The sequence below is a fragment of the Spea bombifrons genome, chromosome 4 (assembly GCF_027358695.1).
Source record: "Spea bombifrons isolate aSpeBom1 chromosome 4, aSpeBom1.2.pri, whole genome shotgun sequence".
In the NCBI taxonomy this organism is placed as follows: Eukaryota; Metazoa; Chordata; class Amphibia; order Anura; family Pelobatidae; genus Spea; species Spea bombifrons.
Window position 1 is genome coordinate 113,024,009 of NC_071090.1, and position 72,089 is coordinate 113,096,097.

At 50.1% G+C, this 72,089-nt stretch overlaps 6 protein-coding genes across 7 annotated transcripts in view; 5 read left to right on the forward strand and 1 right to left on the reverse strand.

Moving 5' to 3' along the window:
- YBX2 (Y-box binding protein 2) overlaps positions 1 to 3,054 on the forward strand; it is a 3,589-nt gene extending 535 nt beyond the window's left edge. The window contains exons 2-10 of the mRNA XM_053462762.1: positions 260 to 323; positions 441 to 474; positions 828 to 917; positions 1,052 to 1,339; positions 1,437 to 1,540; positions 1,667 to 1,835; positions 1,907 to 2,008; positions 2,567 to 2,645; positions 2,883 to 3,054. Coding sequence (XP_053318737.1) covers positions 260 to 323; positions 441 to 474; positions 828 to 917; positions 1,052 to 1,339; positions 1,437 to 1,540; positions 1,667 to 1,835; positions 1,907 to 2,008; positions 2,567 to 2,614 — 899 coding nt within the window. The 3' untranslated portion in view covers positions 2,615 to 2,645; positions 2,883 to 3,054. The remainder of the gene's footprint in view (positions 1 to 259; positions 324 to 440; positions 475 to 827; positions 918 to 1,051; positions 1,340 to 1,436; positions 1,541 to 1,666; positions 1,836 to 1,906; positions 2,009 to 2,566; positions 2,646 to 2,882) is intronic.
- A 3,186-nt stretch (positions 3,055 to 6,240) lies between these two features.
- On the reverse strand, positions 6,241 to 13,110 carry SLC2A4 (solute carrier family 2 member 4). 2 transcript variants are annotated; one of them, XM_053462654.1, is made up of 11 exons: positions 12,769 to 13,110; positions 11,895 to 12,002; positions 11,152 to 11,321; positions 10,089 to 10,213; positions 9,680 to 9,795; positions 8,309 to 8,471; positions 7,952 to 8,139; positions 7,684 to 7,788; positions 7,461 to 7,562; positions 7,016 to 7,219; positions 6,241 to 6,903 (listed from the first exon to the last, which is right to left on the reverse strand). In XM_053462654.1, the coding sequence occupies exons 1-11, from the start codon at positions 12,805 to 12,807 to the stop codon at positions 6,694 to 6,696; spliced, it is 1,530 nt and encodes a 509-aa protein (XP_053318629.1). In that variant the 5' UTR covers positions 12,808 to 13,110; the 3' UTR covers positions 6,241 to 6,693. The 2 variants fall into 2 exon arrangements, with proteins under 2 accessions (XP_053318629.1, XP_053318628.1); XM_053462653.1 differs by having other exon boundaries at positions 11,895 to 12,005.
- Positions 13,111 to 19,224: 6,114 nt separating this feature from the next.
- On the forward strand, positions 19,225 to 25,382 carry CLDN7 (claudin 7). Its single transcript, XM_053462591.1, has 4 exons — positions 19,225 to 19,572; positions 24,089 to 24,253; positions 24,596 to 24,680; positions 25,000 to 25,382. The coding sequence occupies exons 1-4, from the start codon at positions 19,350 to 19,352 to the stop codon at positions 25,169 to 25,171; spliced, it is 645 nt and encodes a 214-aa protein (XP_053318566.1). The 5' UTR covers positions 19,225 to 19,349; the 3' UTR covers positions 25,172 to 25,382.
- Positions 25,383 to 26,911: 1,529 nt separating this feature from the next.
- ELP5 (elongator acetyltransferase complex subunit 5) lies at positions 26,912 to 33,339 on the forward strand. Its single transcript, XM_053464409.1, has 8 exons — positions 26,912 to 27,010; positions 27,976 to 28,036; positions 28,227 to 28,307; positions 28,943 to 29,166; positions 29,499 to 29,668; positions 29,895 to 29,975; positions 32,662 to 32,762; positions 32,896 to 33,339. Exons 1-8 carry the CDS (start codon positions 26,959 to 26,961, stop codon positions 33,002 to 33,004), a joined length of 879 nt encoding a protein of 292 aa, XP_053320384.1. The 5' UTR covers positions 26,912 to 26,958; the 3' UTR covers positions 33,005 to 33,339.
- Positions 33,340 to 34,655: 1,316 nt separating this feature from the next.
- On the forward strand, positions 34,656 to 53,578 carry CTDNEP1 (CTD nuclear envelope phosphatase 1). Its single transcript, XM_053463231.1, has 8 exons — positions 34,656 to 34,937; positions 47,715 to 47,781; positions 48,095 to 48,213; positions 48,862 to 48,933; positions 49,255 to 49,371; positions 49,600 to 49,711; positions 51,751 to 51,835; positions 53,228 to 53,578. The coding sequence occupies exons 1-8, from the start codon at positions 34,836 to 34,838 to the stop codon at positions 53,286 to 53,288; spliced, it is 735 nt and encodes a 244-aa protein (XP_053319206.1). The 5' UTR covers positions 34,656 to 34,835; the 3' UTR covers positions 53,289 to 53,578.
- A 14,069-nt stretch (positions 53,579 to 67,647) lies between these two features.
- GABARAP (GABA type A receptor-associated protein) lies at positions 67,648 to 72,040 on the forward strand. The gene is made up of 4 exons (XM_053462161.1): positions 67,648 to 67,874; positions 69,151 to 69,229; positions 70,515 to 70,633; positions 71,727 to 72,040. Exons 1-4 carry the CDS (start codon positions 67,785 to 67,787, stop codon positions 71,790 to 71,792), a joined length of 354 nt encoding a protein of 117 aa, XP_053318136.1. The 5' UTR covers positions 67,648 to 67,784; the 3' UTR covers positions 71,793 to 72,040.
- Positions 72,041 to 72,089: the final 49 nt, after the last annotated feature.

Consider the following 72,089-nt stretch of genomic DNA (forward strand, 5'->3'; position numbering starts at 1 on the left):
GTGATCACTAGCGGTACTCCCTCCCTAAATTACCGTTACTGTCTGTACCCCACGGGGTAACAATCGCTACAGCCTCTATTGCTCCTCTTGCCCAGTCTAGTAATTGTTACTGGCATCCTCGGGAGGGGGGGGGGGTGATCCGACTGGCATCCTCTGGAGGGGGGGGTGATCCGACTGGCATCCCCCTTGATCCGGCTGCCCTCCCCGGGGGTAATTGCTGCCTCTTGCCCTCTGTTATAATAACGTGGTTTCTTTGCAGCCACCCAAGTGCAGGGGACCGTGAAATGGTTTAACGTGCGGAACGGCTACGGCTTCATCAACAGGTAAAAGGCTGCCGCCGAGGGGTTAATCACCGGCCCGTGCGGCTTTCACAGTGTAAGCTCCGGGGGGCCCCGCCGGTGGCTTGGCTGCTCTTCTCACCCTCCTCTCTCTCCTCACAGGAATGATACGAAGGAAGATGTCTTTGTTCATCAGGTGAGTGTCTGTGGGGCGTGTGTGTGTGTGTGTGGCGTGTGTGTGTGTGTGTGGCGGGCGTGTGTGTGTGTGGCGTGTGTGTGTGTGTGGCGGGCGTGTGTGTGTGTGTGTGTGTGGCGGGCGTGTGTGTGTGTGTGGCGGGCGTGTGTGTGGCGGGCGTGTGTGTGTGGCGATATCTGGGGTAATACCTGCTCCGCCACATGCTTCCTGCCCTCTCCCTTCCACGAGATCAGCCTCACAGCCAGCATAACGGCACATGTGGATTAGCCCGCTGCCGGCCCCCCGATCCGGTGCCCTGGGTAACTGTTCCGTGCGCCCTGTTGGGGATTAACCCTTTCTGCATGTGTCTGCAGACCGCCATAAAGAGGAACAATCCGCGGAAGTTTCTCCGCAGCGTTGGGGACGGCGAGACGGTGGAGTTCGATGTGGTGGAAGGAGAGAAGGTGAGTGTTTGGGGTATGTCTATCGCCAGGGTTACCACGTGTAGTGGCATTTAACGTGAGGTGCCCCATGGGAGCAGTCGGCGTATCTCCCTGCACGATTATTCCTCCCCAATGAGCTACTGAAATGTCTTCAGGGTGCGGAGGCGGCTAACGTGACCGGGCCGGGGGGTGTCCCGGTGAAAGGAAGCAGATTCGCACCCAATAGAAGACGGTTTCGGCGGCGCTTCTATCGGCCACGGACGGACACCGCAGGAGAGTCTGGGGGCGAGGGGGTGACTGGCGAGCAGGTGAGCGAGGGCGAGCGGGCAGAAGCCTCGCCCCAGGACAGACCCCCCCAGCGCAGACGCCCGCCCCCGTTTTTCTTCCGGCGGAGGTTCGGCAGAGGACAGCGGGGTCCAGCTCAGCAGGACCAGACTGCAGAGGTGGGTGCTGGTCACGCTGTGGCCTCCGTTACCACGGTGATGGGCGTGGGCCCCGTTGCCTGTGTGGTAGTCCGGACACGTTCCTTCTCATTTATAGGACGCGAGCCAAGCGGAAGCCAAAGACTCGGCGCCGGCGACTGCCCAGCCAGGGGATGACCAGCAGAGGGCGACACCCCGCAGGTTCCGGCCGAGGTTTCGCAGGTAATGTATAGTGGTAGCAAGCGCACTGAAGTGTGTGTGTGTGTGGGGGGGTATTTAGGGATGCTGCCGCCTGTGCAGGAGACTTGTGTTCCTCGGGTCTATTTGCTGATCTCTCTTCTCGGACAGACCACTTCGCCCTCGGCCCCCACCCCAGCAGGCCACGGAAGGGGGCGACGGGGAGAGCAAGCCTGCCTCGGACGATGCGACCCGTCCAGAGCCCCAGCGACAACGCAACCGCCCGTACTTCCAGCGCCGCAGGCGGCAGACCTCCGCCCCACAGCCAGGCTCGGCCCCGGTGAGTTTGAGTAACGACTGGTCTTCAAAACATGGACGTTCGGCTCAGAGACTAATGTGGCTTGTCTGCAGGGCGATGAAAAGAGCCAAACAGAGCCCAGTGAAGGTCCGACAGAAAGTGGCCCCCCGATGCCCCCTGCTGCCCCCGCAGAGGCTGATGGAGCGCACACTGAGGTGAGACCCAGTCCTGTATCCTACAGATAACGGCACCAGGTCTCTGCATTAAATACAAACCATGCGCTGTCGGCCTGTCCTGATAATGCCCCCCCTATCGCTGCCCCGGGATGTATAGGTGACCGTGTGCCTTCGGGGACCCGTATCGTGTGGCGCCCGAGCAGTTATTGCTGCTGGAAGGGTTTGGGATAAGAGAAGGACAGGAGGGTCTGTCCAGATCCTGCTGGGAGATAAATCACTCCCCCTGCTGGTTGATCTGGCACCCTGCGATCAGCAGCCCAATGGAGCCATCGGTACATGGAGTGTGAGTGCCGGAGAGATCCGGAAAACTCTAACTGGGGGCAAAAAGAAAATGCTTCTAAACAAAGTCTCTGGTGCTGACGAGCGATAAATCCCCTCCCGCCCCCTTTGAACCGGTGGCGTTATATAATTAATAAAACCCAGTATGGGGTTATGAAAAATGCAGCTGTGGTGGAGGGGTTAACCATTATGCTGTTTTTTTGCTGGGAGTAGTTGTCTGCTGGGTGGCGGAAGTTCATGTGAACGGTTCTATTTCAGACTCCTGCCCCAGAGGCTGGGGTGTCGGATTCCCCGGCTACTGAGTGACCCCGTCATTGGCACGTGGCGTGTGGCGCAGGTACGTGAGCGCCTATTGTACACAATTAGAATGTTAAGACGTCAGTGTCCCTTCTGGGCTGCCCTCCGCGTGGTCTCTGAAAATAGCCCCCTGAAAGGTCACCCCCCCCCCGGGGTGTGAAGGAACGCAGCCAATCTGCCCCCTGCTCCCATCTTCTGTTAAAGGGGGGGCGCGGTGCTCCTTGCCGTAGTCCCCCCCACCCCCGCTCTCGGTAATCGCTTGTTTTTCCTGTTTCAGGTGTCGGATCCGTTTTATAACCACACGGGATTGAGTGGATCACGGCGATAAATCACTTTATGAGGTGGGGCCCCGGGCCCCGTCACCGTGTGCTGCCTTATTTGCACTATTTTGGAGATTTGGGGTTTGTTTTATGGCACAGTCCGGTGTGACAGTAAACATCTAATGGCAAGCTCTTGTGTCCTGTGGTTATTATCGTGGGGGTGGTACATATCTGATGCCCCTGTACGGGTACTTAATGTATTGTGTGTGTGTGTGTGTGTATACAGGGAGTGTGCGCTCACTTACTGGGCAGTCTAATGTCTGTGATACCCCCCCAGCAGAATACGGAGTGACCCTGCTGCTGCAGCCCTGCTGCTGCCACCTGCTTCCTCCAATGGTCAGTTACTCGAAAATGCTGCCGGAGCTGACCCTTTTGGTAAAAGGGCCATTTAACCCCTTAAGCACAGGGCTGCCGTGACCGCTTCCTCAGGTTTAGCTGCCGTTTTCCTCGTTTGAAAAACCCGCAAATGATCATTTTCTTTCCTGACAGGAATTTCTTTGGATCCCATCACCTTCATCAAATCGTCCAATTTACTGTAAAAAATAAATAAAATGTGAAAAATGCACTTTGTATGAGTTTTATTTGAACGATCTTGCTGAATACGCTCTGCACTGAGTTTAGGAATAGCCATTTTTTTATGTGTTTTGCAGGTTACAGGGCACGTATGTTTATTCCAAATCTGGGCGTTCTGCCCCTGTGTGTTGTTTGGGGCATCTTTGAAGCCGGTCCGTTCAATTTACCCCATCAAACCATATACATACATATCTGAAAACCAGACACTCCGGGATGTTAACCCTTTCTGAGTGGGTGAGTCTCCGCGGGGTAAGAGGCTCGTTGATTGCTGTGAAGTGGGGCTGATCTGCTAACAGGCTCTGTTTCCTCGTTGGCTGGAGGGGTGCGTGGACGCTGTCAGCGCATTTACCGCCATCTTGGGAGGCTGAATAGAAACCGGGTTTTGCCCAACGTTTACTTTTCAAGCTCACATTTCCCTCCCCCCCTGACCTCCACCCATAGCTCCTCCCCTTTCTCATTCATCCTTCCCCCAAGCAGCAGCATACCATTGGGGTGCGTGTGTGTGTGTGTGTGTAAGATGTTTTTAGCCAAACGAAGAGTTCTCGGATCAGTCCGGAACCTGCATATTGGGCTTTATGGGGGCTGCTGTTTCAGGGGTCCTACACGGGTGGCCTCCCTGGGATGGGCGGTCTCACGCTGTCAGTGAAATCCCAGACCTCTGAAGGACCACCTTACTTGGTGGCCAGCGTGTGTTCCCCTCAGTATCGAGGCTTATGGTGCTGCGTTACCAGATGCCTCCATGCTCGGAGACGCTCTGTAAGCGCGTATCCCTGGCCACGCGGAAGCGCTGTGCGCATCGAAAGATCAGAGACGGTCGTGGGGGGGGCTCTTTGAGGGTTCGCTCCGTTTGTCAAAGGCCTTCCTGCGCGGCTCCATTCAGACAACGTGGCAGCCGGGGCTTCTTTAACAAAACAAGATCCGGTTCCCAGGGACAGTCGCCCACGAGAATAATGGCTCGGTCAGAGAGAAATCGCGTTGCAGGGCGTCGCGGGATCCTCGCGGACAGGCCTCAGCCCATCAACGCCCCAAAGTCCACATTTCTGCTGTCAGTTCTGGTTCTGGAGAAGCTCTGCGGACCTCCTTTTGAACAAAAGAGCGGGAAAGCGGCGGGCGTTGGCGTGTCACCGCCTTGTATTATCTTCCAGCAGGACAAGGTCACCTGACCAGATCTGTAAGGCCGCGCTCGCTTCCCTCCCTCTTTTCTTCTCAGATTCTTATCAGGCCTGAAGTTGCGAGGAAGAAACCCAAAGACTTTCCGTCACTTGGTGTCAGGGACAAAAAAATTACGGTAAGAGTTTTTTTTCGTATTATGTGTTTTGCAGGTTACAGGGCAGGAAGCACAAGTAGCGCTTTGTTACGAATGTTTATTCCAAATCTGGGCGTTCTGCCCCCGTGTGTTATTTGGGGCATCTTTCAAGCCGGTCCATTCAATTTACCCCATCAAACCATATACATATATATCTGAAAACCGGACCCTCCGAGCGGATGCGTCTCCGCGGGGTAAGAGGCTCGTTGATTGCCGTGAAGCGGGGCTGATCTGCCGGCAGGCTCTGTTTCCTCATTGGCTGGAGGGGTGCGTGGACGCTGTCAGCGCATTTGCCGCCATCTTGAGAGAGGCAGCTTGCGGAGTGGCGTGGTCCGGGCTCCGTGTCACACCACAAGCCTTCTTTAGATTGTAAGCTCACGGGTGGGGCCCTCAGGAGCCACCGTTCCTGCCGGGGGCTTAGTATAATGTAAGACGAGATTGTCAGCTCACCTCTATATGTGTTAAAGTATATTTACATTGGTACAGCGCCGTGGTATATGTTAGCGCTTGATAAACACAGCAGACGTGGCGTGACTCGAGAGCGTGGCCGGCTGTGGAGCGGGGGCTGGGAGGACGTGGTCTGTGGTCACCTCTTCCTCCCCATCTCCTGGGTGTGCCGAGGGGGCCCTTAATGGTAATTAACCCTTACCATGCCTGGCGGGAAGTAGCCAGATCACGTTACCAGGCAGTATGCTGCAGGACTGGATGGAGGGTTGGTTGGGATGGTTGGTCGGGATGGTTGGTCGGGATGGTCCATCAGTACTCTCCCGGGGGTGGGGGGGTGGTGGAGTTGTTGGAAGGGTTCCATATTTTTCTCCCTAATCCGGGGTATCACAAAAGCACTGCACAGAAGGGGTGGTTTCATTGATGCGGAGGGGCAATAAATACAGAACGGGGGCAATAAATACTGGACGGCGTCTCTGAGGTAAGAACTATCCGCCCTGGATTCGGTGACAATTGAATTGGCACAAACCAAAACGTGGCTGCGTGGCAGTGAGAGCCGAGCCGTTCGTGGCCAGGTACCCGTCTTCACCCTCACCACCGGTCTTCACCCTCACCACCTGTCTTCACTACCTGCCCTCATCCTCCCTTCCTGCCCTCACCCTCGCTATCTGCCCCAGCTACCTGCCCTCGCCCGCGCTCCCTGAGCCCTGCATGACTTCGGGTGACTCAGATACAGCCGAAACCTGTGGCCCCCCTAAGACTTGTTTGTAGGGGGGGGTTGAATAACGATCACAAACTGCACCGGTATAACTCTCATCACACACAGCAATGCTGGCAAAACTGCCGTAAAGTGAGCTGTAAAAGAACAAATAAATCCTTTTACTGCGGAAAGAAGCTGCAGCTCCAGAGCTGCCCCCCCATGGTCCGGGGTCTCCCTCCTTTAAACGGGGTCTCTGCCTGTCGCCGGATCCCACGAGACAGCTGTCCACGTATAACTTATATAACTTATATAATTTATTCCCACAGCAAGAAATATACAGATATTTATACACGACGGATACACGGGTCCCACGTCCCCCCCCCGGGCTCTCTCACCCCAGCCTCTCCTCCCTCTCACCCTGCACCCCCCCCACCACCACCCCGCGCTCCCTCAACAGGGCAAAAAGCAGAAGTCCGGGGTAACGGTGATCCAAGGTGTGTCTGCCTGTCCGCGTCTCACGTTAATTCATTGCCACAGCAAAAAATATACACATTTATACACAACGTATCCACGGATTCCACGCCCCGCCGCGCTCCCCACCCCCTCTCACCCCCCCTCTCCCTCAACAGGGCAGAAAGCAGGCGTCCGGGGTATCCCTGTCTGTGCAAACGTCCTCCGGTAATATCAGTCCCACGCTGCAGGTGGCGCCACACTGGATTCCACGCCATCACTGAGTGTGCACTCGTCACTCATCCTCGCCACCCCCTCCCAGACTGTCCATCTCCGTGCTCGCCTTCACCTCCATGTCCAGCAGCGACAGGTTCCTGCCACGAAAGGCGTGAGAAATCTCATCGAAGGACTTCCCGCGGGTCTCGGGGACACGGAAATACGTGAACACCAGGAAGCCCACCAGCAGCAGGGCGAAGAGCAGGAAAACGTAAGGGCCACAGAGATCCTAGAGAGGGGGGCCGAGAAGAAGGGTCATGTGATGAAACGGAGCAGCACGCTTGCCACGTGTCGTGTTCTTAGCACACAGTGGCCCCTTAACGTGCCCCCCCGTCACTCACCGCGACGTATGGGAAGAACATGCCGATGATGAAGTTCGATGTCCAGTTGGTGCAGCTGGCGATAGACATGGCCGCTGGCCGGGGGCCCTGGCTGAAGAGCTCCGCCACGATGAACCACGGGATGGGGCCGGGGCCAATCTCAAAGAAGGCGACAAAGCCGAAAATGGCCACCATGCTGAGCGAGCTCATGGACGGGACCGTGTCCTGCGGGGAGCAGAAGGAGATCAGAACAGGGCCTCCCCCCACATCTGTCACTGGTGGTCTCACTGAGGGGTAAAAGAGCATGTGGGGCACCTCCCTCAGATTTCACAGGTATACGGGGTGTCAGCCACGCGCGGGCCCGGACGTGGCGCATATAGCTGCGTGTATCCTGCAGGGGCCGCGCATGTATTTATCGTCTGATTCTAATCCCCGGTCTGACCCCGGCCACGCATCACACACTGACCTGCAACACCATGGCCACAGTCATCAGGAGCGCGCAGATAACCATTCCAGCCAATCCCAGGAGGTGTAGAGTGCGGCGTCCGGCCCGCTCCACCAGGAACAGCTGTGGGGGAGGAGAGCGACATTAAGACACGGGAAGCGGACTACCCACGTGGACCCTCAGCAGCCTATGAGAGGAAGGTGGGAAGGCACATGACCCAACCCCGCCCCCGATCCCCTCTCACCGACACCACGGTGAAGGCGGTGTTAACGATCCCCGCTCCTATCGTAGCATATATTGGCTGCTCCACCCCCGCCTTCGAGAAGATATCTGTGGAATAATAAAATATCTGGGGAGGAAAAAAAAAACAGCAGTGATGAGTCATCTCGTGGCCCCTGCATAAATAGCTATAGGTCAGAAATTTAGATAAAAAGTCTGGCTAAAGCCCCGCCTCTAGCCACGCCCCAAACCAAAAGTGCCCCTCCAGGGCTGTGCCACGTGCCGTCTCTCACCGCGTTGATGCCGGACAGCTGTTGGGAAAGCTGCAGGACGATGGCCACCAGGATGGGCTGTCTGTACGAGCGAGAGCGGAAGATCTGCGCGATCGAGACCTTCGGCTCAGAGTCCATCTGTCTCTTCTCCTCCTTCATTTCAGACAGATCCTCCGAGACATCCAGGAGGCCGGTGAGACGGCGCAGGCCTGGGGGCAAAGGGGAGAAAACCGGTCACATGATGTGACACCACGGCCACACGCTCGCTCACTCAATGACAGTCACACTCGCTCAGTCACACACAGCCACACGGTGACCGTCACACGCTCGGTCGGTGAGAGACACCCCCCGCTCGCACCCTCGGTGAGAGACACTCACTCTTCTTGGCCTGAGCTTCTTGTTCACACACGATGTAAAGGAAGCGGGGACTCTCTGGACAGAATGGGAGCATCAAGGACTGCGCGGCGGCCGGAATCAGAGTCACCCAGAACAGAGCCGACCAGCGAGTCCTGGACCCCAGGAAGAGATCCAGCCCCAGAACCTGAGAAGGGCAGAAAGGAAGGAGAGAGACGGGGCGGGCAGGAAGGAGAGAGACGGGGCAGACAGGAAGGAGAGACGGGGCAGAAAGGAAGGAGAGAGACGGGGCGGACAGGAAGGAGAGAGACAGGGCAGACAGGAAGGAGAGAGACGGGGCGGACAGGAAGGAGAGAGACGGGGCGGACAGGAAGGAGAGAGACGGGGCAGACAGGAAGGAGGGAGATGGGGCAGACAGGAAGGAGAGAGACGGGGGCAGACAGGAAGGAGAGATACGGGGCGGACAGGAAGGAGAGAGACGAGGGCAGACAGGAAGGAGGGAGATGGGGCAGACAGGAAGGAGGGAGACGGGGCAGACAGGATGGAGAGAGATGGGGGCATAAAGGAAGGAGAGAGATGGGGAGAGACAGCGCAGACAGGAAGGAGAGAGACGGGGCAGACAGAAAGGGGAGAGACGGGGCAGACAGGAAGGAGAGAGACGGGGCAGACAGAAAGGGAAAGACAGGGCAGACAGAAAGGGGAGAGACGGAGCAGACAGGAAGGAGAGACAGGGGCAGACAGGAAGGCGAGACGGGGCAGACAGATTAGAGACTGAAACGCGCAGGGGTTGCGAGAGGCCGCAGTAAAGCTGACACTATAAATGCTTTGTGTTATTATTCGGTATATTTAAGATATACAGATTCACAGGTTCTGGTCCGCCACAGCATATGATGCAGATTCCCCTCCATTTCCCATGATCCCTCTGTGCAGGCGGCATCAGAATCCCATTGGTAAGCCCAAGCAGGAGGTTGGAAGCCGCTTCCTGTTCTCTCCCCGCTAGAGATTGTTTCCAGCCACGCAGGTCCCTCCGTGACGCTATTATCACAAATATCTCAGCGTTTGGGTGGTGGGGACGGTGGGTCAGGTAGACAGCTCCCACGTGGCAGGTAAGTCCATAGCCCTGCCCAAGCCCCATCTTTAAACCCGCCCCTGAGCACCTCTAACCACGCCCTGAATCCAGGTGTACGGATCAGGGTGGCAGATGGGCGGGAATAATACGTTTAGGGATCTGTTACTAACCCATACCCTGTGCCCTGTCTGATCCCCTGCACCTGCATTTGTAAAAAGAGCACCTCCAGCATGCGTGGCTCCAGGGAGGGGGATCCATATAGATTCTGATACTGGAGCAGAAACCTAACAGATCTGGCAGGCTAGCAGCATGCGCGAGAAGCTTACCTGGGCTATCAGAATCCCAATGACTAAGGCCAGCTGGTGTAGGGTGCCCAGCGCCCCCCGCAGGTGTGTCGGAGCAATCTCCCCTACGTACATTGGCACCAACCCCGAGGCCAGACCTGTTGGAGAAGGGAGCAGGTGAGGGATTGCTATCGGCCGGTGGCAAGATAAAGGGTTAAACCTGCATGCCTGTCCAAGAGGATGCTGGCTGTCAAAAAGTTAATCAAGACAGGCTTCCGTGACAGATCAGGGGTTAAGGCTTAACTCTGGCATCAGATCATCATATAACGGAGGTTAATATAGCGAGTCCTAGTTCTCTGGGTTAATCAAGGGTTAATGGAGCCCAGCCCCTCTAGCGGAGCATGGGGAGGAGTCACACAGATTAGGCTGCAGAGGGTTAATTGTCTATTACCTGAATACACTCCAATCAGAAACCTTCCAATGATCATCATCTCATACGATTGGCTGATCTGGGACAGACCCATAAGACTTCCCCCGAGGAACGCAAAGACGTTGTTGATGACCATAGCGCGTTTCCTGCACCGGACGGACGGACAGACGGACGGGGAGAGAACAGGCAGTGAGAGCGGAGGACATGCGCGGGCACACAGTGACAACATGTGATATGCGGGGCCTGAATTGGGGGGCACCGGGCAGGGGCTTTAATAGGGGCAGATCATCCCCATGGGCCCTTTCCTTCCTGTGCCCCCCCTCTCTCCTACCCCAGTGCCTCCCTCTTCCCATATGCCCCTCTTTCCTCCTCTGATGCCCCTCTTTTCTCCATTAGACTGGGGGACACGTTTTATGTGTAATTGGATGGGCCGTGTGACGGGGAGGATGCGCCGTGGACACCGCCGGTGCCTTACAGGAACGGAATGTTCCACGGTTACTGCGAGGTGGCAAATAATCAGCAATGACCAGCTGGCACGGGACACGTGAGATGGAGAGAGGAGGGAGAGAGGGATAGAAGGTAGAGAGGGAAGGAGAACAGGTAGTGGGGGAGGAGAGAGAGAGAGGGGGGATAGAAGGTAGAGACGGAAGGAGAACAGGTAGTGGGGGAGGAGAGAGAGAGGGGGGATAGAAGGTAGAGAGGGAAGGAGAGCAGGAAGTGAGGGAGAAGAGGGGGGTAGAAGGTAGCAATGATAGGAGAGCAGGTAGTGAGGGAGAAGAGAGAGGGGTGAGGAGAGCAGGTAGTGAGGGAGAAGAGAGGGGGGGAGCAGGTAGTGAGGGAGAGTGATTGGGGATACATGGGAGAGATTAGGGAAGAAGGTAGTGAAGGAGGAAAAAGCAGAGAGGGAGGGTAAAGCGAGGCAGAGCATGTAGTGAAGGAGGAGTCAGAGAGAGATAAAGGGAGAGAGAGGAGGCGATAGAAGGTAGTGAGCGAGGAAAGAGGAGGGAGAGCAGGTAGTGAGGAAAGAGAGGGGACAGAAGGCCGGGGGGGGGGGATTGTCTCCATACCATGTTTTCTCACTCACCTTCCCAACCATTGAGACACGACTCCCACGCTGAGAGAGGACACCATTCCACCGATGGAGAATATGGCCACGGACAGCGACCACAGGGTTCTCAGCAGAGAGGGGTCTATGGAGGGGGATCCCGGGGGGCTGCGGCTTATCCATGACTCGTTATAACTCTGCTCGATGATCTGCGGGGGGTACAGACATCATACACCCCCACGGAATGCCACGGACCCGCAAGGCCACACTTACCCCACTAACTCTCCATACACTGCCCGAGGCCACGTTTGCCCCACTAACTCTCCATACACTGCCCACAGCCACGCTTACCCCACTAACTCTCCATACACTGCCCACAGCCACGCTAACCCCACTAACTCTCCATACACTGCCCACAGCCACGCTTACCCCACTAACTCTCCATACACTGCCCACAGCCACGCTTACCCCACTAACTCTCCATACACTGCCCACAGCCACGCTTACCCCACTAACTCTCCATACACTGCCCACAGCCACGCTTACCCCACTAACTCTCCATACACTGCCCACAGCCACGCTTACCCCACTAACTCTCCATACACTGCCCACAGCCACGCTTACCCCACTAACTCTCCAGAAGTTGCCCTTGTGTGGTTATAAGGGTTCCACGCCAGATCCACGTCCTCAGAATAAAGACCCTCATGCGGAGAAACCCAGAAATACCCCCAGATGCACCACCATCCCAGTGAAAAGCCCCTCTATGTTTGGGGGTCTCTTACCTTTTGGGGGGCATTGATGACTCCGATGTTGTACCCAAATTGAAATGACCCCAGGATGGCTGTGACCACGGACAGTACGAGGGTCCTCGTGACGCCACGCCGGACCACCTGCTGGGGGAGATCCCAATCACACAGGAAACGCTTGGTGCCCCTCTCTATATATTTACCCCATTCCCACCCCACGGCTTCTACCCCTGCCCTCCACCCTCACTATACCCCGGATCTGCCCTCCACCCTCATTATACCCCGGATCTGCCCTCCACCCTCATTATACCCCGGATCTGCCCTCCACCCTCACTATACCCCGGATCTGCCCTCCACCCTCATTATACCCCGGATCTGCCCTCCACCCTCACTATACCCCGGATCTGCCCTCCACCCTCACTATACCCCGGATCTGCCCTCCACCCTCATTATACCCCGGATCTGCCCTCCACCCTCATTATACCCCAGATCTGCCCTCCACCCTCATTATACCCCACATCTGCCCTCCACCCTCATTATACCCCGGATCTGCCCTGCCACCCTCATTATACCCCGGATCACCCCAGATCTGCCCTCCACCCTCATTATACCCCGGATCACCCCAGATCTGCCCTCCACCCTCATTATACCCCCGGTCACCCCAGATCTGCCCTCCACCCTCATTATACCCCCGGTCACCCCAGATCTGCCCTCCACCCTCATTATACCCTGGGTCACCCCAGATCTGCCCTCCACCCTCATTATACCCCTGACCACCCCAGATCTGCCCTCCACCCTCATTATACCCTGGGTCACCCCAGATCTGCCCTCCACCCTCATTATACCCCTGACCACCCCAGATCTGCCCTGCCACCCTCATTATACCCCTGACCACCCCAGATCCACGTACCTGCCCTCCATCGATGGGCTGGAACCCGTGAGAGGGCATTTCCAGCCAAGGGCAAATTACTCCGAGAAATCCTTCGCCGTGACCTTGCAGGAAAGAGGCAGGGAGGGGCAGGAAGGACGGAAAATAATGGGACACCCCAGCCCGGGGCAAGTTCCTCGGAACCCTCTGCAGAGGTATCAGGGGTAAAAGGAGAGACAGGAGAGGGGACACGGTTTGGGGGAGAGAACGTTCAGGAGACACGGAGAAGAGGGGTATCTGACACCCTGCCAAGGAGTGAGTGGGGAGGAGAGGCTGGCGGGGCAGAGTGAGTGGAAGGAAGGGGCAGAATGGGAGGAGTGAGGGGGGGTCTCACAACACAAGCAGGGGCAGACCCCGTGGGGGGGGCACAGCAGGTGTGGGGAGGAGGCCCCGCCGTGGGATGTAAAGTGAGGTCACTGTGGTATTCAGTTTGGGTTTCTATTTGTGGCCCGCGTGGCCCCCGGTCCCTCTGCGTCACTTGTGTGACCGCGACACGCGTAACAGCGCTCGCTATTCTTCCTGCCCCGGCTGCGGGGTAATTTCCGTGCCCCCCCAGGCTGTCACTGAAAGGTCGCAGCTGTCCTGCTGGGGAGGGGGGCGATGTGACACGGACGGAAATATCGGAACCCGACACCCCGCCGGAGCCTCTGACTCGTTAACCTTCACACGCCGCCACGGCGCGTGGCCGTTAGATTGCGAGCTCCTGGGGTGCAGCGTCCGTTAGAGCACCAAGCCCTCTGCCGGCTCCACCGAACACCTGGCTCAGGGGCCGCTCTCACGCAGCCAGATCCGTGGCAGCCGGACGTGGCTCGCCCTATTTACTTACATAGCGGGGATGCTCATAAAGGCTATTACTTTAACTCTTTATGTGCCCCCTCTGGGGCATGGCGGGGGCTAGCGTTTCAAGGACTCCACCATAAAATGCCATTTATTCCACTGAGAGGGTGGTAGATGCGTGGAACAGCCTCCCAGCAGAAGTGGTAGAGGGTAATACAGTGAGGGGATTAAACATGCATGGGATGGACATACGGCTCCTGAAACTAAGACGAGACCGACGACTGATTAAGGTTGGACTCTTTACATAGTGGACGGGGGCCGCCGGGGGCCGTTCTCCCGGCAGGTCATGTTTCTGCGTATGAAGGAAAGTGCGTCGCCGACCAATGAGCTGCCTCTGAACACAGATCCTTTAACCCTTCGGAGGAGCAGCTGCTACAGATAGAGAGCGGGAGCGGGATCTTGGAAGATCAGTAAAAAAAATGTCCCTTTAACCATCGGGGCGGAAAAACAGGGAGAAAAAACAGCTCTAATATAACCGCGTCGTGCGGAGCCTGGAAGATACGGCCGTTGTCCACAGACAGGATCCTTTTACCTCCGCTGGGTCTGGACGTCTTGCCCCCGTTGGGGCAGAATTGTTCTGGCCGGTTTATACCTCCTAGTGCCGCAAGTTGGGCCCCGTGGGGTAGCTGGGGGCCCGTATATAAGGAGGACACGTCACCTCTTGCACCAGCTTTTAAAGAGTCAACTTTCTGAGGGTGATGGGAGTTGTGGCCCACAAAATAATTTATTTAAAGAATAAAAAAACATTTTTTTTTACTGGGGGCGGGGTTTATAGGGGGGGCACCTGTGACATCACAGTCCCGATCCACGCACATTAACAGGGATCAGGCTCCTCTCAGCACAGATCGGCGGGCGGCACCTTTAGCCAATCAGCATCATCCTCTCAACTGTATATATCCAATGCGCACCTCCCAAGAGTCCTGAAGTTGGCAAGGCAGTCCTGATTTTCAGCAACACAGCGTAGCTGCTTCGCTGTCTCGCTTTTGTGGGCATCGGGGCCCGTGGGCCAGTGAGGGGCTCCTCGGGAGCTCGCCGAGGTCTGTGATTAGCACCTATTCCTAATCTGTGACAGGGGAGATCGGGGGAGGGGGCCGGCGGGAGCCACCGGTCAGCGACCAAAAGTCTCCAACAAAATGTCAGTCATGGGATGCAGTTAATTATAGGAACTTCATCCTGTCAAGGGCACCTTCCACGGGGCCACAAATACACGGAGCGTAATACCTATAGATTGTAAGCTCATGTGCCGGGCACTCAGGGGCCTACTTTTCCTGCTAAGAGCTTTGTATAAAGTAACATCTGGGTCTCTTCATCAGGTGCATTAGTTTGGGATCTGAGACGCTCGGCCGCTGGGGGCCGCTTATCCCACGCGGAGGACGCACTCCGGGGCCGCTTATCCCACGTGGAGGACGCACTCCGGGGCCCGCTTATCCCACGCGGAGGACGCACTCCAGGGCCGTTTATCCCACGCGGAGGACGCACTCCAGGGCCGCTTATCCCACGCGGAGGACGCTCTCCGGGGCCGCTTATCCCACGCGGAGGACGCACTCCGGGGCCGCTTATCCCACGCGGAGGACGCACTCCGGGGCCGCTTATCCCACGCGGAGGACGCACTCCGGGGCCGCTTATCCCACGCGGAGGACGCACTCCGGGGCCGCTTATCCCACGCGGAGGACGCACTCCGGGGCCGCTTATCCCACGCGGAGGACGCACTCCGGGGCCGCTTATCCCACGCGGAGGACGCACTCCGGGGCCGCTTGTCTGTAGAGGACGCTGTGACGGCGCCCAAGGAGGGCTTTGGCTCAGACAGTTGCATAAAGTGCCCACCAGGTGGCGCCCTGTCCTCAGTGTCAGATCCTCCGCTGCTCCAGGCTAATTCAGGGCACTTGGCCATTAACCCTTTCCTGGAAGGCCAAGGAAGTGCTCAATAATATCAGGTTTTATTTGGATGTCCCTCTGCGTTTGTCGTTACCCCGGAATCACAGACATACCCGGTGCGCTGGGGCCCTACAGCTCGTCAGCCACACACACCTTTAGCACGTGGCCCGTGAGACATCAGATGGCGGAGGGGCCCCCAGGGTCTCATTTCTTTCATGGAGTCATATTCTGCTTCATCAACATGTAGCTGATTATCCACTATCATACCGGGGCCCCAAGAGCTCAGGGGGCCCTAAATACATACGCAGAGTTCCAGGGGCTACAATGGTGTACAGACCCCCAGACCGGCAGTGTGTCCTTCCCATGAGTCCCAGGAGGCCACTCCTCCTACTACTCCATATAACCCCATTATTACCCCATATAACCCTCCCCATAACCCCTCCTATTACTCCATATAACCCCTCCTATTACCCCATATAACCCTCCCCATAACCTCCTATCACCCCATATAACCCTCCCCATAACCCCTCCATTACCCCATATAACCCTCCCCATAACCCCTCCTATTACTCCATATAACCCCTCCCCATAACCCCTCCTATTACTCCACGTATTCCTATCCCATAACCTCCTATTACTCCATATAACCCTCGCTATAACCCCTCCTATTACTCCATATAACCCTCCCAATACCCCCCTATTACCCCATATAACCCTCCCCATAACCTCCTATTACTCCATATAACCCTCCCAATACCCCCCTATTACCCCATATAACCCTCCCCATAACCTCCTATTACTCCATATAACCCTCCCCATAACTCCTCTATTACCCTGTATAACCACTCCTATGATTATAACCCCTCCAGTTACCCCATATTACCCTCCCCATAACCCCTCCTATTACTCCATATAACCCCTCCTATTACCCCATATAACCCTCCCCATAACCCCTCCTATTACTCCATATAACCCCTCCTATTACCCCATATAACCCTCCCCATAACCTCCTATCACCCCATATAACCCTCCCCATAACCCCTCCTATTACTCCATATAACCCCTCCCCATAACCCCTCCTATTACTCCACGTATTCCTATCCCATAACCTCCTATTACTCCATATAACCCTCGCTATAACCCCTCCTATTACTCCATATAACCCTCCCAATACCCCCCTATTACCCCATATAACCCTCCCCATAACCTCCTATTACTCCATATAACCCTCCCTATAACTCCTCTATTACCCTGTATAACCACTCCTATGATTATAACCCCTCCAGTTACCCCATATTACCCTCCCCATAACCCATCCTATTACACGATATAACCCCCCTGATATGATTATTACCCCTGTGCTGCCTCCGTACCCTCTCCTATTACCCCATATACCCCCTCCCCCCGTGTCCCCATGTATGACAGCGCAGGTGATCGGCCGCTGCCGAGCCTCTGTTAGTTTTGGCTCCGGGCTCTTTTCCGGGTGTGTTTGTGTGGATTCTGCCCAGGTTTGGGTCGTTACCGGCCCTTTTATGGCTCTTACACAACGACCTTTGTCCTGATTGAAATGATGCGGGAAAAATGTAACTTCGGTCGGGGTATACCGTCAGGCCAGGGTATAACGTCGTGCCGGGGTATAACGTCAGGCCGGGGTATAACGTCAGGCCGGGGTATAACGTCAGGCCGGGGTATAACTTCAGGCTGGGGTATTAGGTCAGCCTAGGGTATTAGGTCAGTCTGGGGAATAACGTCAGGCCGGGGTATTAGGTCAGGCCGGGGTATTAGGTCAGGCCGGGGTATAACGTCAGGCCGGGGTATTAGGTCAGGCCGGGGTATACTCTGTCCCTCTTTCCTCCCTTATACCCCTCCTAACTACCCCCCAACTACCATATTTTCCTGCTTCAAAGGATAACTATGAACTCAGCCGGCCAGAGAGGTCCAATGTTAGTGGGCCCTGCATAATACCCCAGGCCCTGCATAATACCCCAGGCCTCACCCTATAACCCCTACAGCAGGGGCAGTTTATAAGCTCCGGCCTCCCGTGGTTTATGTTTATGCGTCAATTTCCAATCAGTTCCCTTATCAGACGAGATAAAGACTTCTGTGCGGAGAATCGAGCCTCCAGTCTACCCCCAAATTATACACAGAGGTAGTTATTTACCCCAGGGGCCGGCAGTATGGGCAGTAACATACACACAGAGATATTTGCCCCAGGGGTAGTCAGTATGGGCAGTAATGGTATATACACAGACTGATATTTATTTGCCCCTGGGGCAATCAGTATGGGCAGTAATGGTATATACACAGAGTGATATTTATTTGCCCCTGGGGCAGTCAGTATGGGCAGTAATGGCATACACAGACTGATATTTATTTACCCCGGGGGCAGTCAGTATGGGCAGTAATGGTATATACACAGAGTGATATTTGCCCCTGGGGCAGTCAGTATGGGCAGTAATGGTATATACACAGAGTGATATTTATTTGCCCCTGGGGCAGTCAGTATGGGCAGTAATGGTATATACACAGAGTGATATTTGCCCCTGGGGCAGTCAGTATGGGCAGTAATGGTATATACACAGAGTGATATTTATTTGCCCCTGGGGCAGTCAGTATGGGCAGTAATGGTATATACACAGAGTGATATTTGCCCCTGGGGCAGTCAGTATGGGGAGTAATGGTATATACACAGAGTGATATTTATTTGCCCCTGGGGCAGTCAGTATGGGCAGTAAGGGTATATACACAGAGTGATATTTATTTGCCCCTGGGGCAGTCAGTATGGGCAGTAATGGTATATACACAGAGTGATATTTATTTGCCCCTGGGGCAGTCAGTATGGGCAGTAAGGGTATATACACAGAGTGATATTTATTTGCCCCTGGGGCAGTCAGTATGGGCAGTAATGGTATATACACAGAGTGATATTTATTTGCCCCTGGGGCAGTCAGTATGGACAGTAATGGTATATACACAGAGTGATATATATTTGCCCCTGGGGCAGTCAGTATGGGCAGTAAGGGTATATACACAGAGTGATATTTATTTGCCCCTGGGGCAGTCAGTATGGGCAGTAATGGTATATACACAGAGTGATATTTATTTGCCCCTGGGGCAGTCAGTATGGGCAGTAAGGGTATATACACAGAGTGATATTTATTTGCCCCTGGGGCAGTCAGTATGGGCAGTAAGGGTATATACACAGAGTGATATTTATTTGCCCCTGGGGCAGTCAGTATGGGCAGTAATGGAGTTGACAGGCTGGAGGTTGCTGGGATCTCACCCTATTGGGTAACTCTGCACGATATGGGGGGGTGACGTCACTAGTTTCTGTTGATTCATCTTCTGTGTCTCTTTCACTCTCTGTTACCAGCTGTCCAGGTGATGTCACGGTACCGGTGGGCGGGGCCGACAGGGGGCGGGGCCACTCTGATATAGGAGCCTCAGGTGCCCCACCTGTCCCAGGTATCATCAGATAATCGGATCAACAGCCACAGCCTGCTCTGGTGCTTGGAGGGGAACAGTCTCACCTGCAGCCCCTGCTCCATTGACCTTTGGGGGTCTCCTCTCTCAGCCTCTGCCTGACCTTTGGGGGTCTCCTCTCTCAGCCTCTGCCTGACCTTTGGGGGTCTCCTCTCTCAGCCTCTCCCTGACCTTTGGGGGTCTCCTCTCTCAGCCTCTGCCTGACCTTTTGGGGGTCTCCTCTCTCAGCCTCTGCCTGACCTTTTGGGGGTCTCCTCTCTCAGCCTCTCCCTGACCTTTTGGGGGTCTCCTCTCTCAGCCTCTCCCTGACCTTTGGGGGTCTCCTCTCTCAGCCTCTGCCTGACCTTTGGGGGTCTCCTTTCTCAGCCATGGCTAACTCTGGGCTGCAGTTGCTGGGCTTTGTCATGGCCCTCCTGGGCTGGATCGGCCTCATTGCTGCCACCATCATGCCCCAGTGGCGAATGTCCTCCTACGCTGGCGACCAGATTATCACGGCTGTGGCCATTTACCAAGGGCTGTGGATGTCCTGCGCCACCCAGAGCACGGGGCAGATCCAGTGCAAGGTGTACGACTCCCTGCTGCAGCTGGACGGTAAGTACCCTGGGGTGGGAAGGGGTTAACTGTGTATCCAACCGCAGATATTTCAAGGACATGAGCGGTTTTACCCCTATGCACTTGCCCCTGGGGAGGGTGGCTGCTGCCTTCCCCTCCCAGACACCTGATTCAGCCGCAGGTGAGCTGGCGCTCTGCCCATGGGGTGATTTTTACCCTGTCCCCATGCTGTGTGAATCCCCGGCAGGGGTATTTAGGAACATCTGTGTCTTAATGCCCCCCTCATACCTGAACGTGGCCCCTTCCCCACCCCCCTCCTCTGTCCTGCATAAACCTCCCCTCCCCACCTGTGTGCGCCTTCAAAGACACTTACTGCGAACCAGTTAAACTGGTTTCTAATGGACTCCTCCGCTTCCCTCCCCCACCCGGCTGCCTCCTGGGAGCGGCCGCATACTATTCAGTTTTACCCCTTTATAGTAGTTTTTTGGGGGGCAAAAAGTCGCAGGGGTACTTAGAAATCACCTTGGGGTAACAGTGGGGCATGTAAGCGCCTGTATTCCCAGCTCCCGTTAGCTCTTATCTGGGGTTGATAAGATTACTTGTGTGGCAGATAAGAGGTTATCGCGGGTCGTGTGAGCGCCAAGTAGCAGGGCGTACCCCGGGACGGGCGCCTAAATATATAGGTATATGGATTATATAGCCAGGAGCCGGTGTATATACACCCTGTGATAGAGCCTATGGATTATATAGCCAGGAGCCGGTGTGTATATACACCCTGTGATAGAGCCTATGGATTATATAGCCAGGACCCGGTGTGTATATACACCCTGTGATAGAGCCTATGGATTATATAGCCAGGACCCGGTGTGTATATACACCCTGTGATAGAGCCTATGGATTATATAGCCAGGACCCGGTGTGTATACACCCTGTGATAGAGCCTATGGATTATATAGCCAGGACCCGGTGTGTATATACACCCTGTGATAGAGCCTATGGATTATATAGCCAGGAGCCGGTGTGTATATACACCCTGTGATAGAGCCTATGGATTATATAGCCAGGGGCCGGTGTGTATATACACCCTGTGATAGAGCCTATGGATTATACAGTGGGGTGTGTAGTTATATAGGTGTGTGTGTATATTATATAGTTAGGGTGGGTGAGTAGAAGTATATATAAATACTGGCCGGGGTGGAGCCCATGGATTATATAGGCAGGAGTGGATGATGTATAATGTATGACAGTAGGTGGTATATGCCTGCTGCGTGATATGAGATGTAGCATAAGTGCATGATGTAATAAATTACTGATCATAGTCTATGGAATGATAGATATGAGTGTGTGATATAGTCAGTAGGTGATAGATACGCGCTGTATGATGTAATATGTAGTACAGTGTGTTTGGAGTATATGATACATATAATAGTGGTGCGATGTATGGCATGTATGATATAGTCAGTAGGTGATAGATACGTGCTGTATTATGTAATATGTAGTACAGTGTGTTTGGAGTATATGATACATATAATAGTGGTGCGATGTATGGCATGTATGATATAGTCAGTTGGTGATAGATACGCGCTGTATTATGTAATATGTAGTACAGTGTGTATGGAGTATGATACATATAATAGTGTGTGATGTATGGCGTGTGTGATATAGTCAGTAGGTGATAGATATGCGCTGTATTATGTAATATGTAGTACAGTGTGTTTGGAGTATATGATACATATAATAGTGTGTGATGTATGGCGTGTGTGATATAGTCAGTTGGTGATAGATACGCGCTGTATGATGTAATATGTAGTACAGTGTGTTTGGAGTATATGATACATATAATAGTGTGTGATGTATGGCGTGTGTGATATAGTCAGTAGGTGATAGATACGCGCTGTATGATGTAATATGTAGTACAGTGTGTTTGGAGTATATGATACATATAATAGTGTGTGATGTATGGCATGTATGATATAGTCAGTAGGTGATAGATACGCGCTGTATTATGTAATATGTAGCACAGTGTGTATGGAGTATATGATACATATAATAGTGGTGCGATGTGTGGTGTAGTCAGTAGGTGAAAGATACGCGCTGTATGATGTAATATGTTTTATCACTGTATGTATGGAGTATGATACATATAATGGTGTGCGATGTATGATCTAGTCAGTAGGTGATAGATACTCGCTGTAATATGTAATATGTTTTATCACTGTATGGATGGAGTATGATACATATAATAGTGTGTGATGTATGATATAGTCAGTAGGTGATAGATACGCGCTGTATGATGTAATATGTAGTACAGTGTATGGAGTATATGATACATATAATAGTGTGTGATGTATGGTGTGTGTGATTATAGTCAGTAGGTGATAGATATGTAATATATAGTACAGTGTGTATGGAGAATATGATGCATATAATAGTGTGTGATATAGTCAGTAGGTGATAGATACGCGCTGTATGATGTAATATGTAGTACAGTGTGTATGGAGTATATGATGCATATAATAGTGTGCGATGTATGGCGTGTGTGATATAGTCAGTAGGTGTTAGATACGTGCTGTATTATGTAATATGTAGTACAGTGTGTATGGAGTATATGATACATATAATAGTGTGTGATGTATGGTGTGTGTGATATAGTCAGTAGGTGATAGATACCCGCTCTATGATGCATGTAATAGTGGTGTGATTTATGGCATGTATGATATAGTCAGTAGGTGATAGATACGCGCTGTATGATGTAATATGTTTTATCACTGTATGTATGGAGTATGATACATATAATAGTGTGTATGATATAGTCAGTAGGTGTTAGATATGCGCTGTATTATGTAATATGTAGTACAGTGTGTATGGAGTATATGATACATATAATAGTGTGCGATGTATGGCGTGTGTGATGTAGTCAGTAGGTGAAAGATACTCGCTGTAATATGTAATATGTTTTATCACTGTATGTATGGAGTATGATACATATAATAGTGTGCGATGTATGGCGTGTATGAAATAGTCAGTAGGTGTTGGATGCGCGTTGTATTATGTAATATGTAGTACAGTGTGTATGGAGTATATGATACATATAATAGTGTGTGATGTATGGTGTGTATGATATAGTCAGTAGGTGTTAGATACGCGCTGTATTATGTAATATGTAGTACAGTGTGTTTGGAGTATGATACATGTAATAGTGTGCGATGTATGGTATATGGCATGCCATATTACATGTTTATTACATGTGGTTATGTAGCCTGCATATACAGTAGCACTGTCGATACTACAGACCAAACACACGCTAAGTCAGAAGGTGGAGGTGTCTTGCCATGGGAGCTTACAATCTATTGGGGCGTTGCAGGGGCTGTGGAATGACGGTTGGGATGGGGCAGGTCACTTCCTCCACGTGGGGCTTTTTTCTGCCCCAGGCCTGTTTACCCTTTGTGTGACTCCCGGCACCGGTTTCAGTGATACTGCCCCCCCCCCTTTCTTTCTCTCATGTTCTGGAAGCACTCCCCCCCTCCTATTATCCTGCCCTCCATTATGTCCTCTCCCCTCCCACTATCTCACCTTTCCCCCCCTCTTCCTGCCACGCCTGAGTTTCATGACACGGAAGGCTCTCTCTGGGAATGTTTGTTGCTCAGCCTCGCCCTCCCCCTGAATGCTCCAGGCTTCCTATTGGTCCATTCAAAGCCACCGGTGTATAGATGAACCTGGAGCAAACGTCTCCCAAAAACTGCCCCGGAGGGTCTATACTGTGAACAGGCCCCCGGCTGTGGGGGTATAGCCTTGTCCCGTGAGCTTGCACTCTGGGTGCTGCATGCCATGCAGAAGCGCATCCGATTCCCAGGGGGACACGCCTGTCGTGGCTTTTATCCCGGGCAATAACTTTAAGGTTATTGCGTAGGCCGTAAGATCTCTAACCCCACAGATGTCCAACAGAGCAGAAAGCGCAGGGTCAGGATGCCCCGCCGCCGAGGTTATTGTGACTGGCTCGGGTAGTCAGACGTGGGAAATGGGGCGTCTCTGAAGTGGGCACCAGATGCAGAGGGTCGGGCTAGTAAGGGGGGGTCAGTATTGGGGGTGTAAGCGACGGATCTCTCCTGTACTTTATGGCGGTGGCCTCTGCTCCTTGGTGCCTGTGCCCACAGGGGCCGTCCACGCTTGTGTTCTTTGCGGGTCGGATGAAAGGGAGTCACGGCTGGGTCGCTGTGTGCGGGGCCACGGCTGCCTGGTGCTAGCCCTGCGTGGAAGGTCGCGGGGCTTTACTGCGTACCATCCCTGATGCCCCTCTTCTCTAGGTTCACTTATGTGTGATGGGGATACAGGGGTCCCCCACATCACCCAGTGAGTGTCTCCTTGTTGCCCACTTGCCCCTTGTTACGGGAAGGGTGGAGTTTCCAGGAGCCGTTCTGCCACACGGCTGCATGTTTTGAAGGTATTAGATACATGGAGCCGCCTTCCCCATGTGCAGGTAAATCCGGGGCTCGGAGCCCTGTGTTCTGGGTGGGGTATCAGGAAGGGTCTAATCCCCATTTTCTCTCTCTTTCAGCGGCTCTGCAGGCCACTCGCGCCCTCATGGTGGTCTCCATTGTGGTGGGGATTTTCGGGATAGCGATTTCCACCATGGGCATGAAATGTACCAAGTGTGGCGGGGATGACAAGACGAAGAAGGCGCGGATCGCCATGACCGGAGGCTTCGTGTTCCTGCTTGCGGGTGAGTTACCCCCTCGCCGGGCCACACCTGCTTTGGGACCACACCAGCTGGTTTATAAGAGAGAGGATTTACTCGGTGGACGCCTCCAGTGGAGCTCTGCTCACTAGTCCTGCATAAAAGTGTTGAGCCAGACCACAATCTCATCAAATGGGTTCTGCCTGCTGCTGTGAACATTAGGATCCTTTGGGGTTCTGTCCCGTACTGGGTCGCCTCGTTGCCCCTGGTTCTGGCAGCTAGCCCGGTGCCGTAATGGTTACCGCTTCCTCCCCATGTGCCGATTTGCCCCTGTGCTGCCCTGTCGTCAGGCTCTGCCATGTTGCTGACCGCTTTCTCTCTCCCCAGGTTTGGCTGCCCTCATCGCCTGCTCCTGGTACGGGAATCAGATCATCCGGGATTTCTACAACCCCCTGACGCCCATCAACACAAAGTGAGTGACAGCCGCATCTGGGGGGCTTCTCCTGGGATGGCCGGGTCCTCTGACCCCTCGGCGTGCATTACCTGCTTCCTAAACGGAGCATCAGGAGATATGGGGGGCAGTTGGAAGCTGAGTGCCGGTGGGGTCGGGAAAGTGTCCCATGATAAGCTTGAGGATGTCGTTGGTGCCACGGGGCATTTAAGAGTATGACACGGTGATGACCCTCCCTCCGTTTGGGTCTCCAAGGGTTGTAGACTCCCTTCTTACCACGTGTGGCAGATTGAATGTTTTGCCCCGTTACTTGCCCCTGACCCTTGTCCTTTGCTTCTAGGTATGAGTTTGGAGCCGGCGTCTTCCTGGGCTGGGCAGGCTCCTTCCTGGTCATACTTGGCGGCGCTCTCCTGGCTTGTTCATGCCCTCGAAGGGGCAGCTACGGAGCCAAAGGTTACCCAAAAGGTGGGGCCCGGTCCAAGGCACCGTCTACCGGCAAGGAATACGTCTGATCCCCGTGACCTGAAGCGGCCCCCTCGGACCCACTTCGGAAGGAGGCAACTGTGACCATGGGTGGACTCGTATGCTTCTGGGCAGAGGGACTGGTGGGAAGTGTGTATGTGTGGGGGGGCGGTTCTGCTTGGCCCCCCAGCTCCGCCGAGGACTTGCCCGGCTCGTTGTGGCAGATTACCCCACGCTCCTCTTGGATCTATATATATATATATATATATATATATATATATACACGTTTATTTTGCGTGGGACTTGTCTATTTTTAGCTCAAACCCTTAACCCACAGACCGTGGCCCCCGAGCCCCCGGTGACGGCCGCTGCTGTATAAATGGCTGCCGTTTGCTGATTTTTTTATTAAGCTGGGATTTGAAGATGGGAATTTTGTAAATAAATTTTGTTTTTTGGAAAATATGCTGTTTTGTCTGTCCTTATATGGAATATACAGGATTTAATGCCCTGTACCGGGGTTGCTAAGGGTTAATGTGGCTGGTGCAGAAGTTGATGAAGAGCCACAGATTTGCCCCTCTGTGGAGCATCTGGCACTGATGTGGTTAACCCTTTAACTGTTATAACCACATCTGCTGATGGGTCCAGCACAGGTGGGGTTAAAGCTTGATCGATAACGCCTTCATTGCACATCATGACTGAAAAGCTCGACAGCGAACCCGCCGGCGCTGCCCCGGGAGCGACCGCAAGCGCCGTAGCGAGATTCTGCCTCTCACAAGATGGCGGCGAACACGGAAAAAAAACTCCTCAGCGTGTTTCTCCAGAACTTTCCTGAGAAATCCGCGCGCCCTCTGCAGGTAGAATACAGGTACTGCAGCCAACCGTGCTGGTCAATGGAGCCCGGCTCACTAATCACTAGTCTGACAAAGGCGGGGAAAGGAGCGTCCGGTTGTCAGACACGTATATGGTTTGATGAGGTAACATAAACTGCCCCGAAAAGCACACGGGGGGGTTGGGGGGGCAGATTGACCGGATTTGGAATAAATAAAAACAAAAAGGCAAAATGCTGCTTGTACTTCCTGCCCCGTAACCTGCAAAACACATAAACACAAAAAGCATAATAAAGAAATTGGCGGGGCAGAAAATGTATTCCGCAGCAACGGGGGAAAAAAATAAAAGTTAGAAAAAGCGCCCCCCCCCCTTCAAGTTTTCACCGTAAACTAGACAATTTGATAAAAATGATGCGATCTGAAGGAATTCCTGCCCTGAAAAGATTATTATTTTCGGGTTCAGTAAATGAGAGGAAAATGTGCGCTAAACCCGAGGAACCGGCCTCGGCGGGTACAAAACTCCCGGTGCTGACGGGGGTAAAAGGCCCTGTCGGGGCAAATATTCTGGGGTTGCTCGAACGCCGTCACGTGTTTAGTCCCCGCTATGGGGGTTAAAAAGCAGAGCGGCCCCCCGATTCTGCCCCGTGATCAGGTCCTCAGGCAGTGCGCGCCAAAATTGGGCTCAGGGCAAAGTGTGAGGGAACCCCGGAATTTCTGCCCCAGGTGGGGCTTTAACAGAGAATTAGCTGGGTCTATAAACGTAGCACCCTGGAACCTGGATGGGTTTGAATACAGTCCGTCGGCAGAGGCGCGGGAAGCCCCCACAATGCTCTGCAAGTTACGCAAACATGGCGCCCGAAACGGAAACACTGGCCGCAGGGGGCGTGTTTCTGTCGGCGCCATGTTTGTACACCTGTGTATCATTGGGAGGCTCGTGCGGCGCCATATTGACACTCTCACGAGGCGCCTATTGATGATGTATAATCCTCGCGCTGGTTGTTGCTGTCAGCATGCTGCATGATCTGAGATCGTCCGGGTTCAGCGGGGTTCTGCTAATCACCGGTACCGAACGAGTTCTGGTGTCTCTGGGGGTGTAGTGTGTCATCTGGCACCCAGCGGGTTGGGGTGACTGGGTTATTGGGGTCCGGGTTCCTGGGAGTATGATCAGTCGCTGGGTTCCCAGAGGGGAGATGTTTTTGGCGTAGGGGGTGAATGGCCGCTGGGTTCCCCGGGAGAGTGGGTGTGGGGGGTGACTGGGCGCTGGGTTCCCAGGGAGGGTGGGTGTAGGGGGTGACTGGGTGCTGGGTTCCTGGGGAGGGTGGGTGTAGGGGGTGACTGGGCGCTGGGTTCCCTGGGGGTGGGTGTAGGGGGTGGCTGGGCGCTGGGTTCCCTGGGGGTGGGTGTAGGGGGTGGCTGGGCACTGGGTTCCCCGGGAGGGTGGGTGTAGGGGGTGATTGGGTGCTGAGTTCCCTGGGTGCTGGGTTCCCCGGGAGGGTGGGTGTAGGGGGTGACTGGGTGCTGGGTTCCCTGGGGGTGGGTGTAGGGGGTGACTGGGCACTGGGTTCCCTTGGAGGGTGGGTGTAGGGGGTGACTGGGTTCCCTGGGGGTGGGTGTAGGGGGTGGCTGGGTGCTGGGTTCCCTTGGAGGGTGGGTGTAGGGGGTGGCTGGGCGCTGGGTTCCCTGGGGATGGGTGTAGGCGGTGGTTGGGTTTTCTGGGGTTGGGTGTAGGGGGTGACTGGGTGCTGTGTTCCCATGGAGGGTGGGTGTAGGGGGTGACTGGGTGCTGGGTTCCCATGGAGGGTGGGTGTAGGGGGTGACTGGGTGCTGGGTTCCCCAGGAGGGTGGGTGTAGGCGGTGGTTGGGTTCTCTGGGGGTGGGTGTAGGGGATGACTTGGCATTGGGTGTAATGGGACACAAGTTGCCCCACTGACCCGAGGAGCTTTCTGTTCGCTCTTCATGCTGTTTCCATGGTGATTGGGGGCAGTTTGCCCCGGAGGGGCTCTAATTGTGTTGTTTCCCCTCGGCAGACTCCGCGGCTCACAGCGGCAGAGAGTTACTCTACAGCTTCGTCCTCGCTGCTTTGCAGAGGTAAGTGTGAGACGCCCCGGCCTGTCGGTAAAGTGAGGGTATCCCGGGACGTTCGCTCCGCACTCGTGGGTGAGTTTTGGGGGAGGGGCGCTCTCGCCGGGGGCACAGGTGCGGTGTGTGTCTCGGCTGACGGGTAGGGCCGTTCCCGGGGGCTCCACGTTTCCGGATTGTTCCGGGTTTTGTTTTCCAGGTCGGAGCGGGTCCACGTCTTCGGATTTGAAGTTTCCCGGGAAGATTTTGTGGCGGGTTTCCCGGAGGAGCCGGCGTCCAGGTGAGGCGCTCAGGGCCTGTAGCGGGGGGCTGCGAGTATATACGGGATGACTGAATATAGTGAGACCCCCTTCCCTCCGCTGGCGTCTTCACCGAGCGTCATCTAAACCCCCCTTTATCTGCAGATCTGGAGCCGCCATCGCTGTCAGTCATGTGATATTTTGGGTGACTTTCCCGGCTCAAACCCCACACTGAGCTGATGCTTTATGGCAGTGCTAATGAAGTCCGTTCTTCCATAGACTTTCATCAGTCAGAGAGTCCAACTGGGTGACTAAGACTGAGCCATTCCCTATTCCTACAGGCAGTATAAGGAGTCAGGGGCCGAAAACTTTATATTATGGGGCAAAAACCAAAACAGTTTGAACCGATGAGTGTGAAAAACAACTTTTTAAATAATATTCATCATACAAGAAGCACTTTTTTTTTTCTTGAGATTTTCCCAGCATGCCCCTGTTCCCTGTTGGGTGTTCATTTTACTTTGGATTATTTATCTTATAACCGGCGCAGGACTCGGGAGAGGAGGTGGGCTTCATGTGCTTCTGACATCACTGATTCGCTGTGGCGTGGAGGGCGTTATGGGGCAGTCTGCGCAGGATGATGGGGGATGGCACTGCTTATTGCCCTCTTTCCTCCTAGACTTGTCTTTCACGATGGCTTCTCGGACCCCCTGAGGTGGGGAGGAAACCCCCGGTCGCTCACCAAAGAGGATTTCACGGCGGGCCGGATAGTGGAACGCGTGGGGGGCTCTGCATGCGCCGTCACCGTCGTGCTGGACTCGTTGAGCTGGCTCCTGTCTCACTGCCCTCTCACCTCTGTCTGCCGCACCCTGCGCACCCTGTCCCGGAGCCGTGATGAGGCGGGTAAGAGCCACCGCCTCAATGGAGGGGGGGGCGCCGGTCCTTTGCCGCCCTCCGCCCCGGTCCTTTGCCGCCTGTTGGCCGTGGTGCGTCGCCGTGCTGGCTGGACGTTTGCAGAGTATGGAGACGGGTAGTACCCCTAACACTGTCTGGGGCAGGATTGGGGGTTTCCGTGTCAGCAGAGGGTAGTGAAGAGCGGAATCCACTAACCGGTGGCATTGGTAAATTCAGTCGTTTGCAGCAGAATCTGTCTGGCGTAGTGCTAAAGGTTTTCCCCTGCGTGTCCTGCGCATGCTTTGGCGTGTGCTGGTTCCTGTTACATGTTCCTTCCCCAGGGTCCCGTGACATACGTGTGCTGGCGTTCATGCATGCCGATCTGCATCCCGCGGGCGTGTCGGACGCAGTGAGGCTCCTCGCAGACACGGCCGTCCACGTGACGGAGAGGGGGGAGAGACACCGCGTCACCGTCACACACCGGAGGAGGAGCGGGAAGATTGTCATCGCGGTGAGTGACCTCTGACCCCAGAGCTGCTAAAAATATTCTGAAAACATGAATTTTGGTTCTCTTCCTCCCTCTCTGGGCATCTATTTTTGCCCCTGTAAATACCCCATTAGAGGAGAGGTCAGATGGCTGCACCCTTCTCCTGAACACAATGTAGTCCCGGCAGATTACCCTTAGGGGGCGCTCTGATTGGCTGTCTCATGGAAACGAGTGGCGTTTTTTTACGCAGGAGGAGGAGCTCAGGATACGTGACGCGTTCACTTTGGAAATACTTACCCAGCAAGAAAGTGAGCAAAGCAGACGAAAAGAGGTGCGTCTGAGGGGTCTCCGGGGCACAGGGGGCAGTTATTGGGAGAGGGGCAACTATCAGTGGCTGGAGAAACACTGCGGGGGGGACACGGGAAGTGGCACGGGAAACTGCGGGGGGGGACACGGGAAGTGGCATGGGAAACACTGCGGGGGGACACGGGAAGTGGCACGGGAAACTGCGGGGGGGGACACGGGAAGTGGCACGGGAAACACTGCGGGGGGGACACGGGAAGTGGCATGGGAAACACTGCGGGGGGACACGGGAAGTGGCACGGGAAACACTGCGGGGGGGACACGGGAAGTGGCACGGGAAACAATGCAGGAGGGTACAGTGTGATAGGGGGGCAGTGTGATACAGGAGGGGGGGGATACGGGTAGTATGGTGGGACAGTGTGATACAGGAGGGAGGGGGGGATACGGGTAGTATGGCGGGGACAGTGTGATACAGGAGGGGGGGATACGGGTAGTATTTCGGGACAGTGTGATACAGGAGCGGGGGGATACGGGTAGTATGGCGGGGACAGTGTGATACAGGAGGGGGGGATACGGGTAGTATGGTGGGACAGTGTGATACAGGAGGGGGGATACGGGTAGTATTTCGGGACAGTGTGATACAGGAGGGGGGGATACGGGTAGTATGGTGGGACAGTGTGATACAGGAGGGGGGGGATACGGGAAGCATGGCGGGACAGTGTGATACAGGAGAGGGGGATACGGGTAGTATGGTGGGACAGTGTGATACAGGAGGGGGGATACGGGTAGTATTTCGGGACAGTGTGATACAGGAGGGGGGGGATACGGGTAGTATGGTGGGACAGTGTGATACAGGAGGGGGGATACGGGTAGTATGGCGGGACAGTGTGATACAGGAGGGGGGGGATACGGGTAGTATGGCGGGACAGTGTGATACAGGAGGGGGGGATACGGGTAGTATGGTGGGACAGTGTGATACAGGAGGGGGGATACGGGTAGTATGGTGGGACAGTGTGATACAGGAGGGGGGATACGGGTAGTATGGTGGGACAGTGTGATACAGGAGGGGGGATACGGGTAGTATGGCGGGACAGTGTGATACAGGAGGGGGGATACGGGTAGTATGGCGGGACAGTGTGATACAGGAGGGGGGGGATATGGGTAGTATGGCGGGACAGTGTGATACAGGAGGGGGGATACGGGTAGTATGGCGGGACAGTGTGATACAGGAGGGGGGATATGGTAATAATTTCGGGACAGTGTGATACAGGAGGGGGGATACGGGTAGTATGGTGGGACAGTGTGATACAGGAGGGGGGGATACGGGTAGTATGGTGGGACAGTGTGATACAGGAGGGGGGATACGGGTAGTATAGCGGGACAGTGTGATACAGGAGGGGGGGGATACAGGAAGTATGGTGGGACAGTGTGATACAGGAGGGGGGGATACGGGTAGTATAGCGGGACAGTGTGATACAGGAGGGGGGGGATACAGGAAGTATGGTGGGACAGTGTGATACAGGAGGGGGGGATACGGGTAGTATAGCGGGACAGTGTGATACAGGAGGGGGGGGATACAGGAAGTATGGTGGGACAGTGTGATACAGGAGGGGGGGGATACGGGTAGTATGGTGGGACAGTGTGATACAGGAGGGGGGGGATACGGGTAGTATGGCGGGACAGTGTGATACAGGAGGGGGAGGATACGGGTAGTATGGTGGGACAGTGTGATACAGGAGGGGGGATACGGGTAGTATGGTGGGACAGTGTGATACAGGAGGGGGGATACGGGTAGTATTTCGGGACAGTGTGATACAGGAGGGGGGGATACGGGTAGTATGGTGGGACAGTGTGATACAGAAGGGGGGGATATGGGAAATATTTCGGGACAGTGTGATACAGGAGAGGGGGGATACAGGAAGTATGGTGGGACAGTGTGATACAGGAGGGGGGGATACGGGTAGTATGGCGGGACAGTGTGATACAGGAGGGGGGGATACGGGTAGTATGGTGGGACAGTGTGATACAGGAGGGGGGGATACGGGTAGTATAGCGGGACAGTGTGATACAGGAGGGGGGGATACGGGTAGTATAGCAGGACAGTGTGATACAGGAGGGGGGGATACGGGTAGTATAGCGGGACAGTGTGATACAGGAGGGGGGGATACGGGTAGTATGGCGGGACAGTGTGATACAGGAGGGGGGATACGGGTAGTATGGCGGGACAGTGTGATACAGGAGGGGGGGATACGGGTAGTATGGCGGGACAGTGTGATACAGGAGGGGGGGATACGGGTAGTATGGCGGGACAGTGTGATACAGGAGGGGGGGATACGGGTAGTATGGTGGGACAGTGTGATACAGGAGGGGGGATACGGGTAGTATGGTGGGACAGTGTGATACAGGAGGGGGGATACGGGTAGTATAGCAGGACAGTGTGATACAGGAGGGTGGATACGGGTAGTATGGCGGGACTGTGTGATACAGGAGGGGGGATACGGGTAGTATGGCGGGACAGTGTGATACAGGAGGGGGGGATACGGGAAGCATGGCGGGACAGTGTGATACAGGAGGGGGGATACGGGAAGCATGGGGGGATACGGGTAGTATGGCGGGACAGTGTGATACAGGGGGGGGGGGATACGGAAAGCATGGCGGGGACAGTGTGATACAGGAGGGGGGGACAGGTGACATTCTTCTTCCTCTCCCTCCAGGTGGATCCGACCGAGAAGCTGACGTTTAACCTCCGACTGTCTGATGCAGAGCGGGAGGAGAAGGCATCGGCCGCCCTGCCATATGTATTCAGCGCCAGCAAGTGAGAACTTCATTCTTATTATTATTATATAAGAAATGCCTTCTGGCTGCTGGGTGGCCCCTGCCAGGCTGCCCCCCCCATTCATGGAATTCATTAATATAAATCTCTTCATCTCTCCCCCCCCCCCCCCCAGGAAGTCGTCCCTCCTCCGCTCCTCCACGAGCTCTGCAAAGATCTTCTATGATCCGGATCCAGAGGATGATGTGGACGACGAGGATCCGGACGACGACCTTGATGTGTGACGGGGGCCCGGGGGTCCGGGCTGGATGCGTGATTCGTAATGCTGGCCCTTTCCGGGCTGTTGGGGAGGGCTGGGGTTTCTGCACCTTGACATGTTGTGGGGAGGGTTTTAGGGGCTGATTTCCTGGCCTCTGGTTACATGGTGTATCGGTGACTTGGAAGGGGGCTTCCTCTGTCCTTCTGCCCCGGCAGCAATCCGTACGTGGAAGATATGGGGAGCCCGGCGACCGACCTCTGCCTCCTGGATTCTGGGGGAACGGGGAGAGCGACCAGATCCCCGGCATTCTAATACAATATTCCTTATGGATTGTCAATAAAATGAGCTTTTTCCTCCCCACTCCTGTTGCCTTCTGGCTGTAGGAGTTCTAGTCTTGCTCCCAACCCAGAAAGCGATTATTGCGCTACACCTCAGAGGTCTCTTCTACAGATGATTACAGACTCGATGTTCTCTAGCTCTGATCTCTAGCGATGGAGCCAGGAAGCGACTGCCGGGGGGGGGGATCCACAGCTCAACCAAACACAAGGCGGGGAGATGGGGCGCCCTCTGCTGCCAGTAACTGGATGGGAGTAATGGGAGTGCAGGTGCTCTCCTTAAAGTGAACCTTTTTCCCGTTGCTGGTGACGGGAGAAAGTACACGGTGGCTGCTTATTGGTCGGTTTGCCTGGTTGGTGGTGGTCCTGCGAGAGTTCTTGCTATCCATTGGCCAGTTTGAATCCTTATCCGTTTTATGGTTCCCTTAATAAAGGGTCTTTGTTAACTGTTTGTGAGCTGGTTCTTGGTGGGATATGGGTTGGCATCCTGACATTTACATGTAAGCCCCTCCCATGATGAAGTGCACACGCCCCACGCTACCATTCTACTTTGTGTCACAAGAGTGAAAAGGGTTAAGCAGCCGCTTAGAGCCCCGAGTGGTCCTAGGGGCCCCGCACAAGTTGTAGGACGGGGTGTGTGTGGGAGGCAGTGGATCTCTTGTGTCTCGTTAGGGCCCCTGATAACCGAGTGCTGGCCCCCCGGGGCCCTGCATGGCGGATCACTGCAGCTGATTGGATGTTATCTCTGTGTGTTAGGAAATGTACATTTTCTAAGGTAATATAGGAACCCAGAAATCTTCTGACAGATCGGCCCCATGCGGCCCCCGCCTGTAAAGACCAGTCGTTGGCCGTGTCTTAGATTCAGGAGCCACATGCCTATCTCATGCATGTTTAAATTCCCTCACTGTATTACCCTCTACCACTTCTGCTGAGAAGCTGTTCCACTTATCTACCAGCTGACCAGTAAAATAAAATGTTTTATCAAACATATCTCTGTATAAGCCCCGGCAGGGGTAGGAGGGCCGGGTGAATGTGAACTGTGCAGGGCCACACAGGGAATCTGCCCCGTGGGTGGCAGTAAAGGATAGAGAGCGGGGACAAACCCAAAATATTGACACGCCCCTTACAGATGTCACACCCACAAGACACGGATCGCACAAGGAATCATGGCAGGCCTATCGGGTCCTTTCCTTCTGTGAGCACATGCGTATTGGCGGGCCTTAAGAGCTCCGCGCATGCGCTTTAAGGAATGATGAGTTCCAGGCGCTCCGCGCATGCGCAGTGAGAACCAGCGGGTCTCGCCACACCGCGCATGATCATTGGACTCCGCCCCCTCCCGGACAAGCGCCAGCACCGGAAGTGACGCGGGCGTTCAGCCATGGCGGCTGTCAGACCGCTCGGAACCGCCGTTCCTGGGATGTGACAGGTGGAGACTGCTCGCTTCCTTCCCTCTTTCCCCAGCGTTTCCGCCGTTACCGAGCCATTCTCCCTGCCTTGGCCGGATCTAGCAGCCGCCCCGGGATGATGCGGACTCCGGGGATTCTGGGCCTGCGAGGGTTCGTGGCGTTCGCCGCCAAACTGTGGAGCTTCGTGTTATACCTGCTAAGGAGGCAGGTCCGCACCGTGAGTACAGCTATCCCACAATCCCATGTGCCCCAAAACAACGGCACACATCCAATACTAACACCCTACACCCCAAAACCAACGGCCTGCCTCCCATAATAACACCCTACACCCCAAAACAACGGCCTGCATCCCATAATAACACCCTACACCCCAAAACAACGGCCTGCATCCCATAATAACACATTACACCCCAAAACAACGGCCTGCATCCCATAATAACACCCTACACCCCAAAACAACGGCCTGCATCCCATACTAACACATTACACCCCAAAACAACGGCCTGCATCCCATAATAACACATTACACCCCAAAACAACGGCCTGCATCCCATACTAACACCCTACACCCCAAAACAACGGCCTGCATCCCATAATAACACATTACACCCCAAAACAACGGCCTGCATCCCATAATAACACCCTACACCCCAAAACAACGGCCTGCATCCCATAATAACACCCTACACCCCAAAACAACGGCCTGCATCCCATAATAACACCCTACACCCCAAAACAACGGCACACATCCAATACTAACACCCTACACCCCAAAACCAACGGCCTGCCTCCCATAATAACACCCTACACCCCAAAACAACGGCCTGCATCCCATAATAACACCCTACACCCCAAAACAACGGCCTGCATCCCATAATAACACATTACACCCCAAAACAACGGCCTGCATCCCATACTAACACCCTACACCCCAAAACAACGGCCTGCATCCCATACTAACACCCTACACCCCAAAACAACGGCCTGCATCCCATAATAACACCCTACACCCCAAAACAACGGCCTGCATCCCATAATAACACCCTACACCCCAAAACAACGGCCTGCATCCCATACTAACACATTACACCCCAAAACAACGGCCTGCATCCCATAATAACACCCTACACCCCAAAACAACGGCCTGCATCCCATACTAACACCCTACACCCCAAAACAACGGCCTGCATCCCATACTAACACATTACACCCCAAAACAACGGCCTGCATCCCATACTAACACCCTACACCCCAAAACAACGGCCTGCATCCCATAATAACACCCTACACCCCAAAACAACGGCCTGCATCCCATAATAACACCCTACACCCCAAAACAACGGCCTGCATCCCATACTAACACCCTACACCCCAAAACAACGGCCTGCATCCCATAATAACACCCTACACCCCAAAACAACGGCCTGCATCCCATAATAACACCCTACACCCCAAAACAACGGCCTGCATCCCATACTAACACCCTACACCCCAAAACAACGGCCTGCATCCCATACTAACACATTACCCCCCAAAACAACGGCCTGCATCCCATAATAACACCCTACACCCCAAAACAACGGCCTGCATCCCATAATAACACATTACACCCCAAAACAACGGCCTGCATCCCATACTAACACCCTACACCCCAAAACAACGGCCTGCATCCCATACTAACACCCTACACCCCAAAACAACGGCCTGCATCCCATAATAACACCCTACACCCCAAAACAACGGCCTGCATCCCATAATAACACCCTACACCCCAAAACAACGGCCTGCATCCCATACTAACACATTACACCCCAAAACAACGGCCTGCATCCCATAATAACACCCTACACCCCAAAACAACGGCCTGCATCCCATACTAACACCCTACACCCCAAAACAACGGCCTGCATCCCATACTAACACATTACACCCCAAAACAACGGCCTGCATCCCATAATAACACCCTACACCCCAAAACAACGGCCTGCATCCCATAATAACACCCTACACCCCAAAACAACGGCCTGCATCCCATAATAACACCCTACACCCCAAAACAACGGCCTGCATCCCATAATAACACCCTACACCCCAAAACAACGGCCTGCATCCCATAATAACACCCTACACCCCAAAACAACGGCCTGCATCCCATACTAACACATTACACCCCAAAACAACGGCCTGCATCCCATACTAACACCCTACACCCCAAAACAACGGCCTGCATCCCATACTAACACATTACACCCCAAAACAACGGCCTGCATCCCATACTAACACCCTACACCCCAAAACAACGGCCTGCATCCCATAATAACACCCTACACCCCAAAACAACGGCACACATCCCATAATAACACCCTACACCCCAAAACAACGGCCTGCATCCCATAATAACACCCTACACCCCAAAACAACGGCCTGCATCCCATAATAACACATTACACCCCAAAACAACGGCCTGCATCCCATAATAACACCCTACACCCCAAAACAACGGCCTGCATCCCATACTAACACCCCAAAACAACGGCCTGCATCCCATAATAATACATTACACCCCAAAACAACGGCCTGCATCCCATAATAACACCCTACACCCCAAAACAACGGCCTGCATCCCATAGTAACACCCTACACCCCAAAACAACGGCCTGCATCCCATAATAATACATTACACCCCAAAACAACGGCCTGCATCCCATAATAACACCCTACACCCCAAAACAACGGCCTGCATCCCATAATAACACCCTACACCCCAAAACAACGGCCTGCATCCCATAATAACACCCTACACTCCAAAACAACGGCCTGCATCCCATACTAACACCCTACACCCCAAAACAACGGCCTGCATCCCATAGTAACACCCTACACCCCAAAACAACGGCCTGCATCCCATAATAACACCCTACACCCCAAAACAACGGCACACATCCAATACTAACACCCTACACCCCAAAACAACGGCCTGCATCCCATAATAACACCCTACACCCCAAAACAACGGCATACATCCAATACTAACACATTACACCCCAAAACAACGGCCTGCATCCCATACTAACACATTACACCCCAAAACAACGGCCTGCATCCCATAATAACACCCTACACCCCAAAACAACGGCCTGCATCCCATAATAACACCCTACACCCCAAAACAACGGCCTGCATCCCATAATAACACATTACACCCCAAAACAACGGCCTGCATCCCATACTAACACCCTACACCCCAAAACAACGGCCTGCATCCCATACTAACACCCTACACCCCAAAACAACGGCCTGCATCCCATAATAACACATTACACCCCAAAACAACGGCCTGCATCCCATAATAACACCCTACACCCCAAAACAACGGCCTGCATCCCATAATAACACCATACTCACTATAATACCATACAGTAACACACACTCATACTAACACCATACTCACTAATACCATACAGTAACACACACTCATACTAACACCGTACTCGCTATAATACCATACAGTAACACACACTCATACTAACACCATACTCGCTATAATACCATACAGTAACACACACTCATACTAACACCATACTCACTATACAATACAGTAACACACACTCATACTAACACCGTACTCACTATAATACCATACAGTAACACACACTCATACTAACACCATACTCGCTATAATACCATACAGTAACACACACTCATACTAACACCATACTCACTATACAATACAGTAACACACACTCATACTAACACCGTACTCGCTATAATACCATACAGTAACACACACTCATACTAACACCATACTCACTATAATACCATACAGTAACACACACTCATACTAACACCATACTCACTATACAATACAGTAACACACACTCATACTAACACCATACTCACTATACAATACAGTAACACACACTCATACTAACACCATACTCACTATAATACCATACAGTAACACACACTCATACTAACACCATACTCGCTATAATACCATACAGTAACACACACTCATACTAACACCGTACTCACTATAATACCATACAGTAACACACACTCATACTAACACCATACTCGCTATAATACCATACAGTAACACACACTCATACTAACACCATACTCACTATAATACCATACAGTAACACACACTCATACTAACACCATACTCACTATAATACCATACAGTAACACACACTCATACTAACACCTTACTCACTATAATACCATACAGTAACACACACTCATACTAACACCATACTCACTATAATACCATACAGTAACACACACTCATACTAACACCATACTCACTATAATACCATACAGTAACACACACTCATACTAACACCGTACTCACTATAATACCATACAGTAACACACACTCATACTAACACCATACTCGCTATAATACCATACAGTAACACACACTCATACTAACACCTTACTCACTATAATACCATACAGTAACACACACTCATACTAACACCGTACTCACAATAATACCATACAGTAACACACACTCATACTAACACCATACTCACTATAATACCATACAGTAACACTCACTCATACTAACACCATACTCACTATAATACCATACAGTAACACACACTCATACTAACACCATACTCACTATAATACCATACAGTAACACTCACTCATACTAACACCATACTCACTATAATACCATACAGTAACACACTCATACTAACACCATACTCACTATAATACCATACAGTAACACACACTCATACTAACACCATACTCACTATAATACCATACAGTAACACACACTCATACTAACACCATACTCACTATAATACCATACAGTAACACACACTCATACTAACACCATACTCACTATAATACCATACAGTAACACACACTCATACTAACACCATACTCGCTATAATACCATACAGTAACACACACTCATACTAACACCATACTCACTATAATACCATACAGTAACACACACTCATACTAACACCATACTCACTATAATACCATACAGTAACACTCACTCATACTAACACCATACTCGCTATAATACCATACAGTAACACACACTCATACTAACACCATACTCACTATAATACCATACAGTAACACTCACTCATACTAACACCGTACTCACTATAATACCATACAGTAACACTCACTCATACTAACACCGTACTCACTATAATACCATACAGTAACACACACTCATACTAACACCATACTCACTATAATACCATACAGTAACACACTCATACTAACACCATACTCGCTATAATACCATACAGTAACACACACTCATACTAACACCATACTCGCTATAATACCATACAGTAACACACACTCATACTAACACCATACTCACTATAATACCATACAGTAACACACACTCATACTAACACCATACTCACTATAATACCATACAGTAACACACACTCATACTAACACCATACTCGCTATAATACCATACAGTAACACACACTCATACTAACACCATACTCACTATAATACCATACAGTAACACACACTCATACTAACACCATACTCACTATAATACCATACAGTAACACACACTCATACTAACACCATACTCACTATAATACCATACAGTAACACACTCATACTAACACCATACTCACTATAATACCATACAGTAACACACACTCATACTAACACCATACTCACTAATACCATACAGTAACACACACTCATACTAACACCATACTCGCTATAATACCATACAGTAACACACACTCATACTAACACCATACTCACTATAATACCATACAGTAACACGCACTCATACTAACACCATACTCGCTATAATACCATACAGTAACACACACTCATACTAACACCATACTCGCTATAATACCATACAGTAACACACACTCATACTAACACCATACTCGCTATAATACCATACAGTAACACACACTCATACTAACACCATACTCACTATACAATACAGTAACACACACTCATACTAACACCATACTCACTATACAATACAGTAACACACACTCATACTAACACCATACTCACTATACAATACAGTAACACACACTCATACTAACACCATACTCACTATAATACCATACAGTAACACACACTCATACTAACACCATACTCGCTATAATACCATACAGTAACACACACTCATACTAACACCATACTCGCTATAATACCATACAGTAACACACACTCATACTAACACCATACTCACTATAATACCATACAGTAACACTCACTCATACTAACACCGTACTCACTATAATACCATACAGTAACACACACTCATACTAACACCATACTCACTATAATACCATACAGTAACACACACTCATACTAACACCATACTCACTATAATACCATACAGTAACACACACTCATATTAACACCATACTCACTATAATACCATACAGTAACACACACTCATACTAACACCATACTCACTATAATACCATACAGTAACACACACTCATACTAACACCATACTCACTATAATACCATACAGTAACACACACTCATACTAACACCTTACTCACTATAATACCATACAGTAACACACACTCATACTAACACCTTACTCACTATAATACCATACAGTAACACACACTCATACTAACACCATACTCGCTATAATACCATACAGTAACACACACTCATACTAACACCATACTCACTATAATACCATACAGTAACACACACTCATACTAACACCATACTCACTATAATACCATACAGTAACACACACTCATACTAACACCATACTCACTATAATACCATACAGTAACACACACTCATACTAACACCATACTCACTATAATACCATACAGTAACACACACTCATACTAACACCATACTCACTATAATACCATACAGTAACACACACTCATACTAACACCATACTCACTATAATACCATACAGTAACACACACTCATACTAACACCATACTCACTATAATACCATACAGTAACACTCACTCATACTAACACCATACTCACTATAATACCATACTCACTATAATACCATACAGTAACACACACTCATACTAACACCGTACTCACAATAATACCATACAGTAACACACACTCATACTAACACCATACTCGCTATAATACCATACAGTAACACACACTCATACTAACACCATACTCACTATAATACCATACAGTAACACACACTCATACTAACACCATACTCACTATAATACCATACAGTAACACACACTCATACTAACACCGTACTCACTATAATACCATACAGTAACACACACTCATACTAACACCATACTCACTATAATACCATACAGTAACACTCACTCATACTAACACCGTACTCACTATAATACCATACAGTAACACACACTCATACTAACACCATACTCACTATAATACCATACAGTAACACACACTCATACTAACACCATACTCGCTATAATACCATACAGTAACACACACTCATACTAACACCATACTCACTATAATACCATACAGTAACACACACTCATACTAACACCTTACTCACTATAATACCATACAGTAACACACACTCATACTAACACCATACTCACTATAATACCATACTCACTATAATACCATACAGTAACACACACTCATACTAACACCGTACTCACAATAATACCATACAGTAACACACACTCATACTAACACCATACTCACTATAATACCACACACTTAAGCACACACTCATACTAACACCATACTCACTATAATACCACACTTAAGCACACACACTCATACTAACACCGTACTCACTATAATACCATACAGTAACACTCACTCATACTAACACCATACTCACTATAATACCATACTCACTATAATACCATACAGTAACACACACTCATACTAACACCGTACTCACTATAATACCATACAGTAACACACACTCATACTAACACCGTACTCGCTATAATACCATACAGTAACACACACTCATACTAACACCATACTCACTATAATACCATACAGTAACACTCACTCATACTAACACCGTACTCACTATAATACCATACAGTAACACACACTCATACTAACACCATACAGTAACACACACTCATACTGACACCTTACTCACTATAATACCATACAGTAACACACACTCATACTAACACCTTACTCACTATAATACCATACAGTAACACACACTCATACTAACACCATACTCACTATAATACCATACAGTAACACACACTCATACTAACACCATACTCACTATAATACCATACAGTAACACTCACTCATACTAACACCGTACTCACTATAATGCCATACAGTAACACACACTCATACTAACACCATACTCACTATAATACCATACAGTAACACACTCATACTAACACCATACTCACTATAATACCATACAGTAACACACACTCATACTAACACCATACTCACTATACCATACAGTAACACACTCATACTAACACCATACTCACTATACAATACAGTAACACACACTCATACTAACACCATACTCACTATACAATACAGTAACACACACTCATACTAACACCATACTCACTATACAATACAGTAACACACACTCATACTAACACCATACTCACTATAATACCATACAGTAACACACACTCATACTAACACCATACTCACTATAATACCATACAGTAACACACACTCATACTAACACCATACTCACTATAATACCATACAGTAACACACACTCATACTAACACCATACTCGCTATAATACCATACAGTAACACACACTCATACTAACACCGTACTCACTATAATACCATACAGTAACACACACTCATACTAACACCTTACTCACTATAATACCATACAGTAACACACACTCATACTAACACCATACTCACTATAATACCATACAGTAACACACACTCATACTAACACCGTACTCACTATAATACCATACAGTAACACACACTCATACTAACACCGTACTCACTATAATACCATACAGTAACACACACTCATACTAACACCATACTCACTATAATACCATACAGTAACACACACTCATACTAACACCATACTCACTATAATACCATACAGTAACACACACTCATACTAACACCGTACTCACTATAATACCATACAGTAACACACACTCATACTAACACCATACTCACTATAATACCATACAGTAACACTCACTCATACTAACACCGTACTCACTATAATACCATACAGTAACACACACTCATACTAACACCATACTCACTATAATACCATACAGTAACACACACTCATACTAACACCATACTCGCTATAATACCATACAGTAACACACACTCATACTAACACCATACTCACTATAATACCATACAGTAACACACACTCATACTAACACCTTACTCACTATAATACCATACAGTAACACACACTCATACTAACACCATACTCACTATAATACCATACTCACTATAATACCATACAGTAACACACACTCATACTAACACCGTACTCACAATAATACCATACAGTAACACACACTCATACTAACACCATACTCACTATAATACCACACACTTAAGCACACACTCATACTAACACCATACTCACTATAATACCACACTTAAGCACACACACTCATACTAACACCGTACTCACTATAATACCATACAGTAACACTCACTCATACTAACACCATACTCACTATAATACCATACTCACTATAATACCATACAGTAACACACACTCATACTAACACCGTACTCACTATAATACCATACAGTAACACACACTCATACTAACACCGTACTCGCTATAATACCATACAGTAACACACACTCATACTAACACCATACTCACTATAATACCATACAGTAACACTCACTCATACTAACACCGTACTCACTATAATACCATACAGTAACACACACTCATACTAACACCATACAGTAACACACACTCATACTGACACCTTACTCACTATAATACCATACAGTAACACACACTCATACTAACACCTTACTCACTATAATACCATACAGTAACACACACTCATACTAACACCATACTCACTATAATACCATACAGTAACACACACTCATACTAACACCATACTCACTATAATACCATACAGTAACACTCACTCATACTAACACCGTACTCACTATAATGCCATACAGTAACACACACTCATACTAACACCATACTCACTATAATACCATACAGTAACACACTCATACTAACACCATACTCACTATAATACCATACAGTAACACACACTCATACTAACACCATACTCACTATACCATACAGTAACACACTCATACTAACACCATACTCACTATACAATACAGTAACACACACTCATACTAACACCATACTCACTATACAATACAGTAACACACACTCATACTAACACCATACTCACTATACAATACAGTAACACACACTCATACTAACACCATACTCACTATAATACCATACAGTAACACACACTCATACTAACACCATACTCACTATAATACCATACAGTAACACACACTCATACTAACACCATACTCACTATAATACCATACAGTAACACACACTCATACTAACACCATACTCGCTATAATACCATACAGTAACACACACTCATACTAACACCGTACTCACTATAATACCATACAGTAACACACACTCATACTAACACCTTACTCACTATAATACCATACAGTAACACACACTCATACTAACACCATACTCACTATAATACCATACAGTAACACACACTCATACTAACACCGTACTCACTATAATACCATACAGTAACACACACTCATACTAACACCGTACTCACTATAATACCATACAGTAACACACACTCATACTAACACCATACTCACTATAATACCATACAGTAACACACACTCATACTAACACCATACTCACTATAATACCATACAGTAACACACACTCATACTAACACCGTACTCACTATAATACCATACAGTAACACACACTCATACTAACACCATACTCACTATAATACCATACAGTAACACACACTCATACTAACACCATACTCACTATAATACCATACAGTAACACACACTCATACTAACACCGTACTCACTATAATACCATACACTTTAGCACACACACTCATACTAACACCTTACTCACTAGAATACCATACAGTAACACACACTCATACTAACACCGTACTCACTATAATACCATACAGTAACACTCACTCATACTAACACCATACTCACTATAATACCATACACTTAAGCACACACACTCATACTAACACCTTACTCGCTATAATACCATACAGTAACACACACTCATACTAACACCATACTCACTATAATACCATACAGTAACACTCACTCATACTAACACCATACTCACTATAATACCATACAGTAACACACACTCATACTAACACCATACTCACTATAATACCATACAGTAACACACACTCATACTAACACCATACTCACTATAATACCGTACAGTAACACACTCATACTAACACCGTACTCACTATAATACCATACAGTAACACACACTCATACTAACACCATACTCACTATAATACCATACAGTAACACACACTCATACTAACACCATACTCACTATAATACCATACAGTAACACACACTCATACTAACACCATACTCACTATAATACCATACAGTAACACACACTCATACTAACACCATACTCACTGTAATACCATACAGTAACACACACTCATACTAACACCATACTCACTAATACCATACAGTAACACACACTCATACTAACACCATACTCACTATAATACCGTACAGTAACACACACTCATACTAACACCATACTCACTATAATACCATACAGTAACACACACTCATACTAACACCATACTCACTATAATACCATACAGTAACACACACTCATACTAACACCATACTCACTGTAATACCATACAGTAACACACACTCATACTAACACCTTACTCACTATAATACCATACAGTAACACTCACTCATACTAACACCATACTCACTATAATACCATACACTTAAGCACACACACTCATACTAACACCTTACTCGCTATAATACCATACAGTAACACACACTCATACTAACACCATACTCACTATAATACCATACAGTAACACTCACTCATACTAACACCATACTCACTATAATACCATACAGTAACACACACTCATACTAACACCATACTCACTATAATACCATACAGTAACACACACTCATACTAACACCATACTCACTATAATACCATACAGTAACACACACTCATACTAACACCGTACTCACTATAATACCATACAGTAACACACACTCATACTAACACCATACTCACTATAATACCGTACAGTAACACACACTCATACTAACACCATACTCACTATAATACCATACAGTAACACACACTCATACTAACACCATACTCACTATAATACCATACAGTAACACACACTCATACTAACACCATACTCACTGTAATACCATACAGTAACACACACTCATACTAACACCGTACTCACTATAATACCATACAGTAACACTCACTCATACTAACACCATACTCACTATAATACCATACACTTAAGCACACACACTCATACTAACACCTTACTCGCTATAATACCATACAGTAACACACACTCATACTAACACCATACTCACTATAATACCATACAGTAACACTCACTCATACTAACACACATACCACACACTTAAGCACACACACTCTATCTCCTATCATCAGTACAGCTTTCATAGCCCCCCCCTCCCGCCTTGCTCTTACCTGGTGGGCAGAGCCCTGTCTTCACTACTCTTTCTCTGTGCGTGACTAGTACCCGCCTGCTGCGGGTTGCTATGTGAGCTACTGCTGTGCGTCTTGGATACCTGGGGCCTATAGTTTCAGCTGTATACAGAAATAGCTCCCTGGTTTCCATGGCGATTGCCCCACGCGTGACGCTCTGCGCTCGTTTTGCTGACCCGCATGTCTCCTTTTTCAGATTATCCAGTATCAGACTGTGAGGTATGATGTTCTCCCTCTCTCCCCGGCCTCCAGGAACAGGCTCAGTAAGTCGGCTCCTGCATGCGCGTGTCTTGAGGACAGGTTCACATCTCTAGGTGCCTGTCCTGTTCAGTATGTGTCTTAGAGCGGGTGTCGTCATGGCGATCTGCCGGTGTGAATAGATGTCTGCCAGCTGGGGGGCACCTGTCAGGTGGGCGTGTCTTAGGTGTACATGGGGAGGGTGGATGGCGGTCTCGCAGCTGGGAGGGCTCTCCGGGGGGGGGGTTTCCCGCTTAGGTTCTGTCTCTTGTGGGTGGGATCTGACTGCCCTGCGTTCCGCCTGCCATGTTTTCCTGCTCACTGTCTCCTCTCTATCAGACCAGGTGAAGAGGAAAGTCCTTGTTCTGGATCTGGATGAGACCCTCATCCACTCCCATCACGATGGAGTCCTTCGTCCAACAGTCCGTCCGGGAACTCCCCCCGACTTCATACTTAAGGTCACCGGCTGTTTCCAGTCTGTCCCGCCGAGTCTCTCTCCCATCTGTAACTTCCCAGCTCTGGGTCGCTCTCGCTTTCTAGTCTGTCCTTGGCTCTTGGGGTCTTTCTTTCTCTCTCTCCTTGTCCCTTACAGAGTCTCTCTCTCCCCAGTTTGTAACTTCTTGGCTCCCAGTGAGACCCCCTCTCCTGCCCTTGCTCCCGCTGACTCCTCCCACCCTCCCCGCCCTTACTCCCGCTGACACCTCCCACCCTCCCCGCCCTTACTCCCGCTGACACCTCCCACCCTTGCTCCTCCCTATCTCCCTGGCCTTGCTCCTGCTGACTCCTCCCCCTCTCCCTGCGCTTGGTCCCGCTGACTCCTCCCCCTCTCCCTGCGCTTGGTCCCGCTGACTCCTCCCCTCTCCCTGCCCTTGGTCCCGCTGACTCCTCCCCTCTCCCTGCCCTTGGTCCCGCTGACTCCTCCCCTCTTCCCGCCATTGCTCCCGCTGACTCCTCCCCTCTACCCACCCTTGCTCCCGTTGACTCCTCCCCTCTCCCCGCCCTTGCTTCTACTGACTCCTCCCCCTTCTCCTTGCCCATTCTCCCGCTGACTCGCCCGTCCCCCCCCCCTTGCTCCATACTCATCCCGCTCTGTTATATCTCGGCAGGTTGTTATAGACAAGCACCCGGTGCGGTTCTTTGTACATAAACGGCCGCACGTCGACTTCTTCTTGGAGGTGGTAAGTGATCTGTGAAACGCGCCGCGCTGACTCTACATGGGGGAGGGGGTTCTCTGCCCAGCCGTGTACAGTCCGTTGGTAATTCGTGACCCAAGAGCTTACGCTTTAGTCTGCAGTGAGATGGCTAGAAATGTGTTTCATTAGTGTAGCGCAGCTGCCTGTGGGCTACGTCCGATTTCCCCCCCCCCCGCTGGGAATCTTCACGCGGGGCTCCTGATTACACGTGTGAGAGCGGAGGGTGCACGGGAAACGGCATGGGGAGACACAGGTGTGTCGGGGTAGTGCCTGTACATGCGCTGACAGTGTGCCTTGCCTCCCCAGGTCAGTCAGTGGTACGAGCTGGTGGTATTCACAGCCAGTATGGAGATCTACGGCTCAGCGGTGGCAGATAAACTCGATAACAACAGGGGGGTCCTTCGAAGAAGATTTTACAGGCAGGTGAGTGAGAGCCTCACAGAGGTCACCTGATCTAACGCCTCTACGCTATTGGCCGCTTACTGCAGAGCTTTACTTATTCACTTCAGGGAGGTGTGAGAACATTGAGGTGAATGAGAGCTAAACCCGGGTGGGGGGTTAATCAGCTGTTCGTACATTAGCGACATGCCCCCCCCCCATCTCCCTGTTGCTGTGGGGCAGTTTAATGAGTGTGGGTTTTGTTTCCGGCAGCACTGCACGTTGGAGCTGGGCAGTTATATTAAGGACCTCTCCGTGGTGCACAGCGACCTCTCCAGCGTGGTGATTCTAGATAACTCACCGGGAGCCTACAGGAGTCACCCAGGTAATTAGACTGCCGGCCGCGACCGGTGGATGCTGCCGTGCGATTGGGCAGATTGTCGGAAATGCTCCGAATGAAGGCAGCCCCTAACATTTGTCAGCGCTGGGATTTGCCCCATGAGATGTGTCCATACCTTGCCTCCTCCACAGGGTGGTATGTCTTAGCGGGGGTGACGCTCTGCATTTGCGTTGTCGGAGGGTGACTGAGCTGTGGGGGTTAATGCTCTGCATGCTTCTGTGAATGGTGACATCAGTGGGGTTAGTGAGAGCGCTGGGGGTAATGCTCTGCATGCTTCTGTGAATGGTGACATCAGTGGGGTTAGTGAGAGCGCTGGGGGTAATGCTCTGCATGGTGGCATTAGTGGGGTTAGTGAGAGCGCTGGGGGTAATGCTCTGCATGCTTCTGTGAAAGGTGACAGTGAGGTTAGTGAGAGCGCTGGGGGTAATGCTCTGCATGGTGACAGTGGGGTTAGTAAGAGCGCTGGGGGTAATGCTCTGCATGCTTCTGTGAAAGGTGACAGTGGGGTTAGTGAGAGCGCTGGGGGTAATGCTCTGCATGCTTCTGTGAAAGGTGACAGTGGGGTTAGTGAGAGCGCTGGGGGTAATGCTCTGCATGCTTCTGTGAAAGGTGACAGTGGGGTTAGTGAGAGCGCTGGGGGTAATGCTCTGCATGCTTCTGTGAAAGGTGACAGTGGGGTTAGTGAGAGCGCTGGGGGTAATGCTCTGCATGCTTCTGTGAAAGGTGACAGTGAGGTTAGTGAGAGCGCTGGGGGTAATGCTCTGCATGCTTCTGTGAAAGGTGACAGTGAGGTTAGTGAGAGCGCTGGGGGTAATGCTCTGCATGCTTCTGTGAAAGGTGACAGTGGGGTTAGTGAGAGCGCTGGGGGTAATGCTCTGCATGCTTCCGTGAAAGGTGACAGTGGGGTTAGTGAGAGCGCTGGGGGTAATGCTCTGCATGCTTCTGTGAAAGGTGATAGTGGGGTTAGTGAGAGCGCTGGGGGTAATGCTCTGCATGGTGGCATTAGTGGGGTTAGTGAGAGCGCTGGGGGTAATGCTCTGCATGCTTCTGTGAAAGGTGACAGTGAGGTTAGTGAGAGCGCTGGGGGTAATGCTCTGCATGCTTCTGTGGAAGGTGACAGTGGGGTTAGTGAGAGCGCTGGGGGTAATGCTCTGCATGCTTCTGTGAAAGGTGACAGTGGGGTTAGTGAGAGCGCTGGGGGTAATGCTCTGCATGCTTCTGTGAAAGGTGACAGTGAGGTTAGTGAGAGCGCTGGGGGTAATGCTCTGCATGCTTCTGTGAAAGGTGACATCAGTGGGGTTAGTGAGAGCGCTGGGGGTAATGCTCTGCATGCTTCTGTGAAAGGTGACAGTGAGGTTAGTGAGAGCGCTGGGGGTAATGCTCTGCATGCTTCTGTGAAAGGTGACAGTGGGGTTAGTGAGAGCGCTGGGGGTAATGCTCTGCATGCTTCTGTGAAAGGTGACAGTGGGGTTAGTGAGAGCGCTGGGGGTAATGCTCTGCATGCTTCCGTGAAAGGTGACAGTGGGGTTAGTGAGAGCGCTGGGGGTAATGCTCTGCATGCTTCTGTGAAAGGTGACAGTGAGGTTAGTGAGAGCGCTGGGGGTAATGCTCTGCATGGTGACAGTGGGGTTAGTGAGAGCGCTGGGGGTAATGCTCTGCATGCTTCCGTGAAAGGTGACAGTGAGGTTAGTGAGAGCGCTGGGGGTAATGCTCTGCATGGTGACATTAGTGGGGTTAGTGAGAGCGCTGGGGGTAATGCTCTGCATGCTTCTGTGAAAGGTGACATTAGTGGGGTTAGTGAGAGCGCTGGGGGTAATGCTCTGCATGCTTCTGTGAAAGGTGACATTAGTGGGGTTAGTGAGAGCGCTGGGGGTAATGCTCTGCATGCTTCTGTGAAAGGTGACATTAGTGGGGTTAGTGAGAGTGCTGGGGTAATGCTCTGCAGAGGTTCACTCTGTGCTTTTTGGCGGGGCGGTGGGATGGGGGACGCGCATGTTTAATGTCTGCATTTAATGTACTTTCAGATAACGCAATTCCTATAAAGTCCTGGTTCAGCGACCCCAGCGACACGGCGCTTCTCAACCTCCTGCCGATGCTGGACGCCCTGAGGTACGAGATCCCAGCCGGGGCAAATCCCCCCCGGAGACAGTCCTGTAATACCCCGATCCTGTCACAGCATTTGGTATAAATGGGGTGTATGAGGAGTTTGTCCTATACACTGACAGACCCTATACCAGTCCTATAATATAAATGGGGTCTATGAGGGGTTTGTCCTATACACTGACAGACCCTATACCAGTCCTATAATATAAATGGGGTCTATGAGGGGTTTGTCCTATACACTGACAGACCCTATACCAGTCCTATAATATAAATGGGGTCTATGAGGGGTTTGTCCTATACACTGACAGACCCTATACCAGTCCTATAATATAAATGGGGTCTATGAGGGGTTTGTCCTATACACCGACAGACCCTATACCAGTCCTATAATATAAATGGGGTGTATGAGGAGTTTGTCCTATACACCGACAGACCCTATACCAGTCCTATAATATAAATGGGGTGTATGAGGAGTTTGTCCTATACACCGACAGACCCTATACCAGTCCTATAATATAAATGGGGTGTATGAGGAGTTTGTCCTATACACTGACAGACCCTATACCAGTCCTATAATATAAATGGGGTGTATGAGGAGTTTGTCCTATACACTGACAGACCCTATACCAGTCCTATAATATAAATGGGGTGTATGAGGAGTTTGTCCTATACACTGACAGACCCTATACCAGTCCTATAATATAAATGGGGTGTATGAGGGGTTTGTCCTATACACTGACAGACCCTATACCAGTCCTATAATATAAATGGGGTGTATGAGGGGTTTGTCCTATACACTGACAGACCCTATACCAGTCCTATAATATAAATGGGGTGTATGAGGAGTTTGTCCTATACACTGAGACACAGACCCTATACCAGTCCTATAATATAAATGGGGTGTATGAGGAGTTTGTCCTATACACTGACAGACCCTATACCAGTCCTATAATATAAATGGGGTGTATGAGGAGTTTGTCCTATACACTGACAGACCCTATACCAGTTCTATAATATAAATGGGTTGTATGAGGAGTTTGTCCTATACACTGAGACATATGTTTAATACCCTCCTCATGCCTCCTCACTGAAGCATATTTTATTGTGCTCTGCGTTAACGTGCTTTCTTACACCTGTAATTAAATGCCTTTAGTAGAAGCTGCAGCGCCGGCGGTATCTGCCCCAGTGGAGACAAGCAATAGAGCGCGCGTTGCTTGGGCCGTCTCTGCACCCAGTGCGAGGGATTGCGCTCCGCACAGACCCTGTGACATGCATTAGTATCAGTCACATGATCGGGGGGGGCAGCAGGTACCCAGGGCGGTGGGTGTGGGGAGGGGCATTAACCCTTTATTGTCTCTGTGCTCACTTCTCGCCCCCTCTCTCTCTCTCTCTCTGCAGGTTCACCGCCGACGTTCGCTCCGTTCTGAGCCGGAATCTTCACCAGCACCGGCTGTGGTGACGACGACCCCCCCCGCCGCCTCCCGGATGCCCCCCGGCTGGTTTCGCCACGTTATGCCCCCCTTCCCAGCCGCGGACAGACTTTAACCGCCAAAAAGGACAGAAGATGCTCAGCGCCCCCCCTCCTCTACCTCTAGGACATTGCTGTGGGGGGGGGCCGCTGCTGACCATGAACTTTTAACCCCCCTTCTACCCCGTTTTTCAGGGGCTTGGGGGAGGGGCGCGTGGGGAGGAGGGGGCGCTCTGGTTTTTAATTGTAGACTTTCTTGTATAAAGAGAATTATTTCAACATATATGTCTGGCTGAGTGCATATATATATATATCCACGTATATACACACGGGCCCTGCCCCGAGGGGCCGCCCACCAGCCAGCAGCTCCGGGAGAACCGGGTTAAATGGGCAGCTGGAACGTATTGGGGGGGTTCTAGATCAGTGAAGGAAATGTCTGCCGGAGCGGCCGTTCCAGGTGAGTCGCTGCTTACCTGTACTCAAAGTCTGGATTACAGGAATGGGGAGGAATAATACTGCCTCCTGTCTGCTCCACAGGGGGGAATGGGGAGAAGTAATACTGCCTGGAGTACGGGAATGGGGAGGAATCATACGGTTTCATTATACAGCATAATGTGATGAGGGGGGAGTAACTGGTGTCACATAAGGTTTATTGCCCCCTCAGGGGGTAACGGGGCATTTCCTTACGTTAACGCCGTGTGTGGATTGGTGAAACGCTGTCCCTTCTCTGGTTTCCATCTCCTGTCCTTACAGTCATTGGGGGGCCCGTCCGACCCCCACACATTACGTTCCGAGTGGGGCACAGGGGGCGGCGGCCGGTGGGGGGCCCCCGGCGGTGGGTGGGTGAGAAGCCGTTGAGCGCACCCTTTGTGGCCTGCGTCTGAGTCGGCTAGTGTTAGACCCGGGGCTGCACACTGGTATCCGTGGTAACGGTTCACTGTGGTTTCTGTGCACAGTAAAGGGCCGTCTCCAGTGAGCTTCTGCCGTGGAAGGGACCGCCCTCTGCAATGTATGATGTAGTGTGTGCTGAAACCTCTCATTGGAGGCCGTTGATGTGGGTTTCTCTTGTGGCCCCTGGTAGGTGCAGCACAGTCTCATGTTACCCCCAGGGGGGGCAATTGATCAACTGGTGGCTCAGGCTTACATTTCTATTATTAGTTTTATATAGCGCCATCATAGTCCGTAGCGCCGTACAATGGGTACCCCGGCTATAACAGGTAGTATATAACATAACAGGAGGGCCCTGCGCACAGGAGCTTACAATCTATTTTTGTGCAGGGTGGCTGGGAGGGAGGCTGCAGGGGGGCAGTGAAGCCCCTCAGAGGGAAGTTTGCCCCGGGGCAGTAAGGTGTAGAGGGGAGTCAGCCCCTGGGTGGAGCTTTGCCCTGTGGATTGTCAGTCTAACTTCAACTGCACCATAGGACCCCAAAAGCCCCCCGTACGTCACAGCGCATGTTATCTAAATGCTGCATAGCAATGCCACACCTGCCCCCGCGTGGGCATGGAAGGGCCATGTCCGCTTAACCATCAGCAGGGTAAAAGGACAGAGGGAAGGATACCAGCAGTGACTCCGCCGGTCTGTAACTACTCGGCGGGGCTGCGGAACCAGCCTGCTAAGTCTGGTTACCTGAAGGGTTAACCCTATCTAGTGGGGCAATTATTGCCTCCAGAGGGGATAATATATATATCCATCCAGCACCACAGGAGATGGGGTTACCCTCTTACCACCTCAACCAGGGCATATCCAGCTCCACTGGGTCATTCCTGCCCCTCTGGTTATAGTCTGATCCGTGATCTGCCACAGTTAATGCCCCTCACCCTGCTGGGTACATGCCAGAGGCGGTTAATGCCCCTCACCCTGCGAGGTACATGCCGGAGGCGATTAATGCCCCTCACCCTGCGGGGTACATGCCGGAGACGGTAAATGCCCCTCACCCTGCGGGGTACATGCCGGAGGCGGTTAATGCCCCTCACCCTGCGGGGTACATGCCGGAGGCGGTTAATGCCCCTCACCCTGCGGGGTACATGCCGGAGGCGGTTAATGCCCCTCACCCTGCGGGGTACATGCCGGAGGCGGTTAATGCCCCTCACCCTGTGGGGTACATGCCGGAGGCGGTTAATGCCCCTCACCCTGTGGGGTACATGCCGGAGGCGGTTAATGCCCCTCACCCTGCAGGGTACATGCCGGAGGCGGTTAATGCCCCTCACCCTGCGGGGTACATGCCGGAGGCGGTTAATGCCCCTCACCCTGTGGGGTACATGCCGGAGGCGGTTAATGCCCCTCACCCTGTGGGGTACATGCCGGAGGCGGTTAATGCCCCTCACCCTGCAGGGTACATGCCGGAGGCGGTTAATGCCCCTCACCCTGCGGGGTACATGCCAGAGGCGGTTAATGCCCCTCACCCTGCGGGGAACATGCCAGAGTAGGATGACCACATATTTTTTCTGCCATTAAGGGATGAAGCACACACTATGAAGCGCATGTAGATCACACAAACAGGTGTATATATATATAAAAACAGGGAAAAGAAAAAATGTCGGTTTAATTGCACCTCCCCCAACACATTAATAAGGTTTTGGTGGCCGTATAAACTGCTTTGTGTGCCCGCTATGTAGGAGGTGAGAGTCGGTTCTCACTGTTAGGGATATTAATGAGACAAAATCGGCAAAACCAATATTTTATCACACACGCAAAATAACGACGCTACCAAATATTGTAGTACCACATCCACAATATTAATTTAGGGAGATACCCTATATTTTATCTCCGATCCTAAATCCTTTCAGATCGCCGAAAATTATAATTCAAATCAGATATATATCACCAAGATAGTCAATAAAAATATTATTTATTGTGAAGGCAATTTATAAAATCTATATATGAGTCACACAGTGCAGAATACAAAATACAAAGTTCTTAAACATGTCAAATTGCAGTATATCCAAATACAGTATATTATCGAAAGTTATCAATATGAATTACTACTTTATGAGTCTAACACACACAATTAATTTCCATCCCACTCAGCAACCAACAATGATAATAATCAAGGCGGTAATAAAAAAATCACTAACTCTATTATATTAGTTTAACTAATATGACAATTAAAAATAATTTAATAATGTCTAAGAGTATTAGTGAAATTCCTAATAGATGCAAATAATGTCAAACTTCATCTACAGGTAAAAATACCTTTTCATTATTATTATTATCACGGGTTATAAGCTGCAGTCTCACAAGCCGTCATATACAATAATGTCATATACAATAATATCATATCATATACAATAACATCATATACTATAATATCATATACAATAATGCAATATAGTACTTCCCAGAAACAGGGAATTCTATACGAAGAAGACAAAATTCATCTCTATTCTGAATAATAAAACAATTATAATTACCACCACTTGTTGCTGTTGTCCAACTGGTCCTTGTAGAAGTTAATCCAGGTTTATTGGCAAGAAATTAAGTGGAAAGAAATATAACTTACTAAAAGTTATATAGGTTGGGACTCAGAGTAATTCTAAGAGTAAGATTATGGTGCCAGGATCTTGAGATTCCAATTCTTTGGGGTAAATTAAATGAAATCAGTCAGGGTCTGTCTGTTTCAGGATGCGTTTTTCAGGTCTGTTTTTAAGGTGAGTCTTTAAGGTGAGCTTTAAAATGATTAAAGACATAAGCTTTTAAAGACAGAGCTTATTATCATAGCCTCCACCTCTTGATTGTAATTCTCCAATCATAACGGTGGGTTTTACCCATTATAATTAGGACTTCTACTCATTTTTACACGTTGTAATTTCTTAATTTACCTGCGAGAGACGCTCTGGTCTAAGAAATAACTTAAGACCATTACATATGTGTTAGGAATTTATCCTTGGTCACCTTATCTTTAGATGTTACCTCCTAGATAGTAAATCAGGTCTTTGTAATCACCCATATCTCCAGATGTTGCCTCCTAGGTAGTAAATTAGGTTTTGGTGGTCTTACGACGTATCCCCCATTCCAATTTACATTCCTAAGGATATGCAGTGTCTACTCCTTAACTTTCTCATGGAAGATAACATTAATTGGATCATATATACGCTGAAACATCATTATACATGAATACTCCTTTGTTCTCAATTATAGAGAGAACAAGGACAAAAAGAAATAATCACTACATGATTAAATAAAATAAAATGGCTCTGACTCCATTTTGTGCTCATGTAAATACAGAATATATAGAATACATGTTTTCTAGCATAAAATATCTGACATCACCCTATTGAGAGTGTGCCTTGACGTGGCGGGTGAGCTTAATTATGCTTTGGCCAATTCATAGAACCAAAACCTCTCATTTATATTATGTTTATATATTTGTTGCCAACTTTATTAGGGTGAGAAGCGCAGACAGTCTTTGTTTTTTTGTATACAGGTGTATATATATATATCTATTTATTTATACACATATACACACCGTCACACACACATAACATACATTTTATATTATATATATCACATACACACTGATTCACATATACACACCGTCACATACACATAACATACATTTTATATTATATATATATCACATACACACTGATTCACATATACACACCGTCACATACACATAACATACATTATATATTATATATATATATCACATACACACTGATTCACATATACACACCGTCACATACACATAACATACATTTTATATTATATATATATATATATCACATACACACTGATTCACATATACACACCGTCACATACACATAACATACATTATATATTATATATATATATATATCACATACACACTGATTCACATATACACACCGTCACATACACATAACATACATTTTATATTATATATATATCACATACACGCTGATTCACATATACACACCGTCACATACACATAACATACATTATATATTATATATATATCACATACACACTGATTCACATATACACACCGTCACATACACATAAATACATTTTATAGGGGCGTGGCTACGCACGAGCGGCGGATGGCTGTGTGCTGTTAGAGCTCCACACACACGATACCGCTAATTTCAGCATCAGAACCCCGAGAGAGATCATGGGCAACAAAAAGAGAGACCCGGATCATAAGCATACCCCCAAGCTGTCACAGGGACTCAAGTCGGCCGCTTTGACGGCTTATTTTCGCGATCAGGCACCAACGAGAGCTGATGATGTCGGGCCCAATATGGCGCCGGCGGCGTGCTCAGCTTCTTCTCGTGCTAGCAGTCCGGTTTCAGATAGCTCGCAAGCAGCTTCGGAACAGGATATCCGCGGCATACTCAAGCTCTTACCTTCAAAAACTGATATGGAGGCTATGATGTCTAAGTTGGAAACTTCTTTCCACACCAAGCTGGCTGAGCTCTCGGTGGACATCACGCAGATAGGGTCACGAGTGGCTGATTTGGAAGCAGACAAGGACCAGGTATATGTCCACTTGCAGACCATGAATCACCGGCTGGATCATCTTACGGAACAGGTACAGGCACAATATAGACATATTGAAGACTTAGACAATAGAAATAGACGCAATAATTTGCGTGTTCGGAATTATCCAGAAGAAGAGGCTGAAGATCTTCCTGTACTCATTGCAAAATATTTTAATGCCATATTGGGTCGGGCCCCCTCTACACCACTGCTCTTTGATAGGATTCATAGGGCGCTTCGCCCGAAACCCAGTAGCCAGGCGCCTCCCAGAGACATAATCTGCAGACTGCATTATTTTACGGACAAGGAAGCTATTCTCAGGGCCTCACGGAATGCTGACATTCAGGCCCTTACTGGCGTGGACGCGAGAATCTTTCAGGACTTGTCTTGGATTACTCTTCAAACGCGCAGGCAACTTAAGCCGCTGACGGATGTGTTGAGGGAACGCAACCTAAACTACCGATGGGGCTTCCCGTTCTCCCTCACGGTACTTCACCAACAACGCACCTATGGGATCACTAAGGCACAGGACATCCCGGCCTTTACTGAAGCTCTGGGCCTCCCGGATATTCCCATTCCTGATTGGACAGATGTGTCGCTACGACCATCTTTCCAGCCACAGCCTCCGGGACGCCGCTGGCAGACGACACAACGAAAGCGCAAATCACCGCCCCAGCACACGGGACCTGTCGTGCTTTCCCAAGCCCCACGGGTTAGGAACACCTGAAGGTCGCCTGGTGGCATTACTCAGAGACTTGGGTCTGCGCCTTATCGGTTAGACGTCGGCTCTTCTACCGAACTGATCGTCTACAGTAATATGTTTTTTTTTTCTTTTTATGATGTTTTTTGGTTCTCTCGTGCTGATTTTTGAGGTTTTTTTTTTTTTTTTTTTCATTTTTCATTTTTATTTTTAATTTGATTGCTCTCTCTCTGCTGTTATTAACTCGAATTACTGGGGTCCCCTGATTCCCACATATATTCTATAGCGCCCTTTTAGATTAGGGTGTGACCCCATTATCTTCTGTTGGGTTCTATCCGTATCCACTGTGTGTGGTATTCGAGGTCGAGATGTTTACCACTACACCTGCTAGACCACCCCCGCAGCAGTGCTTGTTCTCTGACATCTGCTGCTGCCTGGAACTAATTGCTGATTCCGGCGGCCGCCGCTGCGATTTCTTGGTGTATAGTTTGTTATTTTTGTTGGTTCTGTTTTATTGTTCATTTCTTGTGGCATACTTTATTATGGTTTTTTACCGAGCGGTGTTCTCTGCTACTCATATACAGCTGCTTTACATAAATGGCTAACTTTAAATTGATGTCTCTTAACGTGAGGGGGTTAAATATTCCTCAGCGACGTACTATGGCTCTCCAGGAAGCTTATCGCCATAAGGCGGACATTGTATTTTTTCAGGAGACTCACTTCAAGGCAGAATGTGCTCCCTCACTCCGCAACCGTCATTATCCGGAGGGGTATTTTGCTAACTTTACTGCGAGCAAGTCTAGAGGGGTGGCAATTTTGCTGCGGACGACTCTCCCATTTACTTATGTTGACCATAGATCTGATACGGGTGGCCGTTATATATTCCTAAAGGGCAAAATTGGGGATGTTTTGTTCACATTTATTAATGTATACTTACCTAATCATTCGCAATGTCGTGCGCTGGCTTCGATCCTTAGGATTTGTGATGATTTTGCTGAGGGGCATTTAGTATTTGGTGGGGACTGCAATTTCACTTTGGACGGACACTATACTGCCGCTGGGGACGGGACATCCCAACCTTCTTCTCTCACGGCTAGGGCAATGGACCTTTTACATAAAGCACAGCTGACAGATTGTTGGCGGGTCCTGCATCCGAATGATACCGACTATACATTTTTCTCCGTTCCTTGTCGTTCGTATTCCCGTATAGATATGTTGTTTCTCTCACACTATGCTTTGCCCATGTTGTCGGGGGCAGAGATTGGCAGTATCACCTGGTCAGACCATGCCCCTATCTTTCTTACTTTAAATGTGTCTGCGCTGTCGCGACCCCCGAGACATTGGAGACTTGATGATATCTTATTGAACGATGCTGATGTTATAACTGCGGTTTCTACTGAATTAGGCCATTACTTTCACGCTAACGCCACGGATGACGTTTCCCCGATGACGTGTTGGGAAGCTCACAAAGCTGTTATACGGGGGCGCTTGATTCAACTGAACTCCCAGATTCTGAAGCGTAGGACGAAGCGTCTGAAGGACTTGGCAGATAAAGTTGCTATGCTTGAACGCGATCACAAGCTCTCCCATTCCATAGATCACTATAAATTGCTGACAGCTGCTCGTACTGACTTAAACATTCTGCTTTCAGACCGGGCCAAGCGTTCCCTGTTGCATACTAAACATACTTTTTACATGCATGGCAACAAGAGTGGTAAACTGTTAGCTAAAGCTCTTAAAGCTAAACGACAATCTTCCTATATAGCGAAGCTTAAGGCCCGTGACGGATCTCTTAAACATTCTACGCCTGACATTGCCCAGGTCTTTCATGACTATTACCAAACCCTTTACAACTTATGGCCTGCCCCGACTCCGTTACAACTTACACAGGACATTACAAAGTATTTGGAGAGGCATCTGCACTCTACTATCCCGCCAAATGTCCGACAACATCTAGACTCCCCCATCTCTATGGATGAATTTTACGCTGCGGTCAAATCTACTCCGCTAGGGAAAAGTCCAGGCCCCGATGGCTTTACTGCCAAATATTATAAACAATTTGCACAGGACTTGGCCCCTCACTTTCTACTGGCATATAACTCTCTACGGTTCCACCCCATCATACCTACATCGCTCACCGAAGCTGCGATCACAGTAATCCCAAAGCCTGGCAGGGACCCGTTGTTATGCGAAAATTATCGGCCCGTATCGCTAATTAATGTTGACTTAAAAATCTTTGCCAAGGTGTTAGCTCTCCGCCTTCGACCATTGATGGGGGGGCTGGTTCACCCTGATCAGTCGGGGTTTGTCCCTGCTAGAGAGGCCAAAGATAACACCACTAAACTCATTAATCTTATTTATGCTTCTCGCACCTTCAAAGTCTCATCTCTGTTGATGGCTGTGGATGCTGAAAAGGCATTTGACAGGGTGGGCTGGCCCTTCCTCTTTGGAGTGATACGGGCCATGGGCTTTGGGTCGTGCTGGCAATCCTGGACGCAGGCGCTTTATTCTAACCCATCCGCAAGGGTGGTGGTTAATGGTGAGCGTTCTTGTTCGTTTCCAATACAAAATGGCACCAGACAGGGCTGTCCCCTCTCCCCTTTACTTTTTGTTTTGACCCTTGAACCCCTGCTTCAAGCTATCAGATCCAATGATTCTATTGAAGGCTTCCGTTTACAAAAGACTGAATATAAGACATCGGCCTTTGCTGATGACCTTTTATTTTCATTATCCAATCCACTAAAATCCTTACCGCCTCTCATGAGTGCATTGCATGAGTATGGAGCTCTTTCGGGTTTTAAGATTAATCTCGAGAAGACGGAAATCCTTAATTTGTCAGTTTCGAAGGATGAGATGTTGAGGCTACAATCTATATATCCATTCACTTGGGCGTGCGCCTCGGTTAAATACCTGGGTGTCCGACTGCCAGCCAATACACAATTATTATTTGATTTAAATTTCCCCCCCTTACTTACTTCGATTAAGGCCGATCTTCTGAAATGGAACTTGCCGCAATTTAACTTAATTGGTAGAATTCATATCATTAAAATGAATATATTACCGAGGTTGCTTTATCTTTTGCAGACGTTGCCCATACACATTCCCTCTGCCTTTTTTGACGAGGTCCGTGCGGTATTCACTAAATTTATATGGGCTCATAGACGCCCGAGGGTCCGATATGATTTGTTGACCCGTCCCCTGCGATTGGGGGGTTTGAACTTGCCTGATCTGCAATGTTATCACATGGCTAATATGCTTACGAGGTTGTATCTTTGGACTAGGACTGACACCTGTAAACAATGGTTAGAAATAGAGGATTTTTTTTCCACGGTCCCTAGGCAATCTCTTCCTTGGCAATCTGCCTCGTTAGCGGCTCTGGGATTGGTTGGTCATCCCACTATTACCCCCACTTTGCTGATTTGGAGGAAACACAAACTGAGCATGAATTGGTCTTTGGCTACGTCACCACTCACTCCGATCTCTCATAATCCCCTTTTTCCCCCTGGTATGTCAGGACTGGGCCCCTTCCAGGACCCTGATGCTATATATGTTTCTTTGCACACTATAGTAGATGATGGGGGTGTTAAGTCACTATCTTCCTTACTGGGGGAGAAGGGGAGCTCAGGTAATATAGTTTTTCTACACCACCAGATGCGTCACTTTGTTACACCTATGCTCCAGCATACGGCTGCCGGCCTCCAATACACTGCCTTTGAAAAAATATGTACTGCCCAGAAGGGGGTGACTAGACCGTTCTCCACTTTTCATGGTTTAATCCGTAAGGCAATGCATAGTTCGCTTCCCTTTTATATGAAGGCCTGGGAGCGGGATCTAGGCTGTGTACTCTCTCCTCAGCAATGGCACAGGGCGGCCTCTATGATGTCATCTTCATCACCAGACTCATACCTTCGCCTCCTGAACTTTAAGTTACTTTGCAGATGGCATCTGACGCCTGCTACTTTACACAAGATGATCCCTGCTCAATTAGCTAACTGTTGGCGGTGTGGTTGGTCACCTGCTACCCCTGCCCACATATGGTGGACATGCCCTAAAATTCGGACCTTCTGGTCTAACGTAACGCAGCTGATTAGGGTAATCACATCTACTGACGTCTCTTGTACTCCTGAAACTGTTCTTTTCCACCTAGCGCCCGTCTCTTTCCGGAAATACAAACTCTCCCTCTTGCCTCACCTCCTTAATGCGGCGAAGACACTCATTCCCAGACACTGGAGACAATCTGATCCTCCTACTTTACAGGAATGGATAGGGGAGGTTGAGCGTATCCGTACCATGGAGGAACTTACCTTTAGCTTGGGGAAAAGGTATCACCTGTACCTCGACATTTGGTCCCCATGGCTACGGTTCACTGCGTACACATGAGAATACACCAGATAGCTGACCTGTCACCGCCGTGTGGCGGCGATCTTTTCCCCTCGCTGAGACATATACATCTATACACCACTTGCTCCAGTTAGCGTTTCATGTTGTTTATTTATGCGCGGCTCTTACACTTCTTGTTTTTTGTACCGCGAATTTTCTACTGCTCTTGTTCACTGTCTAACTGGGATCTCACGGCGTCCTGTTTCGGGGACGTGTTTTTTCCCTACATGAGTTCCTGTGAGACTATGCGTCTCCTCCTAAAGCATTATAAAGGTGTGGATTGGGTCATGATCCCGGGATGTTCCTATCTTTCTTCTCTTCTCCTATCTTCTACTACGGTACTGTTGACGGTATGTATCGTTAATTGCTTTTACCACCTGCGTGTGGTTGATCGGACTGTGTTATTTTTCCCCTCTACCCCTTTCTATTCTGTACCCTTATTTGAAAATTTGAATAAAAAAAACATTTAAAAAAAATAAAAAAAAAAAAAAAAAATAAATACATTTTATATTATATATATATATCACATACACACTGATTCACATATACACACCGTCACATACACATAAATACATTTTATATTATATATATATATATATCACATACACACTGATTCACATATACACACCGTCACATACACATAAATACATTTTATATTATATATATATATCACATACACACTAATTCACATATACACACCGTCACATACACATAACATACATTTTATATTATATATATATATATATATCACATACACACTGATTCACATATACACACCGTCACATACACATAACATACATTTTATATTATATATATCACATACACACTGATTCACATATACACACCGTCACATACACATAACATACATTTTATATTATATATATATATCACATACACACTGATTCACATATACACACCGTCACATACACATAAATACATTTTATATTATATATATATATATCACATACACACTGATTCACATATACACACCGTCACATACACATACATTATATATTATATATATCACATACACACTGATTCACATATACACACCGTCACATACACAGTGACATAACATACATTATATATTATACCGTATTTGCTCGATTATAAGACGACCCCGATTATAAGACGACCCCTCAAATTTTGGATCTTATTGGGGAAAAAAAGAAAAGGCCTGAATATAAGACGACCCTAATGGGAAAAAAAATCAAAACCACTGTTTTTGTCATAAAAATAGTTTAATCATTAACATATAACAACCAGATTATCTGTAAAATAAACACACTTAAAATCTGACACTCACTCATATGCACTTTTAAAATCTGACACTCACTCATATGCACTTTTAAAATCCGACACTCACTCATATGCACTTTTACACTATGACACAGGGGAATGGTGGTAGTAATGTGGTGGTTTCTTATTGCATGTGTATAGTGTTTTTTTTTTTTCTTTCTCACCTGTCAGTGGGAATAGCAGATCTATATGTCCCATCAACTTGTCCCATCAACTTGTCCTATCAACATGTCCCATGCTCCTCAGTCACGCTTAAAAGGGTCTGGGAATCATGGGAAATGTAGTTCACTAGGTTGTGCCCCTAATTGAACCAGCTATGCAAATCATTCCTACCTGACAGTCTATGCTCCTCTTCACAAATTGTGAACAGGAGCACAGACTGTCAGGTAGGACTGATTTGCATAGAATCATAGGCACAAAACGTAAAAAACGAAGCTGGGTCAGGTGAGAACAGCGCGACCCACGTGACCCGCGCATCTGTTATGGTCACAGCTTCCGATTCGGCCTCATCAGAGGATGCTGCTGCCGCGGATCACGGAGGCGGAGGCGGCGGCTGCTGCCGCGGATCACGGAGGCGGAGGCGGCGGCTGCCGCGTATACGGAGGCGGCGGCTGCCGCGTATACGGAGGCGGCGGCTGCCGCGTATACGGAGTCGGCGGCGGCTGCCGCGAATACAGAAGCGGCGGCGGCTGCCGCGAATACAGAAGCGGCGGCGGCGGTGGCTGCAGCTGATACGGCGGCGGCGGCGGCTGCCGATGGAATTGTGAGGTATCGTGGGGGATGATCTGAGGTCTGATTACAAGACGACCTCGATTATAAGACGAGGTCGGTTTTTCAGAAGTTTTTTTCTGGAAAAAACCTCGTCTTATAATCGAGCAAATACGGTATATATCACATACACACTGATTCACATATACACACCGTCACATACACATAAATACATTATATATTATATATATATCACATACACACTGATTCACATATACACACCGTCACATACACATAACATACATTTTATATTATATATATATCACATACACACTGATTCACATATACACACCGTCACATACACATACATTATATATTATATATATATATATCACATACACGCTGATTCACATATACACACCGTCACATACACATAACATACATTTTATATTATATATATATCACATACACACTGATTCACATATACACACCGTCACATACACATAAATACATTATATATTATATATATATCACATACACACTGATTCACATATACACACCGTCACATACACATAACATACATTTTATATTATATATATCACATACACACTGATTCACATATACACACCGTCACATACACATAACATACATTTTATATTATATATATCTATCTCATATACTATTATATAGTAATTATTAGGTTGCCTTGGAAACCATGTTGATTTCCGATTTAATAATAATATACATACACTCATTACAGACATGAGTAGATATAGAATGTTAACCCCTCTAATACCAGGCATGAGCAGATTCAAAGAATTATCTCCTCTATTACCAGACATCACACACACAGTCACACAAACAGACAAACACGGTGACACACACAGTCACACAAACAGACAAACACGGTGACACACACAGTCACACAAACAGACAAACACGGTGACACACAGTCACACAAACAGACAAACACGGTGACACACACAGTCACACAAACAGACAAACACGGTGACACACACAGTCACACAAACAGACAAACACGGTGACACACACAGTCACACAAACAGACAAACACGGTGACACACACAGTCACACAAACAGACAAACACGGTGACACACACAGTCACACAAACAGATAAACACGGTGACAAACAGTGAGAAACACAGTCACACACACAGACAAACACAGTGACACACACAGTCACACAAACAGACAAACACGGTGACAAACACAGTTACACAAACAGATAAACACGGTGACACACACAGTCACACAAACAGACAAACACGGTGACACACACAGTCACACAAACAGACAAACACGGTGACACACACAGACAAACACAGTGACAAACACAGTCACACAAACAGACAATCCGGGACATGTGGTCACCCTATGCCAGAGGCGGATAATGCCGCTCACCCCGCGGGGTATATGCTGCACATTAACTGCTGTTTGGCTCGCCCAGGGTCTGCCTTCGGGGTATTTAACTAAATTCCACTTTCCTGGGCGTGGCCACCATTACATCACACAGATACCCCGCCCAACTGTCACGAGCATCCACGTGATTGATTACGTCACCGCACCTGTAAATGAGCGCTATACACCTGAGACTGGGCGGCGGCTCTTGCTCTGGTCGACTCTAGCGCCAGTGCTCTTTGCCTGCTGATCTCCAGGAAAACGGCCACGAGCCTCTCAGAGCCAATAGCGTGAGACAGGAAACCGGGGCAGTCTGTGTTGAGGGCTTCGCAAACATGGCCGCCGCATCGGAAATTCACTCAAGGGGCGGTGCGGAGAGGCGCGGGGGCAGACTGAGAGTGCGGAAGCAGTGGGCGGGGTTCAGGCTGTTTATCTTCCTCCGTCACAGACAACAGGCCCGAGACCTGCGGCACCGACACAAACCGGATACCGGGCAGACAGACAGCGCGGCCGGGAGACATGAAGTTCGTGTATAAAGAGGAGCACGCGTTCGAGAAGAGGCGTTCGGAGGGGGAGAAAATCCGCAAGAAATACCCGGACCGAGTGCCTGTGAGAGCGGGGACAGAACGGGAAGACACAGACGATACGGGAGAGAGAAAGAGAGATGAGACGAGACGAGACGAGACGTGACAATATCGGGGGGGGGGGGGGAGTGACGAGACGATGATGTTGGGGGAGAGAAAGAGACGAGACGATGATGTTGGGGGAGAGAGAGAGGGGGACGAGACAATGATGTTGGGGAGAGACAGGGACGAGACGATGATATTGGGGGGAGAGAGAGAGAGAGAGAGAGAGATGGATGGGACGATGATGATGTTGGGGAGAGAGGGACGAGACGATGATGTTGGGGAGAGAGAGAGAGAGAGGGACGAGACGATGATGTTGGGGGAGAGAGAGAGACGAGACGATGATGTTGGGGGAGAGAGAGAGACGAGACGATGATGTTGGGGGAGAGAAAGAGACGAGACGATGATGTTGGGGGAGAGAGAGAGACGAGACGATGATGTTGGGGGAGAGAGAGAGACGAGACGATGATGTTGGGGGAGAGAGAGACGAGACGATGATGATGGGGGAGAGAGAGAGAGACGAGACGATGATGTTGGGGGAGAGAGAGAGACGAGACGATGATGTTGGGGAGAGAGGGACGAGACGATGATGTTGAGGGAGAGAGAGAGACGAGACGATGATGTTGGGGGAGAGAGAGAGACGAGACGATGATGATGTTGGGGGAGAGAGAGAGACGAGACGATGATGTTGGGGAGAGAGAGTGACGAGACGATTATGATGTTGGGGGGGAGAGAGAGAGAGACGATGATGATGTTGGGGGGGAGAGAGAGAGAGAGAGACGAGACGATGATGATGTTGGGGGAGAGAGAGAGAGAGACGATGATGATGTTGGGGGTGAGAGAGAGAGAGAGAGAGACGAGACGATTATGATGTTGGGGGAGAGAGAGAGAGACGATGATGATGTTGGGGGGGAGAGAGAGACGAGACGATGAGGAGACGGGGCCGTGCCATGTATATATACCCCCCCCCGCACGCCTGCGCCTTGTATATATACCCCCCTCCGCCTTGTATATATACCCCCCTCCGCCTTGTATATATACCCCCCTCCGCCCTGTATATATACCCCCTCCGCCTTGTATATATACCCCCCTGCGCCTTGTATATATACCCCCCTGCGCCTTGTATATATACCCCCCTGCGCCTTGTATATATACCCCCCTGCGCCTTGTATATATACCCCCCTGCGCCTTGTATATATTCCCCCCTCCGCCTTGTATATATACCCCCCTCCGCCTTGTAACGCCATCTCTCTTTTTAGGTAATCGTGGAGAAGGCTCCGAAGGCTCGAATAGGCGATCTGGACAAAAAGAAATACCTGGTGCCATCGGACCTGACAGGTAATGGGCCGGGCGGGGGCAATGTCTGCTGGCACGTTCATTAAAAGCCCCCTGTGATCTACCAGTCTGCCCTGTGAGATGCCCAGTAATATATTCCCGGGGGGTGATATACCAGCTTGCCCTGTGAGATGCCCAGTAATATAATCTATTCCAGGGGGGGTAATAAACCAGTCTGCCCTGTGAGATGCCCACCAGTAATAAATTCCCAGTGGGGGTGATATACCAGTCTGCCCTGTGAGATGCCCAGTAATATAATCTAATCCTGGGGGGGGTAATAATCCAGTCTGCCCTGTGAGATGCCCAGTAATCTATTCCTGGGGGGGTAATAAACCAGTCTGCCCTGTGAGATGCCCAGTAATATATTCCCATGGGGGGTAATAAACCAGTCTGCCCTGTGAGATGCCCACCAGTAATATATTCCCAGGGGGGGTAATAAACCCGTCTGCCTTGTGAGATGCCCAGTAATAAATTCCCGGGTGGGGGGGGGGTAATAAACCAGTCTGCCCTGTGAGATGCCCACCAGTAATAAATTCCCGGGGGGGGGGGTAATAAACCAGTCTGCCCTGTGAGATGCCCAGTAATAAATTCCCGGGCGGGGGGTAATAAACCAGTCTGCCCTGTGAGATGCCCAGTAATAAATTCCCGGGGGGGGGCTAATAAACCAGTCTGCCCTGTGAGATGCCCAGTAATATATTCCTGGGGGGGTGATATACCAGCTTGCCCTGTGAGATGCCCAGTAATATATTCCCAGGGGGGGTAATAAACCAGTCTGCCCTGTGAGATGCCCACCAGTAATATATTCCCAGGGGGGGTAATAAACCAGTCTGCCCTGTGAGATGCCCAGTAATAAATTCCCGGGCGGGGGGGTAATAAACCAGTCTGCCCTGTGAGATGCCCAGTAATAAATTCCCGGGGGGGGGCTAATAAACCAGTCTGCCCTGTGAGATGCCCAGTAATATATTCCTGGGGGGGTGATATACCAGCCTGCCCTGTGAGATGCCCAGTAATATATTCCCAGGGGGGGTAATAAACAAGTCTGCCCTGTGAGATGCCCACCAGTAATATATTCCCAGGGGGGGTAATAAAACAGTCTGCCCTGTGAGATGCCCAGTAATAAATTCCCCGGGGGGGGCTAATAAACCAGTATGCCCTACGAGGCCGTGGGAAGGTCATTGGTAAATATTCCAAACGGGGCCCTTTGTGGTTTTGGGGGCACGTGGTGGATAAAGGGTCCTCGCGTAGGGGGCATTTCCTAACAGCCCCTGGGCTTTTTCTTCCTTTTCAGTTGGGCAGTTTTATTTCCTCATCAGAAAAAGAATCCACCTCCGGGCAGAGGACGCCCTGTTCTTCTTTGTCAATAATGTGATTCCCCCGACAAGTGCTACAATGGGCCAGCTCTACCAGGTGAGGGGGAGACGCTGGTCAGGGGGTATACCGGGGGCGGGGCTGTACCAGGGGAGGGGTCGGGGGGTATACCGAGCGCGGGGCCGGCTGGCGGGTTGGGGGTATAACCAGCGTGAGGCTGGCGGTACCGGCCGGGGGCAGGTTCCCAGGGGCTGGCTGTACAGGGTGAGGGCAGGTTCTCGGGGGGGGGGGGCCGCTGTACAGGGTGAGGGCAGGTTCTAGGCGGCCCGACTGTACAGGGTGAGGGCAGGTTCTCAGGGGCCGGCTGTACAGGGTGAGGGCAGGTTCTCAGGGGCCGGCTGTACAGGGTGAGGGCAGGTTCTCGGGGGGCCGGCTGTACAGGGTGAGGGCAGGTTCTCAGGGGCCGGCTGTACAGGGTGAGGGCAGGTTCTCGGGGGGGCCGGCTGTACAGGGTGAGGGCAGGTTCTCAGGGGCCGGCTGTACAGGGTGAGGGCAGGTTCTCAGGGGCCGGCTGTACAGGGTGAGGTCGGGTTCTCGGGGGGCTGGCTGTACAGGGTGAGGGCGGGTTCTCAGGGGCCGGCTGTACAGGGTGAGGGCAGGTTCTCAGGGGCCGGCTGTACAGGGTGAGGTCGGGTTCTCGGGGGGCTGGCTGTACAGGGTGAGGTCGGGTTCTCGGGGGGCTGGCTGTACAGGGTGAGGGCGGGTTCTCAGGGGCCGGCTGTACAGGGTGAGGGCAGGTTCTCGGGGGGGCTGGCTGTACAGGGTGAGGGCGGGTTCTCGGGGGGGGGGGCCGGCTGCACAGGGTGAGGGCAGGTTCTCGGAGGCCGGCTGTACAGGGTGAGGGCAAGTTCTCGGGGCGGCGGCTGTACAGGGTGAGGGCGGGTTCTCGGGGCGGCGGCTGTACAGGGTGAGGGCGGGTTCTCGGGGGGCCGGCTGCACAGGGTGAGGGCGGGTTCTCGGAGGCCGGCTGTACAAGGTGAGGACGGGTTCTCGGGGGGCAGGCTGTACAGGGTGAGGGCGGGTTCTTGGGGGGGGCGGCTGTACAGGGTGAGGGCGGGTTCTCGGGGGCCGGCTGTACAGGGTGAGGGCAGGTTCTCGGGGGCCGTTGCTGCTAATGGTTTCTCTCTTGCAGGAACACCATGAAGAGGACTTCTTCCTGTATATTGCCTACAGCGATGAAAGTGTGTATGGGAACTAACCCTAAATCCCCTCCCCCTGTGTGCCGCCCGAGGTCACAACTACCCTTTACCCCACCCTAGTATCCTATATAAACCTTTTTTCCCCCATTATACTCTGTAAAGCTTGTTAATTGCCCCCTCTGGGGGCGGGTTCAGTATGAATGAGTGGGGCTGATCCTTGTTTAACAGCCACGGGTGGGAGAATAAATCCCACCCCCACTCCCTGTACCCCGACTGGGGTCATTCGTAATAAAATGAATGGATATGCGGTGTGGCTTTGTCATTGGCTATCTGTGTGTGGTTGTCGTGTGGGGGTC

Bases quoted from the DNA above. Each gene is read 5' to 3' on its own strand.
- ELP5 (XM_053464409.1), top strand. From the start codon at position 26,959: ATGCTGCATGATCTGAGATCGTCCGGGTTCAGCGGGGTTCTGCTAATC. The intron at 28,037-28,226 runs GTAAGTGTGAGA...TTTGTTTTCCAG, and splicing joins GTCCTCGCTGCTTTGCAGAG to GTCGGAGCGGGTCCACGTCT. The intron at 32,763-32,895 runs GTGAGAACTTCA...CCCCCCCCCCAG, and splicing joins TATGTATTCAGCGCCAGCAA to GAAGTCGTCCCTCCTCCGCT.
- CLDN7 (XM_053462591.1), top strand. From the start codon at position 19,350: ATGGCTAACTCTGGGCTGCAGTTGCTGGGCTTTGTCATGGCCCTCCTG. The intron at 19,573-24,088 runs GTAAGTACCCTG...TCTCTCTTTCAG, and splicing joins CTCCCTGCTGCAGCTGGACG to CGGCTCTGCAGGCCACTCGC. The intron at 24,254-24,595 runs GTGAGTTACCCC...CTCTCTCCCCAG, and splicing joins CTTCGTGTTCCTGCTTGCGG to GTTTGGCTGCCCTCATCGCC.
- SLC2A4 (XM_053462653.1), bottom strand. From the start codon at position 12,807: ATGCCCTCTCACGGGTTCCAGCCCATCGATGGAGGGCAG. The intron at 11,322-11,894 runs GTAAGAGACCCC...TACCCCCCGCAG, and splicing joins TCATCAATGCCCCCCAAAAG to ATCATCGAGCAGAGTTATAA. The intron at 9,796-10,088 runs GTAATAGACAAT...CTTCTCCAACAG, and splicing joins TCTGATTGGAGTGTATTCAG to GTCTGGCCTCGGGGTTGGTG.
- CTDNEP1 (XM_053463231.1), top strand. From the start codon at position 34,836: ATGATGCGGACTCCGGGGATTCTGGGCCTGCGAGGGTTCGTGGCGTTC. The intron at 48,934-49,254 runs GTAAGTGATCTG...TTGCCTCCCCAG, and splicing joins TCGACTTCTTCTTGGAGGTG to GTCAGTCAGTGGTACGAGCT. The intron at 51,836-53,227 runs GTACGAGATCCC...CTCTCTCTGCAG, and splicing joins CCGATGCTGGACGCCCTGAG to GTTCACCGCCGACGTTCGCT.
- GABARAP (XM_053462161.1), top strand. From the start codon at position 67,785: ATGAAGTTCGTGTATAAAGAGGAGCACGCGTTCGAGAAGAGGCGTTCG. The intron at 67,875-69,150 runs GTGAGAGCGGGG...CTCTCTTTTTAG, and splicing joins AATACCCGGACCGAGTGCCT to GTAATCGTGGAGAAGGCTCC. The intron at 69,230-70,514 runs GTAATGGGCCGG...CTTCCTTTTCAG, and splicing joins GGTGCCATCGGACCTGACAG to TTGGGCAGTTTTATTTCCTC.